A 72,089-nucleotide genomic window follows, 5' to 3' on the forward strand; every position below is an offset into this window, starting at 1 on the left:
CGAGATTCTCTAATAGGATTGTCCAAAAGTTTTCTAATGAAACAGCCATCACTATTGGATATAATAGATTTTGGTAACCCATGTAACCTAAAGATTTCCCTAATGAATAGCCTTGCTATTTCAAGAGTAGACAACGCCTTTTTATAGGAAATAAAATGAGCCTGTTTACTCAGCCTATCTATAAAAGAGAAAATCTGCTCAAACTGACCAACCTTAGGGAAACCTGACACAAAATCCATTATAATGTGTTCCCACCTTTCAGAGGGACTAGGCAAAGGCTACAAAAGACCAGTAGTCCTACTTGTGTCAGATTTAATGCGCTGACATATGTCACATTGTTGAACGAAGGCTAAAACTTCGTTGCGAAGTTTAGGCCAATGGAAGTACCTCTCAATATTATCAATGGTCCCTCTAATGCCTCTATGTCCAGAATATGGACTCGCATGTAGCTCACTCATGACTAGATATCAAAATGTTTTGGGTACACATTGGGCACGTCCCAACAATAAGTATCCATCCACAATGGAATAGGCCTCTAAACCCTCGACCTCATTACGCTGAATCTTCCCATAAATTTCAGCAAAGTCCTCACCTAAAGGATAAATTTCAGCGAAGTCCTCATCTAAAGGATAAGCTTCAACCATCACTCCTAATGATTTCTCCTTAATCATAGAAATGCAATTTACTTGGGGCCATCCACTCAAAGCATCAGCTACTAAATTCTCCTTTCCTGGCCGATATTCAATATTTGGTTGTCCAAAGGATTGAATATATTTGACCCATTTGATTTGCCTTAAAGAAACAATGGGTACAAGTGCTTGATACTTTGATGGTCAGTCTTAATCTTGAAAGCAGAACCATATAGATAATGCTTCCATAAATTCAAAGCATGAATGACTACGAGTAACTCCTTCTCATACGTGATATATTTCGATTCAGTCCCTTGAAGCTTTTTACTCTCATAAGTAATGGGATGCCCTCTTTGCATCAACACTTCTCCAATCGAGGTACCACTCGCATCCATAAATACAACAAAGAACTCTTTGTCCATATCTGGAAGTGTTAACATTGGTGCAGTGACCAATGTTCTCTTAAGCTCTCTCTTAAGCTCCTCAAAAGCTACTCGGTGAACCTCTCCCCACTCATACAAGGAATGCTTCTTCTATAAATCTATTAGTGGAGAAGCAAGGCATGCAAAATTCTTAATGAATCTGCAATAATGACTACACATCCCTAGGAAGGATCTCAACTCATGTATATTTGGGTATTGGCCATTCAATTATGGCCTTGACCTTTTTAGGGTAAACCTGAATTCCCTCAGTAGACACAATGTGTCCCAAGTACTCTATTTCTATCTTGAAGAAATAACTCTTCTTGGTATTTAGGAACTTAGGAGCTCCATCACCTTAGCAAGATGATCCTGATGCTCTTCCTCAGTCTGGTTGAAAACTAAAATGTCATCAAAGAAGACCATGAAAAATTTTTCCAAGTAGGGTCGCAAAATCCTTCTCATCAACCTACTAAAAGTGGCTGGAGCATCAGTTAGGCCAAAAGGCATGATCAAAAACACGTAATGTCCAGTGAGAGTGCGAAAAGCAGTCTTATGTTCATCTCTAGCTTTCATCCGAAGTTGATGATAACCAGATTTCAAATCCAATTTGCTAAAAACTTTAGTACCTTCAAGCATATGCAATAAATCATTCACTCTTGGAATCGGATACCGCTTCTTGATCGTAAGTTTACTCAAAGCACGGTAATCTATACACATACGATATGATCCATCCTTCTTCTTGACCAATAATACAGGTGCTCCAAATGGAGAACTGCTTGGTCGAATCAGGCCTTTTTGCAATAGATCTTCAACTTGTTTTTCTACCTCCTCTATTTCTATCATGTTCATCCTGTACAGGGCTCTACATGGAGGAGAAGCTCGTGGCTCTAAATCTATGGCATGATCATCTTCTCTCTCCATAGGCAATTTGAATGAGTCATCTCTTGAAAATTGGTCCTCATAAGCTCTAAGAAACTCATGTCTCTCATGATCTTCTTTTGAGATATGAAGCTCTCATGAATCCCGTATATACACAAGATTACAGTCTACCCCTCTTTTTACCAATCTTTTTGCTTGGGTAGGAGTAATCAATGGAATTATATATACGTCTCAATCCCCTATGATCCTTATGTTTTCATCCTTATGTACAAAGCAACAATGATGAGTATGAGGATGAATAGCAAAGTTAAAATCATAACACCATGGTTTACCTAGAATCATGTCAACGTCTTGTAAAGGAGCTACTGGAAAATCTCTTTGATCTCTATATTTTTGTATACGAAAAGGGTTATTCTGTACTATGGGTGTGTCTTCTTCATTATGTCCCTAAAAGGGTTATTCTGTACTATGGATGTGTCTTCTTCATTATGTCCCTAAAAGCTCCTGAGAGTGACATTTTTTTTATAGGTTCTGGTTTAAGATGGAGTAATTTTGCCAATCTATCCCTCATTAAGTCATAATTACATCCATCATCTAGGAGAACCACTATTCTCTCTCCATTCACGAATCCATACACCTTAAAAAGATCATGAGGCCCAAAGGTATTGGGCCTAGCATTCCCTATTGGCTCAATAGTCACGGTAGATTTCGAGGGTGACAAGGTAGAAGCCTCACCCTCTTGCTTGGATGCCTTGGCTTTCCCTTTTACTGAATTCGTCTTGGCAATTTTAGCTAGGAGAATCGGACACTTATGCCATATGTGCCCTAGCTTATGTTTCTTACACTCGAAACATTTTCCTTTCTTAATCAACTTCTTCTCTTCGTCCGTCATAGAAGGAAATGGCACCCATCCAGGACGTGATTGGATGTTCACATTCCTTACAAGAGCTTTACCCTTCCCTTTATTATTCTTAAACCGGTTTGGTTTCCGAAAAGTGGGTATGTTGTTGGTCTTAGATGTTGACCCACCCTCCTTATTGAAGGGTTTATGAGGGTTCAATTTCCTCTCGGCTATTTCAGGCAACTTAGTGAGATCCTTAAGTGTGGTTGGGTTAAACATTTCAACCTCATATCTTACTTTTGGGCTGAAGGCTGCTAAATACTTCTTTCTCCTATCTTTCTCACTCTTTTCGGGTAACTCAAGAGAGATTTTCCAAAACCTGGCTGTAAAATCTGCATTATTCTCATAATCGAACTGCCTAAACCTCTCCTAACGAAAGGTTAGGTTCTCTTCATGCCTCGATGGCATGAAAGTGGCTTTCAGTTGCTCCACAAACTTGGCCCATTCATGAATAGGCTCTTTTCTTGTTTGTGATAAAGACCACCACATTAGAGCATCCTTTTGCAGATGCAATGTGGCAAGAGCAAGCTTCTCTTGCTCAGTCTTGTCTTGAGCGGCAAAGTATAGCTCAGAATGGCGAATCTAATTGAGAATTTTTTTCAGTCTCCCTTGCCCCATCATATTTGGGGAGCTCCATTCTCTCTCGCGATTGGGATTTGGATCTCTTAAAAGGGGTACTCAACTCTTCATCCCCAAAGTTTAAAGTTCTCTTAGTCCCTAATTTTGTCATAATGCACTGTTCAATCATATTGCTAGGTTGGAAAACCAGCTTATCAACAAGAGTCTCCTCTCTTCCTCTTGCACTTGGATTATAATCCATGTGCGCTGGGTTTCGAGTTGAAGGCGTAAACTCATCATCTTGTTCTTTGATCGTCTAATTTCTTCTCTCATTACAAAAGGAGAACTCCCTATCAAGAGGTTCTTGAAGGAGAGTCTATTGCAAATCTATTTGTGGGTTATCATACTCAAGATGTGTGTAACTCTCACCTAATCCATCCTCTTCAACAAGGGGCGAGGGCTTCTTTCTCTCTCTCCTTCGGGTAATGGAGGAAAAGGAATAAGTTCATTGTTATATCTCCCTTCTCGTTCCATTCATTACTTTTAGTTATACAAGAAAGAAAATGACTTGCTCTAATTTCAAAAAAAGGGTTTATTTTACAGAAAAAGTCAAGTGTTGTAGAGTTGGTGGCACTTATCCGACTCCCGCTTCGCTTGTATCCAAAAACCTCTTCAAATGACCTTTTCTTACTCTTTTACGCTTTTCTTCTTGTATTTTTGCTGTAAACTTGTACACTCTGTTTGGGCTACTTATTTTGAGTGGATTAGAGCTCTAGATACTGTTATAGGGGAGACTTGGTGGGTGGATCATCCCCTTAAAATCTTGTTCCAATCCGACTTTCCATTTGGGAGAACGAGGGGGTCTCTTTTCCTCACGGTTTAAGGATTTTAAGGGTACATTCACACAGGAGGGGAGTCACCCCGTTAGGCCATCCCATTCCCCGTCCAAGAGCAAAATTTTCCACCGAAGCCCTTGTCTTAGACCCTCAAAAATTCAAGGTTTGAGGGAAGGAGAGATTTGTTTGCAACCCGAAATTCAAGGTATGTGTAGAAAACAATATTTGTAGCAAATGCGTCCCAAAGCAAGGTTTCGTCGCTCAATTTCATTGTTCCGTCACTCCCAGATCCTTTGCTTCTTGCTCTCGCACGTCGTCCACTGTTTGGTTTGGAGCGCCAGCCCACCACTTCCTGCGTCCTTTCGTTGTGCAGAAGTGCCTGCATTGTCACATCCACCACAATTTTGCATGCTGCTCACTTCTTCCCGATTCACAACAACGACCTATGTCAACCCTCGCACTGCTTCCTCATTCTCTTCCCATCTCGGTCATGGACTATCACAGCTCTGATACCAAACGTGAAGAACCAGACTTTTCGAGAATGCAAATGTGTGCAATGCATGTAGAATTTGAATGCCAATCGGCCCTCCAATGGGGAAGAGCACCCTTGTGAGAGTACTTGTTTCTATTTCAACCTACATGCAAGGTGGGAGAGAGGAGGAGGTAAAGAGAATGCAATGTAATAGAGAGAATGCTACGTGAGATTCACAATGAAGGGTGATACCCTTGAGATCACTCAAGTTTCATCTTCCCATTTACACCTACCCTTATCCTATGACCCATGCACCTACCATTCAATGCACTCTAATGCACCCTTTCCTTTCCTATTGCCCCTAGGACCTAGAATGTGTGTGCACATCTTTATTACTAATCATTGGCCAATGTTACATAGTTTGGTGGTACTATTTACACCGCTTGATCGATCATAAATACAAACATATAACTGCACCATCAATTGGTGCCTAACAATACGACAAGGATGCCCAGGACCTAGGCATGTTGATAGGGATGACGAAAGACAGCAATTTTCCATAGTCAGATGGCGGAGACGTCTGTAGAGACGTGGGCCATATTGAAGGATCTGTATGAAACAGATAATACGTCTCGGATCCTCACACTCTAGCATCGGTTGTACAAACTGGAGGGAGACAACCTTCATAACTAGCTGACGAAGGTCAATGTGGTGAGGGACCATCTTGATGGCAATTGGTCAGAAGGTAGACTCGAGTCAGGTGGCATTGTTGACACTTCACAAGCTACCTAGGAGTTTCAAGAGCTTTGTGACAACAATCACTGTGGGAAAGAGGACCAAGCCTCTCACATTCGAAGAGCTTGGCCCCTTACTGTTACAATAGAAGGCTCAGGAGAAACTGTTCGATCAATTGGATGAGAAAGCACTTGTGGCAAAGGACAATCCGGGCAACGACAAGTCAGGATTCCAAGAACAACAAGACCGAGGATGTAGAGAAGAAAAAGAAGATGAAATGTTTCTACTGCGATAAGCTTGGTCACTCAGCTAAGGAATGCCGGAAGAAGAAGTTAGACCTAAATCAGAAGAGGGAGTCACTCAAACTCTAGTAGAGGCACAAGGAGATCACAGAGAGGATATGACCCGAGAAGGAGGAGCAGGACAACCCAGTGCCAGCTCTGAAGGCATCTTCGGCAAAGGCACCTCCATCAGAGAAGAAGCTATCTCAGTGGTATTTGAATACTTTAGCCGACTCAGGGGTCACTAACATTCCCAAGAGCAATTCTGGAGTGCAGCAATCTCAACACAATGTGAAGAGTCCCCCCGTGAACTATACAATGGTGGCTCAGCTGTACGAGCCCAGATCCTTCGAGGACATGAGGGATATCCCAGAATGGCAAGATGCTATGCAAGCAAAAATGGACGCCATTCTGAAGAACACCACTTGGGATTTGGTGGACAAGCCGCCCAAGCGGAAGGTAATTGGTACCAAATGGGTGTATAAACTCTACTTCAAGTCTGATGGGAGCTTGGACAAATACAAAGCACGATTGGTGGTAAAAGGTTAGAGGGACTTGATTTTGATGAGACCTTTGCTCCCATAGCCAAGATGGTGACGATACGCACTATTGTTGCTTTGGCTGCCCATCATGGATGGCCTATGTTTCAGATGGACGTAAAGCCCGCATGGAATCCTGGAGGAATTATATGTGGATCAGCCACTGGGCTTCCAGGGTCCTCATCCAAGGTATGCAAGCTAAAGAAGGAGTTGGATGGGGTGAAACAAGCCTCAAGGGCATGATCGACGAGTTATTTTTGAAGATTGGGCTACAGCGGAGCCCATCTGAGGCAAGCCTCTGTCTTTACTGAGAGAGGGTTAAAGGAGACCACTCAAAGAAAATTGCTCTAGTCAAGAAACTTCTCATGCGAAAATTTGAGATGACAAACTTGGGGATTCCATTATTTTGATCGAAGTAAGCAGGAGAAGAGCAACATATTCATCTCTCAGGAGAAATATTGTAGGGAGTTACTCAAGCGGTTTCAAATGGAAGACTACAAGGTGGCAATCACTCCCATGGAGGTTGGTCTGAAGCTAAGCGTCCATGATATGTCTTAGCCAGTTGATGCATCATAGTAACTCGATGAATGATGGGTATTCTAGTTTATCTCACCAACACTAGGCCAGATATTTCCTTTGTAGTAGGGCCACTCTTATCAACCCAGGAAGGCCCATTGGGAGGCAAGCATGAGGGTGGTGAGGTACTTGAACCTATGGCATTACATACAATAAAGGTGTCAAGTTGGTGGATTATGTGACAATGATTGGGCAAGTGATGGTGACACCAAAAGATCTACTATAGGGTATTGTTTCATACTTGCATTAGGGCCATTTCGTGGCTAAGCAAGAAACAACCTTCTGTTACCCTTTCATCAACAGAGGTAGAGTACAGAGATGTGTGCACAACAGAATGCGAGACGTTGTGGCTCAAGTGGATCCTGAAGGACATGGACATGACTCAAGAGGATACAACTGTGATCATGTGCAACAACTAGAGTTGCATTGTCATCACCAAGAACCCCGTATTCCATGCACGGACGAAGCATATCAAAGTCCACTACCTTTTCGTACGAGAGCTCATCATTGATGAGATTAAGGAGATGATGTACTATACAACCTCTGACAACATCTCAGACGTCTTCACAAAGGTGCTCCCTAGGGAGCAGTTGGAGCACCTCATTCAACGCATGGGGATCAACCCACAGTTGTGTCATTGAGAGGGGTGTTATAATATCAACGTCCTCACCTATGAGCCCCCAATTCGAGGGGACAAGGGGGCATGCAAGAGAAGATAGGGGACTGGGGAGGGATACCCAGAAGACATACCTTGGGTCTAAGGCGGCATGTAGATTTTGGAGGCGCCACATCCGGAACAGCAGCAACAGGGTCTTTGAAGAGGGCATGCAAGAGAGCATTGTATAGCATCCCAAGAGCCCTGCAAAAGGGCCTATTTATAGACCAGACCAAGTTGGCCTGGTCATCTCCTGGTCGGCCTAGATAGCCAACCCTATAGCATGGATTTGGGTGCCCTTCAGGTATGCAAGTAGGGAGTCAATCCCCTGCTAGTCGGTTTGTGAGCCCAAGACATGGCCTATCTAAAGCCCCCCTCACTCACTCCATTCACCCATCCACAGGACTGAAGCCTCTACACACAAGCAACATGATTTTGAGAGAGAAGATCACAGAGCATACTCAACAATTTTAGATAACATCCTTGCTGCCTATTTTGTGCTCACTTGGAGCTTGTCTATCCCACACTCTGTGGAAGAACATACTCTGAGTTTTGCCTCTCTCTCATGTGCTATTCTATTGAGGATTCATAGTATCTGTGTGATCATCTATTAAGTGTTTTCTGAGTGTACTTTGAGCTGAAGGTCAAAGAGAGGTGTGAGAGATTATATCCTCCAATTTCTATTAGACAATTCACAATACTTAAGAGAATGGGAGAACTTGCTAGAAGGAAATAAAGTACATCCAGTTTTTCATGTTAGTAGGCTAAAAAAAAAGTTAGGAGATGATAATCTCATTGAAAATGAAATACTAGTTGAACTCACTGAACCTGCTACTTTACCACATGTACCCAAAAGATTTTTAAATAGACAAGGCAAAAGAACACGACATACAATATGACAAGAATGTTTGGTTAAGTGGAAAGATAGACCTGAAGAGAGTTCAACATGGAAAAGGTTAAGCAATCTCCAAAGGAGGTTTCCCAAGTTTGTTTTCTATGTTGGGAAGCATAACATTGATAGCAAAACGTATACAAAACGTTTGGTATATGACACCATAGCCACCCTTTGGGTTCAACATATGATGTTAAAAGGATGAATAACCACAATGAAGCTTGTAAAGAACAAAGCCATATAAGATCCTCAATTATAGGGCCACGAAATGTGCAACGAAAGCTATCATGCAACCAAAGAGAGATGAAAAGGATAAGTTTATGATAGATGGCAAATTGTTGAAGAAACAAAGCCTCTAATAATACAAAAAATGAGCATTACAAATGCTATTATTGCATGATTGTTATCTGCACTACTTGAATACCTTCTCCAATTGTCTTCCTAGACTTGGTTGATGGATGCAACACAACACTTGGCAAATGGTGGTTTACCTAGTACTCTAGAATCAAAAAGATGCTCCACGTTACATACAGAGCATATTGTTTCTTGGGCAATTGGGATTGGACAACAAAAGAGTATTTGGAAAATATTAGGGTTGCATGTGACAATTATTTGTGCTACTAGTACTTCCCCACTTAGTTTCCAAAATTCTCTTTGTCTGTCTCTGTCTCTGTCTCTCATATTTCAAACTGAAAAGAATTCATTATAATGAACAATATAACAAATTCTAAAAATGGAACAGTTTGTGTTAGGAAAAGATGGGAATATCCCAAGTCCCACTTTTTCTTAGGACACCATTTTGGTCTAGGAAAAGAGAAAATCTGAACCGTATTTTCCATCTAGTACCTTGCAAGCCCCTCACATTTTCTTGATAACTGCAGGGCTACGTTTGCAAGTGCATCTAGCTTTTATTTTATTTTACAAGTACCAAGGAATAGAAGAAGAATGCAATCATCCACTGAGGTGTTTGAATGCACATGCACACACAATGCTCCCACCAGGTGGTTATCGACAAGACAGATGCAGAACCATGCCTATTCTGGGCGCACAGAGCGGGGAGCCTTGCTGCTGTGGCTTTGGTCCAAATACTGCCCTTCCATCATCTAGGCTCCCTAGCTTGCATACAAGTTGACAATGGCATTCGTCACAACATCCAAAAAAATCCCTTTTGCAGCAACCGTACTTGTCTACATCTGCACAGCTGATAAAGCTGATCCTGTCTGGCTCAAAGCCTTTGGCCTGCATTTGACCATGCCATTCTAGGCACAAACCATAATGAAGGCACTCCAGGAGGCCATCCTCCACTGTCGCATTTATGCAAACACTGCCCTTGCATCATATAGCTTCCACATTTGTCATGAACACATTCCCCACATCATCTGACTCCATTCCATTGCACCAGCAGTACGGATTACTTGACCTTCATCCATGGCTGCCACACTGACACACACATCCACAGAAGATGAGGGTGATCTTGCTTAGCTCAATGCCTTCTGTCTGCATCTCAACAAACAGTGGCACATGCAGTCATCATGGCACTCCAGAAGACCATGGAAGCTCTGCAGTCATCATACATATTGACAAGGGATGTCCCCACAACAACATCCAACTCACCCATTGCGAGAGAAAGTGTGTGGATTACTTCAACCCGCTGCTCAAACGCACGTCTACAATGCAAATGACTGCTATGGTCTGGCTTGAAGCCTTTTGCATGCATTGGATCAAACAGGTGCAAGATCTCCTTTATGTGCCTAATCAACCTCTGCAACTCAGCATGTATTTTCTACTCTCGAATGCTGTGTTCTAACAACATGCACCACATAATTCAATGCAACCTGGCACATTTTTCACATTCTTATGAATCATTGCTTTCTCAACCTCACCACATCCTCTGACCTACCTGTGTCAGCATGGATGTCTGCTAGCAATACATACAATGAAGCACTGCTTGGGTCTTGCTCCAATATAAAACAGGCAGCATGAGAAGCCCGCTCTACATCATTGTGAATTCTACATGATGAAAGCAAGCTCAACCATGCTGGAGCAACATGGTCAAATGGCATGTTCATGATCAAGTCCTCTGCCTCTTGCAGAAGTCCTCTGCGCCCAAGGAGATCAACCATGCACAAATAATGCTCCACTGAGGGGGTTATGCCATGGTCTTCATCCATAGATGCAAAGTATCGCCTCCCATCAGCAACCAGACCTGTATGATTGCATGCAGTGAGAACAGAGATGTAGGTGATTTTATTAGGCTCAAAGCCTTCAGCCTGCATTTGATCGAACAGTTGCAAGGCTTCCTTGCCATGCCCATTCTGCGCATAAACAGCGATTATGGCACTCCAGGTGACCACATTCCGCTGTGGTATTGCTCCAAACACTGCCCTTGCATCATCTAGGCTCCCACATTTTCCATACATGTTGACAAGGGCATTCCCAACTACAACATCCAACTCATATCCAATTGCGGTAGCAGTAACATGAACCACTCGACCATCTTCTAGGGCTAACACACTTGCACATGCATCCACAGCACCAATAAAGGTGATCTTGTCTGGCTCGAATCCTTCAGCCTGCATTTGACCAAACAGTTGCAGGGCCTCCTTGCCACACCCATGCTGGGCACAAACCGTAATCAAGGCACTCCAGGTGACTAAACTCCTTTGTGGCATATCTGCAAAGACAGCCCTCGCATCAGTCAGCCTCCCACAGTTGCCATACATATTGATAAGGGCATTCCCCACCACAACATCCGACTCCAATCTATTGCCAGCAACAATAGTATGGATCACTTGACCCTCTTCTAGCGCTGCTACACTGGCACATGCATCCACAACGCAGATGAAGGTGATCTTGTTGGGCTCAACACCTTCTGTCTGCATCTGACAAAAGAGTTGCATGGCCTCCCTGCCATTACCATTCTGGGCACATGCAGCGATCATGGCACTCCAGGAGACCACATCCTGCTGTGGCAGCTCCGCAAAGACTGCCCTCGCATCATCCAGGCTCCCACACTTGCCATACATATTGATGAGGGCTGTCCCCATAACAACATCTGTCTCCCAACTGTGGCCAGAAATAGCAGTATGGATCATTTGCCCCTCTTCTAGGGCTGCCACACTGCCACAGACATCCACAACACAGATGAAATTGATCGTGTCTGGCTCGAAGCCTTCTGCATGCATTTGACCAAACAGATGCAAGGTCTCCTTCGCATGCCCATTCTGGGCACATGCAGCAATCATGGCACTCCAGGAGACCACATTCCGCTGTGGCATCTCTGCAAACACTGCCCTCGCATTATTCATGTTTCTGCAGTTGCCATACATATTGACGAGGGATGTCCCTACAGCAACATCCGACTCCCATCCATTGCCAGCAATGGTAGTGTGGATCTCTCGACCCTCTTCAATGGCTGCAAGAGTGGCACACGCATCCACAACGCAGACGAAGGTGATATTGTTTGGCTCACAGCCTTCAGCCACCATTTGACCAAACACTTGCAGGGCCTCCTTGCCATGCCCTTTTTGGGCATATGCGGCAATCATGGCACTCCAGGAGACCACGTCCCGCTGTGGCATCCGTGCAAACACTGCCCTCGCATCATCCAGGCTCCCATTCTGGGCACAGGCATTGAGCATAATATTCCAAGAGTACAGATTCCTGTAGACTATTTTGTCAAATACAGCACGTGCATGCTCGAGGGACCCGCACTTGCTGTACATTTGAATGAGGAGGTTGCTCAGGAATCTGTTGCCGGTATATCCACGCATCTTCATATGTTCATGCACACGTTTACCCTCAGAGAGAGCCGTGGCACTGTTGCAACGCCTCAAAAGTGAGGCATAGGTAGCAACATCAGTCTCTGGACCCAGCTGACCGACGATCTCCTCATTCAAGTTTTCACGACGGCAGTCTTCATTCATAGCAAGACCACTCTGACGGTGCACATATACCCTCCGTGGATAACAGCCCTTATTGGTCACCTCTTCGGGAAGCTTGGCCCAATCAGTCCTCATCAAATAGGGGAAAGGAAACGATCCTAGGGCATTCCTCTCGTGCCTACCAAACTCTATACTCGCAGGGCAATTTGGGTATCCTATTAGGAAAGTTCGTCTTTGAAGAATATACTGAAGACATGAAGGAGAGGAAAAAGAGAGTCGATGGTTAAACCTGGAGCGTGGATCGAAGCCGTTTGAGTTGGAGTGGAGTGTATACATCGCTGCAGCAGCTGGAACTGCCTAGCTTGTCATAATAACAATGTTTATTCGAAAACTGAAAAAAGTAAAATTGGGAGCGTTTCCAATTCACCTATCTCCTCGCTCGCCTGTGCATCTCCTCGCAAAATCCGAGGAATCGAAGCTCCTTGTGCACAAAACCATCTTCATAGATTGGAGGAGACAGCAAGCGAGTACACGAGTCTTATTCCTTGTCAATCAGCATTAAGAGCGCGTTCAAGCGTAACTAATGCCGAGCATGTTACCGCGACATGATTCCCATCCGTATCTGGCGAATCATGATTCTTTTCTTGTTTTCAAATAGCCTGCGCATTGAAAAGTTATTCTCCTTAGCATAGAATTTGGCAAATTTGCTTGATTGAAGATATGGTATACTACTTTACTTCCTAAGTTATGCATAATCCCAACGTTTTTGGCCTGCCCCCACGCGGAAGGTCTCATATTACAACCTTCTCTTCCTGTCGAGCGATGGCCGACTTTGAGACTTTTGGTGACTCCATGGACTCAGGTAGCAGCCCCTTCCAGACACGTCAGAGCCAATGTCGTATTCATATTCATTTCTCTTCATGATTCTTATTTTTAATTTTCGTGATGATTCATTTCCAATTTCCTGACGGATTGCCTCTGTTTGTGTTGGTTTTGGAAGTAGAATTGATGAAATTTGCGGAACCAAAAGCGGACGCATGTGACGATGAAGCTTCTTCTGGTTCGTGATATGTTTGTTGACCTCTCAATCTTTGTAGTTGTATCGTATTTCAAGTATTCATGTGTTGAGTTCATTGATCGCAGGGCAATCGAAAGATGCTTTGAATGAAGCCGTCCGTGGTTCGCATGCCAATGAGAATGAAGTCACATGTGGTTCGTATGCTGTGCAAGACATTGTAGTTGGGGAATCGACCATGGAAGGTGAGGGAAGAGTGATAGACGAAGCTTTGTAGAGTAGGTGAAAATGATAACCTGTGCTGATATTCCGTCCATTCAGGTGATTGTAAGCATGAAGGCAAGGAACTTCATGCGCTTGCGCAGGAGATTGATAACGCTGAACGTCAGCGAAAAGGGATAGTTGTAGTTGAGGATGCGAACATGAAAGGTAAACTTATAGTCTTCCGTTGTTGCTGCTCATGCACCCTCACCTGTCTTGAAAATCTTCATCTCTCTCTGCTCGCAAGTGCTTCCATACTCTGTTTCTTGTCTCTTCCAGCAAAATGACTTTGGCCCTTTTCCAGTTCATGTGCCTTAGTCCTGTTTCGTATATTGCCTCGGTTGTTTTGTGGCTCAAGTACTCCCAATAATTTAGGAGTGGTGATTTGGGGGATTACAGATTTGGGCTATCATCGTGTCCATTTGTGATGGGAAGTGCTTGATGCTGGTCTGTTTCAAAATTGAGAAAACATACTCGTTTGCAGAATCAGGAAATGATCAAGTCTCTGCACATGATTCAACAGTCTCTCCTACTGATTTTGGCTCTCAAAAAGTTTTACCATTTGATGTGCTGCCCTGGAGATGCCTCCTCTTTAAATTCAGTCTTTGGCATTATTGCAATTGAGTGAAATAACAAAGGTGGAATCTTCTGTCATTCACTGTTTCACCGATAGTGCACGTAGGACACTTTTATTTTGTCTACTGCTGAGAGTCTAGTCACTTCATTTGCTTATGAATTATTTGTGTTCAAAGTCGCTTTCTTGCTCATGGTTGCTACAGTGGATTCTACTTTCCTTGGACTAGCTTACACTTACAAAGTTAACTTGGATGTCGGTTGCTGCTGTTTTAGTTGTGCCCTCTGTGTTGGATCAGTTTCTTAGTTTCTCTACACAGGCTTGGGTGACGCGCTCAGCACAACAGTTCACTTTCAAAGATGACACAGTAGAGCAGGTACGATCTTATGTGTACCTCAGGGTGACCTTTTCTGGTCCACAATTTTCACTGAGATCCACGATTGATGCCAGATTGGATAGAGGCTATGCAGCTTTGGGGGCACTAGAGAGACAATGTGCACATGTACAGTTCCAAGAGCCACACACAAAATTATGGTTGTTTGAGGCATTGGTGGTGCCCACACTATTTTATGGTGCAGCTATATGGGGCCCCAGTGTAGGGGGTGCAACTGAGTGGAGGAGATTGGAAAGGCCATTAGTGACATTGATTGCCTGCATGATCCAGAGCAAGTCATCTGTACCACATCCGATAATACGAGCTGAATTAGCAGCTGCTCCACTAGTGACTGAGGCTCTGTTCCAGGCAGTAACTTGCATACATAGATTGTGGGATCTACCTGGCTCCAGATATGCACGGTTGGCTATGATATCATCCAGGCAGCTAGCAGAGGAGGGTTGAACATGGTGCTGGTATTCTCAGCTACAGAGATGGTTTGTAGAGCATGAGTTGACAATGGATGCACTCCCACCCTTTCAATATACAGTTTGGATTGTCCCAAGTTAGACATGTCTCGCCATGACCGAAACAAGATCATTAGAGCTGATATTGTAAAGTTGGAGACTGAGAGAACCTGGACTAGACCACATGAGCCCTTAGGGAAGAAGATGGCACACTACTAGAGCCATTTTCTTCATTTATATCCAGATGAACTTATAGCCAGGCCAACATACATGGACACACACCTATCTCACGGGCTACGTAGAATTATTGGCCAAATTCAAACCTCATCACATGAGTTGAGGATAGAGACAGGGAGATACACCCACACAGCCCCTCAGGATCGGATATGTCAGTTATGCCAGCAGGAGGAGGAGACAGAGGAGCATTACGTATGTAGATGCACGCTATATTATGAAATCCGAGGAAGATACCACTGTCTATTTTGGCCCACTCCGTAGGGTGATGGAGTACGAAGATAAAAAATGCTTGGGTTTGTTTTTATCATAGCTCAAGCGACATGGAGAGACTTTGTTGGGAGACAGACAGCCGAGACCAGCCCCACCCAGACAAAGTACACTCAGAGACTTCTTCACTGCCAGCACCTCAGCTAGTTTTATGCCCTCCCCACCATCAGAAACCCCTGGCGCCACCACCACCTTATCACACACAGGCAGATTGCCACACTCTAGGGGTGTGATTTTGGACCGAGCCATCACCATATCCAGGTCACGGAGGCCCAGGCCCCCAAGACCCTGTGCCCGGCACCCATATCTTCATCGGATCCGTGCCATCATTGCCAAACACCGGAAATGTGTGGCACCGAGTTATGAGATCCTAGACCTGCCCAGGATTGGGACTTTTGACATAAGAAGAGTGCAACCTTTTTATTAATTAGCTTTCTGCCTATGCTGATCAATCGGTACTTTTAGTAAATAATTTTTGCAAAAAGTAGTGCTAGTTATATTGCTTGAAAACGAGAGTACAAGAAGGCCTAAAGGCCAGCGGGCTGTAATCACAAAACGGATACAGCTCGTGGTAACAAAATAATTACAAGCCTCTTAGGGCATAATCATCTGAGTGTGGACAAACAGCCACGGTGGGGGGGAGTAATGCCACTGAAGACTCTAAGCAGAGTGCTGGAAGAACAGCTCTTGATGGTCCCAGTCGCGAAGGAAGCGCCGTCGCTTCTCCTTCCCTACCCGGGTATCCCCCTGAATCTGATCCCACTGACCCTTGAGCGTGTGAATGATGGTGCTCCAGATGTTCACAAGGGTCTGGGTAGCAGAAGAAGCCTGATCTCCTAAGGTCTGCGCGCATCTGGAAGTCCAGATATGCTAGCCTACAATATTTCCTATGATCTCCCAAACTGGGTGCCGAGTCATCGCTCCTGCATCTATCTCTGTCAGATGCCAAGGGAAGCTGTCCATGTATGCCCAGGTGGCCTGCGTGATGAAGAAAACCGGATCCTACCGAGAGAACTCATAAGCCAAGTGATGTCCCACCCTGGTGCTGCACCAGCAAACGGCTCCCCAAGTGAGCGGTCCTAGCTCGGGTGCAGCCCTCGCTAAGATCCCCATGACTCCCTTCCACACTGTCTGAGCATGCGAGCAGCTCCAAAGGCAGTGCTTCAGGGACGACTCCTCCTGAAAACACATCTGGCAGTGCCCCTCCTGCCCCATCTGCCTCAGCCATCTCCCAACTGGTAGCCCCTTATGGACCACCATCCAAAGAAAGTAGGAGATCTTCCTCGGTCGCCAACTTGCCCAAAGAGTCTTTCAGAATGTACGAAGAAAAACCAAAGATATCCCTTGGGCATACCAACTATGTGCCTGGGTGGGTAGCTTGCGCTGGAGAGCCCCAAGAGCACGCCTACCGGTACGCGCGCTGTATGAGAAGAAGGAGGTAGGGTTCTCTGAGGTCTCCAGTGGTGGCCAACGCCAGTCCCTTGGGTCCCACTCCACCTCTGTCAAGGAGCGGCCCTCCCAAATCCAGAGTCTCCAGTCCTGGTCCTGAACAATCAGGGGGTCTATATGCCACGTTTTCCCTTGCAGCCCTATGATGCAAAGGCGCTGCCAGGGAAGCTGGGGGTCGATCATGGCCTCTCTGCTCTGGAGACGGCTACCATCGGCGATGGAGAAGAAGTGAATCGAGGAGTCCGAGAAAAGGCGTGCAACAACCAAAGGAATGCCACGGGGTGTGAACTGCCCTAGCCACCTCTCATCTCCTGGGAGGAGCTGTCTGGTGATCATGGGAATCCTCCAACCTGCAGGAATGGCAGCATCAATCTCCGCTCGTCGAGCCTGGATCCCACGTGCCGTACCTACTGCTGCTGCCAGCTCGCCTGGGCCCAACTGGCTATAGACGTCCCTTCAAACCCGGAGCGAGCGCGTAGGCCCACGCGCCCAGAGCGCCCATGGGATATGGGATCTCTCTCCAAGCTGGCGACCTGTATCATCTGTCACCTGGCTGCTCCAGATCAGGGGCTGTCTGTCTATCTCCTCTCGGCAGCTGGGGGGAACCTGAGAGAGGCTGTGCCGCAACTTCCTCCAAACCGAGACGAGGCCGCGGAGGAAGGGGGAACGGGGCTGAGTCAGCGGGGCTGAAGTGAAAATCCACTGGATAGACGGCTGCCAATCACCCCCTCTCTGGGGGATACACGCGCTGAGACCATGCTGAAGCAAGAGCTTCCACGTCTGCCCTCTTGGGGTCAGACCGCGGATGACTAACTTGCCAAGTAATGCCTGACTCTGCAGTTCTGGATCTATGATGCCAAGACCACCCTCTGTCTGGGGGAGAATGACCGTCTGCCAGGCGACACGGGCTCTGGTGGTGCCAGAACCATCTGAGCCAGACCACAGAAAGTTTCACACCAGTCTCCTGAGCTAGGCTACCCACGATCTCGAGAAACACCAGCAAGATGCCACGTACCAAGCGGTGGCTAGAAGGACCTGATTGACCACAAGGGCCCTGCCTGCCAAAGATAGCCGAGCCGTGCCAGAAGGCTAGCTTCCGTCGTATGGAAACTAGGACTGGTAGGAACTGCTGAGCCAGCGTGATATCCAGCCCTACCTGGAATCCCAGGTAACGTGTCGTCTGTCCTCTAGGGATCCAACGAAACCCCAGGAAAATACCCCACTAAGAGCTGGCTCCCGGATCCGTAAGAAAACCAACTGACTTATGCCAGTTGATTTTCACCCCAGCGGCTAGGCAAAAAACCTCTAAAGACAGTCTCACTCGCTCCAGTGACTCGATATCATCGTGCACATACAGGGCCGTGTCGTCTGCATACTCGGAGTCCAGAAGTTCTGCATCGTCCCGAATAGGGAGGCGCATCCCTCGAAGACCAGTGGTACGGGCTCGTAGGAAGTGCGTCATGGCCTCTGCAAAAAATAGGAAGAGGTAGGGTGCAAGCGGGCAGCCCTGACGTACCGAGCGCTCGAGGGTGAATCTCTCCCCCATCCTACCACTGATGATAACCCGGCTGGAGGATCTGTAGAGGCTAGCAATACCTCTGATCCACTCGTTCGGGAAACCGAACCGAGAAAGTGTGCCCTGCAAGAAGGACCAGTCTACCCTGTCGTACGCCTTCTCAAAGTCAAGAAGGAGTATGGCAAGGTGCTGGCCACTATGCTGGGCCCACTCCGTCGCCTCTGAGAATGTGAAGATGTTGTCCAAAATGCTGCGATCTTGGACAAAACCAGTCTGGGTATCATGGATCAGATCATGTAGCAGGGGTCGGATGCGGCTACTGATCATCTTGGCGAGGATTTTATAGGCAGTCGGGAGGAGGGTGATAGGGCGCCACTGTCTGATCTCCTGACGGTCCCCCCCTTTGGGGATGAGGCAAATCAAGCCTGTCGCAAGGCTCTCTGGCATCTGTACACTGGAGAAGATATGCTGGAAGGCTGCGAGCAAGGGCTGGTGGATTTGCTCCCAGAAGGTGGTGAAGAAAGCTCTAGAGAGCCCATCCTCACCTGGGCATTTCTGCCCATCAATAGTGCTCACAGCATCCTGCATCTCTGCCACGGTGAAAGGGGCGAGAAGGGTTTCACTCATGCTAGGCTGCACGAGCGACGGTGTATACCTCCACACCTCCTCCCTGCGTCAGCGGGCACGAGGGTCTGGGGGCTCCTGCTGGAACAGGGATCTATAGAAATCTGTCGCCAAGTCCCTGACCTCCTTTGGATCTGTCCTGACACTACCATCCTGCGCTCTAAGAGATCGAAGTTGTTCCCCTGCTGACCTCTGGCCATGAGTCCTGAAGAACTCTCTGCACATTCTGTTGCCTTTCCTAGCCCAAAAGGACTTGGAAGCATGAAACGAGAACTTTGAGCGTCGCTGGGTGATCTCCTCTAACATGGCTCGGGCTCTAACCTCCTGTCGTCTGAGCTCCTCAGAGCCTGGAGAAGACTGCCGCATCCGCTGTATCGAGGCAAGGTCTCGTCTGAGACCCCTCTCCTTCGCCCACCACTGTTGCCTGACCTGAATCGCCTCCTGCTGACATATGAGACTAGACTCGGCAAGAACCTGAGCTACCTAAGCTGCCATATCCCTCATGGGGTCCCAATCCTGCTCCCACAGGTCCACTATCCTGCTGCGAACCGCTGCTCTGGAGTAGATGGAGTCTGGGATCCGGCACGAGCGTGGAGGTAAGGAATGAGAGGTTGAGTCCAGGACTAGGATGACTGGGGCATGGTCAGAGAGGGTCGTCCCTGGAACCACCCCTGACTCTCCACCTCTGCCTATCGCCCAATCACTGACATAGAAACGGTCCAATCGCTCCAGAAGTCTGCCTCCCTCCCTCCTGTAACTCGAAGAGAAGTCTCGGCTCCCTGTCCATCTGCAAAAGGAAGGCTCCCTCCAACTGCCCCGACCTCCCACAGCGAACAAGAGTCCCATTCCGCCTGCTCTGCCTAAGCTATACCGAGGAACTCTGGGCCCCGTCCCTGCTGATCCTCTAAAGCCTCAAGGTTATTGAAATCCCCTCCAACAATCCAAGAATCCATCTCTGGCAATAAGTCTGTCAAAGAGCTCCAGAAAGCGGCTCTCCATCTAAGGTCGGTCAGGGCATAGATATTGAGGATGCCGATGCGGGATCCCTCAATATTCAAGCCCACCCAAAGCGCTCGTCCTGGGATCAAGGTGCCAAAACCACGCTTGTCCACCAAATCCCAAGTGGTGTTCTTCAGACTGGCGTCCATTTTTGCTTGCATAGCATCTTGCCATTCTGGGATATCCCTCGTGTCCTCGAAGGATCTGGGCTCCTACAACTAAGCCACCATTGCATAGTTCACGAAGGGACTCTTCACATTGCGTTGAGATCGTTGCACTCCAGAATTGCTATTGGGAATGTTAGTGACTCGTGAGTCGGCTAAAGTCTTCAAATACCACTGAGATAGCTTCTTCTCTGATGGAGGTGCCTTGGCTGAAGATGCCTTCAGAGCTGGCACTGGGTTGTCCTGCTCCTCCTCCTCGAGTTCTTCAGTCCACCTGACACGTCCCAGCACTCCTGAAACCCCTGATCTACAAAACAACCACACACAACATCAGAACTGAGCAGGCTGCTCACCACCCAACCGTGACATCTACGGGATGTGATCCCGAATCAAAAGATGTCCCCTCCGAGCCACGAGCTGAGCTACTGGCACGAACTCCCAATCAGATCCCAAACCAGCCTGGTGTCCCATACCACCAGGTGGCGCTGTGAAGCCCTGGATCTGCCACTGGGCCTTGGGCTACACTAAGATGCAGGCGCGCTTCCGCGACACAATCGAGGATCAGACCTTGCACCTGGGAACGAGACTTGCTCCCAACTGCACACTGAGAACTGAACCCCCTGGGCCTCTTTTATAGACTCGAGCCCCGGCGCCAAAAATAGCGAAGACCTATAAATAGTTCGTACCCTTGCCACTCAACCCGAGAATCAAGCCTGCCTAGCTCTAAGCCTCCCCAGGCTAACCTGAGCTAGTTCTGTGTACCTAGTACACGTCAGATACCAATCCGTGCACATGACATACTCCCCCTCCTCTAAGAACTCACTCCTGAGTTCGCTAAGAAATCTGGAAATGTTCTTTGGAGGTTTTGTAATGTCTCCCATGTTGCATCCTCCTCAACACGATCCTTCCACTTAATCTTGTATTCCGTGATAGTACGATTTCGAATCTGTCTTTCACGGAATTCAAGAATAGATTCAGGTTCGTGAGGAATAAAAGTCAAATCTGTAACTTCTATTATCTCATGAGGAGAAACAAGTTGATCATCTGCACCCAATACTTCTTTCAGTCTACTGACATGAAAGATTGGATGTACTTTAACATCAGGAGGCAATTCTAGTCGATATGCAACTGGTCCAATTCTTTTAATGACCTTGAATGGGCCACAGTATCTGGGGGATAATTTCGGAACCAAACCAGTACTTAGGCTCTTGGATTCCTTAGGAATTCTCAAATATACCATCGTTCCTTCAGAGAACTTTCTGGGTGAACGATGTCTATTAGCATAAAATCTGTCCCGATCTTGGGCACTTCTAATAGACTCCTTGGCAAACTGCAACATTTCCTGCATATCTAGCAAGAAGTTCTTAGCAGCATCATTTTGAATCCCTTTTAATCCTACCATAACTGGTGACTTAGGTTGAAACCCGTACATAAGCATAAAAGGACTATAACCTGTACTAGAATGCTTTGCACTGTTGTAAGCAAATTCAATCATGGGTAGATAATCTTCCCATGAAGACTGTCTCTTAGATACATATGCCCGAAGCATGTCTTCAACCAAGTGGTTGACCTTTTCTGTACTGCCATCAGATTGTGCATGATCCGAGGAACTCATACTTAGAGTAGTTTCCAACTTCTCAAATACAAGTGTCCAAAAGTTACTTGTAAACTTTGAGTCCCTGTCACTGACTATGTCAGATGGCAAACCATACAGCTTGAACAAGTGGTCCACAAACTCGTGAGCCAACTGAACAGCTGAAATAGTTGTTCTTGTAGGTAAGAATCTAGCCATTTTTGTCAAACGGTCGACTATGACCCAAATAGAGTCATGACCCTTGCGCGTTCGAGGTAAACCAGTAATAAAATCCATGGAAATACTTTCCCATTTATTACCTGGAATCTGTAATGGCTGTAATAAGCCCGCGCTTCTAAGGCGTTCAGCCTTAGTAACCTGACAAACCCGGCAACCTACTACATAGTTCTCTATAAATGCACGCATCTTAGGCCAATAAAAGGTATGCTTCACAAGAGACAGAGTCCTATGTATACCTGGATGTCCCGCACTAGGAGCATCATGACACTCCCAGAGAATCTTGGATTTAAGGTCCAGAACATCAGGCACACAAATCTTTTCATTCCGGAACAGCAAGCCGTTCCTAATCATCCACTGACCTCCCGCCGCCTGTATCCTAGGTGGCACAATCCCTGAGTCCTGGTCAACCATGGAGCTCCCATCCTGGACTCTCTGCCAATAAGAACTGAAATGACTATCAGTTGCGTATAGCCCTCTCAAGGATTGAAATAGGTCTGAGGATATTTCCGTAAATGACAAAGCATTTACAAACTTAACTCGACTTAAGGCATCCGCCACACTATTCAACGAACCCTTACGATAACGTATTTCGAAATCAAAATCCTGCATTAGCTCTGCCCACCTAGCTTTCCTTCCTCTCAATTCTGAACCATCACAACATACTTAATTGACTGGTGATCAGTCAATACAAGGAACTTTGAACCATACAAGTAGTGTCTCCAAACCTTGAGAGCATACACTACCGCATAAAGTTCCTTCTCAAGTGTGGGCCAACGATACTGGGTGTCGTCTAGCTTCTTACTCTCAAAAGCTACAGGTCTGCCCTCTTGGAATAGAGCTGCCCCAATCGCATAATCGCTCGCATCGGCCTCTAAAACATAAGGCCGGGTAGGATCGGGTAATGCAAGAACGGGTGCTTCCTTGATAGATAACTTCAAGGTTTCAAAAGCCTTGTTCATTGCATCATTCCAAGGGATCGGCTGAGTAGACCTGCGTCCACGACCTTTCAATATGTTGGTCAAAGGTGCCGTGATATGTGAATAATCACGCACTGACTTCCGAAGAAATACCGTAAATCCTAGGAAAGAACGAAGTTGTTTCACAGTCTGAGGGATAGGCCATTCTAAAACCTTCTGGATACGATCCAGATCAATGCTAATACCTTCAGAAGAAATCTTGTGTCCTAAGTAAATGATCTCCTTCATAAAGAAGTCACATTTACTCATCTTGGCATAAAGCTTATGCTGTCTTAGAACAAGTAAGACAACCCGGAGGTGTCCTATATGATCCTCAAGCGTTTTACTATATACCAAGATGTCATCTAAGAACACGACTACAAATTTGCCCAGATAATCTCTGAACAAATCGTTCATCATCTGCTGAAAAGTAGCAGGAGCATTGGTCAAACCAAAAGGTAATACGAGGAACTCGTAATGACCATACCTAGTCCGGAATGCGGTCCTATCTATGTGTTTAGCATAGATACGGATTTGGTGATAACCCGTACGCAAATCAATCTTAGTGAAATACTTCGCTCCGGCCAAACGGTCTATCAAATCATCAGAACGAGGTAAAGGATAGCGGTTCTTAATTGTAACTTTATTTAATCGTTTATAATCTATACACATTCTCCAAGAAGAATCTTTCTTCTTTCTTAAGAGGACAGGTGCACCCCAAGGTGATTTACTTGGGCGGATATAGCCCATATTCAGGTAATCCTGAAGCTGGATAGCTAACTCATCCTCCTCTACCTGGCTCATCCTATAAGGTGGTACACTGATAGGTTGAGCCCCTGGGACTAAGTCTATGCGATGATCTACTGCCCGTTCTGGAGGTAAACCTTCCGGCAGTTGAGCTGGGAATACGTCCTTAAAATTATATAACAACATTCTCAATTCACGGTGTTCAAACACACTTAATTCATTCTTGTTAATTACCGAAACAACAAATGAAGAAAGTGGAATCAAAACACACTGATAGACATCATAATGAGAAGTTTTTAATATATTCCGAAGCTGCATCGCAGATACAATAGGCCCCTGAGAAGGGGGAATCTTATCACACTGAATACAAAATTGGGTGTCCTTGTCTACAAAAGAAAGCGTATGCTCCGTCCATCCGATCTGAATATTGTGGGTTTTAAACCACTCTATCCCGATCAGCAAGTCTACATGCTCTAGATGCATAACATAACATGTGAGAGCTCCTGTGTAGGCTTGAATCCGGATGGGAAGCGCTTCAACCTTGCGATCCCAAAACTGCTTCCCAGCTGGAAGCTGCACCTCGTAGGTGTGGTCGCTAGGTACTGTGGACAGCCCCATCTTCTGCACAAATTTGTAATTAACAAAATTGTGAGAGCTGCCCGGATCAAAGAGAATGTGAACCTGTTGGTCCCTAACTTCTCCATAAACTCGGAAAAGATCATGGGAACCAAACAACGAAGTATTAAAGGTACAATTACAAGAAAGGGGGCAGGTAATGACATTTACTGAAATACCTGTCATCGTAACTTGGTTGGCTCCCTTGGCTGCGGTACGTGGACCCGCCTGGAGCTTCGGTCCTAGCACCAACTTTTGGTTCTTCCGCTTAGGACACTCATTCTTTGTGTGGCCCCGCTCCTCGCAATAAAAACACCGGCCTTCTTTCTTGAGCCTGAGAGTGCGAAGGAAACGGGTCTTACCATTCTTCGCAGGAGTTAAGCTTTTCCAGGAGGCGTTGTCCGTAGACTTCGTCTCCCCAATACCAGTTGGATGCTGAAAGAACTTGCGTTTGTTCTTTCCACTCGTTTCGGTAAGTGTGGTTGCCTTGGTACCGGCCATGGTATCATCATATATGCGCGCATATGTCATGGCCTCCTGCAATGTTGTGCACTTGTTATTCTTAATCTGTAACTTATAGGAGTCTGGCAAACCATCCACGAAAAAACCTAACAAGGTTACAGGATCCATTTTAGTGGCCCTGGTTTGCAGATCCCTAAATCTTTGAAGATAAACTTCAAAAGTTAAATTCAATTTTGACATATCGAGGGCCTTGAGCTTGCCGACGATATCGTAGTCATCTTCCTTCTTCAGGAACTCCTTCCTGAAGATACCCTCAAATTCTGTCCAAGTATCAGGCTTAGGCTGGAGTTCTTTCCACCAAAGCAAGGCTTTACCTGACATAAACCCTGCTGCAAGCTGAATCTTTTTCTCATCTGGATAGGGGTGAAATTGGAAGTGTACTTGCCACTTGTGCAACCAAGTGTCAACTACCTCCTTTGTTCTTGATTTTTGGTCACCTGGAAAGGGATCCGGAGTGATATTCGGGCCTAGCACGGAAGCCATGGCATCCACATGCGTGAGTGCCTGAACCGTGCTAGCCAGAAGAGTCAGAGTTGCTTGTATCCCTTGGAGTTGCTGTGTCAACCCCGATTGATTAGCATTGACCTGCTCAAATTTACCATCAAGAGCAGTCGTAAACTCACTGAAGGCTTTCTTAGTTATCAGGTCGTCATAGAGACCCTGATCATCCTCTCCCACTGGAGTATAATCTAAGTCCTGCTCTCCCATAGTGAACTCAGGATTTGGAGCATCAGACATGGCTGAAATCTGATTTGATTACAAACAGAGAGAAATAACTGACTGAAACGAAGCACAGAGGAAGATGGAGCAGAAGAAAACCGTCCCGTATGAAGCTGACGGAAGTAGATGCTGAAATCTGGCGAAACAGAAGACCCAGAGTCACGGAGCCTTCCCGAACCCGCAAATCGGATGCGCAGGCTGCAGTAGAAGCTGTACGATCTGCTGACGTGGCCTGTACGGCTGCTGACGCAGGCCGTACGGTGGCTGCAGGTACTGTCGCAGTCGCTGTTCGGTGCAGCAGCAGGTACAGGAGCAGGCGGATCAGTCCGTACAGGCTGTACGGCTGTCGCTGGAGCTGTACGGACTGGTACAGAAGCTGCGGGAGCTGTGCAGGGCTGACGCAGGCAAGGACTGATGCAGGGGAGCTGATCGAAACAGGGCGCAGGCTGTACGGACGAGGCTGGCTGGGCACGAAACTCGAGGTAGGGGCTCGAAACTCGAGGATGCTTGTGGTAGCCTAGCACCCAGCCCCCACCTATATAGGGTGCAGGGCTGCCTTATTTGGAAGCTAGGCTTCCAAAGAAGGCTGAGCCCCCCTCCAGCTTTGGAGGGTGCTTTTTCGAAAAAAGCACCTGAGCCCCTCCAGCTTTGGAGGGGTGCTTTTTTCGGAAAAAGCACCTTCCTCCTGCGCAGGCTGCACGCAGCCCTAGGCGCAGGCTGTGGACAGCCTATTGCGCTGGCTGTGGACAGCCTATTACACAGGCTGTCCCGCCTCTACTGCCTCGCCTACTGCGCCCCTTCCTATGCTCCGCATCCCTTCGTCCCTTGCAGTCTTTTTCCTGCACATCGCTCCTTCTTTTCTGCTCTCTTTCTGCTCTCTTTCTCCTCCCTCTAAACTTCTGTCCAAAGCCTTCAGAGATTTCGATTCTCTCTCACTCCTATTCTTCTTTCTTTTCCAGATATCTCTTCACCCCTTCTACCCCAGGTAGTCAGCAAAAACGCAGCAGGAAATTTCGAATTTTAGGGCATACCTGGAAGAGAAATCCGTCAAAATTCTCGCATCAGAAGTTCCTACCTCAGGAGTTGGCTCTGATACCAACTGACACGTCCCAGCACTCCTGAAACCCCTGATCTGCAAAACAACCACACACAACATCAGAACTGAGCAGGCTGCTCACCACCCAACCGTGACATCTACGGGATGTGATCCCGAATCAAAAGATGTCCCCTCCGAGCCACGAGCTGAGCTACTGGCACGAACTCCCAATTAGATCCCAAACCAGCGTGGTGTCCCATACCACCAGGTGGCGCTGTGAAGCCCTGGATCTGCCACTGGGCCTTGGGCTACGCTAAGATGCAGGCGCGCGTCCGCGACACAATCCGGGATCAGACCTTGCACCTGGGAACGAGACTTGCTCCCAACTGCACACTGAGAACTGAACCCCCTGGGCCTCTTTTATAGACTCGGGCCCCGGCGCCAAAAATAGCGAAGACCTATAAATAGTTCGTACCCTTGCCACTCAACCCGAGAATCAAGCCTGCCTAGCTCTAAGCCTCCCCAGGCTAACCTGAGCTAGTTCTGTGTACCTAGTACACGTCAGATACCAATCCGTGCACATGACACCACCACTACTAGATCTTTTGATACCATATCCTCTCTGTGATCTCCTCGTGCCTCTACTAGAGTTTGAGTGACTCCCTCTTCTGATTTAGGTCTAACTTCTTCTTCCGACATTCCTTAGCTGAGTGACCAAGCTTCTCGCAGTAGAAACATTTCATCTTCTTTTTCTTCTCTACATCCTCGGTCTTGTTGTTCTTGGAATCCTGACTTGTCATTGCCTGGATTGTCCTTTGCCACAAGTGCTTTCTCATCCAATTGATTGAACACTTTCTCCCGAGCCTCCTATTGTAACAGTAAGGGGCCAAGCTCTTCGAATGTGAGAAGCTTGGTCCTCTGTCCCGCAGTGATTGTTGTCACAAAGCTCTTGAAACTCCTAGGTAGCTTGTGAAGTGTCAACAATGCCACCTGACTCAAGTCTACCTTCTGACCAATTGCCAGCAAGATGGTCCCTCACCACATTGACCTTCGTCAATTGGTTATGAACGTTGTCTCCCTCCAGTTTGTACAACTGATGCTAGAGTGTGAGGATCCGAGACGTATTATCTGTTTCATACAGATCCTTCAGTATGGCCCACGTCTTCTACAGACGTCTCCGCAATCTGAATATGGAAAATTGCTGTCTTCCGTCGTCCCTATCAACATGCCTAGGTCCTGGGCATCCTTGTCATGACAAGAGAAATGATTATCTGGTTAATTAATAATCATTAGAACCTTATTACTGTTAGGCACCAATTGATGGTGCGGTTATATGTTTGTATTTATGATCGATCAAGCGGTGTAAATAGTACCACCAAACTATGTAACATTGGCCAATGATTAGTAATAAAGATGTGCACACACATTCTAGGTCCTAGGGGCAATAGGAAAGGGAAGGGTGCATTAGAGTCCATTGAATGGTAGGTGCATGGGTCATAGGATAAGGGTAGGTGTAAATGGGAAGATGACACTTGAGTGATCTCAAGGGTATCACCCTTCATTGTGAATCTCACGTAGCATTCTCTCTATCTCCTCCTCTCTCCCACCTTGCATGTAGGTCGAAATAGAAACAAGTACTCTCACAAGGGCGCTCTTCCCCATTGGAGGGCCAGTTGGCATTCAAATTCTACATGCATTGCACACATTTGCATTCTCGAAAAGTCTGGTTCTTCACGTTTGGTATCAGAGCTGTGATAGTCCACGACCGGGACGGGAAGAGAACGAGGAAGCAGTGCGAGGGCTGACAGAGGTCATTGTTGCGAATCGGGAAGAAGTGAGCAGCATGCAAAATTGTGGTGGATGTGATGACGCAAGCACTTCTGCACAACGAAAGGATGCACGAAGTGGTGGGCTTGCGCTCCAAACCAAACAGTGGACGACGTGCGAGAGCAAGAAGCAAGGATATGGGAGTGACGGAACAACGAAATTGAGCGACGGAACCTTGCTTTGGGACGCATTTGCTATGAATATTGGTTTCTGCACATACCTTGAATTTCGGGTTGCAAACAAATCTCTTCTTCCCTCAAACCTTGAATTTTTAAGGGTCTGAGACAAGGGCTTCGGTGGAAAATTTTGCTCTTGGACGGGGAATGGGATGTCCTAACGGGGTGACTCCCCTTCTGTGTGAATGTACCCTTAAAATCCTTAAACCGTGAGGAAAAGAGACCCCCTCGTTCTCCCAAATGGAAAGTCGGATTGGAACAAGATTTTAAGGGGGTGATCCACCCACCAAGTCTCCCCTATAATGATATCTAGAGCTCTAATCCACTCAAAATAAGTAGCCCAAATGGAGTGTACTAGTTTACAGCATAAATACAAGAAGAAAAGCGTAAAAGAGTAAGAAGAGCTCATTTGAAGAGGTTTTTGGTTACAAGTGAAGCCGGAGTCGGATAAGTGCCACCAACTCTACAACACTTGACTTTTTCTGTAAAATAAACCCTTTTTTTTTCCTCCATTACCCGAAGGAGAGAGAGAAAGAACCCCTCACCCCTTCTTGAAGAGGATGGATTAGGTGAGTTACACACATCTTGAGTATGATAACCCACAAATAGATTTGCAACAGACTCTCCTTCAAGAACCTGTTGATAGGGAGTTCTCCTTTCGTAATGAAAGAAGAAATTAGACGAGCCAAAAACAAGATGATGAGTTTACGCCTTCAACTCGAAACCCAGCACACATGGATTATAATCCAAGTGCAAGAGGAAGAGAGGAGACTCTTGTTGATAAGCTGGTTTTCCAACTTAGCAATATGATTGAACAGTGCATTATGACAAGATTAGGGACTAAGAGGACTTTAAACTTTGGGGATGAAGAGGTGAGTACCCCTTTTAAGAGATCCAAATCCCAATCGCGAGAAAGAATGGAGTTCCCCAAATATGATGGGGCAAGGGAGACTGACAAAATTCTCAATTAGATTCGCCATTTTGAGCTATACTTTGCCGCTCAAGACAAGACTGAGCAAGAGAAGCTTGCTCTTGCCACATTGCATCTGCAAAAGGATGCTCTAATGTGGTGGTCTTTGTCACAAACAAGAAAAGAGCCTATTCATGAATGGGCCAAGTTTGTGGAGCAACTGAAAGCCACTTTCATGCCACCAAGGCATGAAGAGAACCTAACCTTTCGTTAGGAGAGGTTTAGGCAGTTCGATAATGAGAGTAATACAGATTTTACAACCAGGTTTTGGAAACTCTCTCTTGAGTTACCCGAAAAGAGTGAGAAAGATAGGAGAAAAAAGTATTTAGCAACCTTAAGCCCAAAAGTAAGATATGAGTTTGAAATGTTTAACCCAACCATGCTTAAGGATCTCACTAAGCTGGCTCAAATAGCCGAGAGGAAATTGATACCTCATAAACCCTTCAGTAAGGAGGGTGGGTCAACATCTAAGACCAACAAAACACCCACTTTTAGGAAACCAAACCGGTTTAAGAATAATAAAGGGAAGGGTAAAGATCTTGTAAGGAATGTGAACATCCAATCACGTCCTGGATGGGTGCCATTTCCTTCTATGACGGACGAAGAGAAGAAGTTTATTAAGAAAGGAAAATGTTTCGGGTGTAAGAAACATAAGCTAGGGCACATATGGCATAAGTGTCCGGTTCTCCTAGCTAAAATTGCCAGGACAAATTCAGTAAAAGGGAAAGCCAAGGCATCCAAGCAGGAGGGTGAGGCTTCTACCTTGTCACCCCCTCGAAGTCTACCGTGACTATTGAGCCAATAGGGAATGCTATCTATTCAGCCAATACCTTTGGGCCTCATTATCTTTTTAAGGTGTATGGATTCGTGAATGGAGAGAGAATAGTGGTTCTCCTAGATGATGGATGTAATTATGACTTAATGAGTGATAGATTGGCAAAATTACTCCATCAAAAAAGTGTCACTCTCAGGAGCTTTTAGGGACATAATGAAGAAGACACATTCATTATACAGAATAAACCTTTTAGGGACATAATGAAGAAGACACACCCATAGTACAGAATAACCCTTTTCGTATACAAAAATATAGAGATCGAACAGATTTTCTAGTAGCTCCTTTACAAGACGTTGACATGATTCTAGGTAAACCATGGCGTTATGATTTTAACCTTGCTATTCATCCTCATACTCATAATTGTTGCTTTGTACATAAGGATGAAAACATAAGGATCATAGGGGATTGAGACGTATATACAATTCCATTGATTACTCCTTACCAAGCAAAAAGATTGGTAAAAAGAGGGGTAGACTGTAATCTTGTGTATATACGGCATTCATGAGAGCTTCATATCTCAAAAGAAGATCATGAGAGAAATGAGTTTCTTAGAGCTTATGAGGATCGATTTTCAAGAGATGACTCATTCGAATTGCCTATGGAGAGAGAAGATGATCATGCCATAGATTTAGAGCCAGGAGCTTCTCCTCCATGTAGAGCCCCGTACAGGATGAACATGATAGAAATAGAGGAGGTAGAAAAACAAGTTGAAGATCTTTTGCAAAAAGGCCTGATTCGACCAAGCAGTTCTCCATTTGGAGCACCTGTATTATTGGTCAAGAAGAAGGATGGATCATATCGTATGTGTATAGATTACTGTGCTTTGAGTAAGCTTACGATTAAGAAGCGGTACCCAATTCCAAGAGTGAATGATTTATTGTATATGCTTGAAGGTCCTAAAGTTTTTAGCAAATTGGATTTGAAATCTGGTTATCATCAACTTTGGATGAAAGCTGGAGATGAACATAAGACTGCTTTTTGCACTCTCACTGGACATTATGTGTTTTTGATCATGCCTTTTGGCCTAACTGATGCTCCAGCCACTTTTAGTAGGCTGATGAGAAGGGTTTTGCAACCCTACTTGGAAAAATTTGTCAGTCTTCTTTGATGACATTTTAGTTTTTAGCCAGACTGAGGAAGAGCATCAGGATCAGCTTGCTAAGGTGATGGAGCTCCGTTCCTAAATACCAAGAAGAGTTATTTCTTCAAGATAGAAATAGAGTACTTGGGACACATTGTGTCTGTTGAGGGAATTCAGGTTTACCCTAAAAAGGTCAAGGCCATAATTGAATGGCCAATACCCAAATATACATGAGTTGAGATCCTTCCTAGGGATGTGTAGTCATTATTGCAGATTCATTAAGAATTTTGCATGCCTTGCTTCTCCACTAATAGATTTGTTGAAGAAGCATTCCTTGTATGAGTGGGGAGAGGTTCATTGAGTAGCTTTTGAGGAGCTTAAGAGAACATTGGTCACTGCACCAGTGTTAACACTTCCAGATATGGACAAAGAGTTCTTTGTTGTATTTATGGATGCGAGTGGTACCTCGATTGGGGAAGTGTTGATGCAAAGAGGGCATCCCATTGCTTATGAGAGTAGAAAGCTTCAAGGGACTAAATCGAAATATATCACGTATGAGAAGGAGTTATTCGTAGTCATTCATGCTTTGAATTTATGGAAGCATTATCTATATGGTTTTGCTTTCAAGATTAACACTGACCATCAAAGTATCAAGCAGTTGTACCCATTGTTTCTTCAAGGCAAATCAAATGGGTTGAATATATTCAATCCTTTGGGCAACCAAATATTGAATATCAGCCAGGAAAGGAGAATTTAGTAGCAGATGCTTTGAGTGGATGGCCCCAAGTAAATCGCATTTCTATGATTAAGGAGAAATCATTAGGAGCGATGGTTGAACCTTATCCTTTAGATGAGGACTTCGCTGAAATTTATCCTTTAGATAAGGACTTTGCTGAAATTTATGGGAAGATTCAGCGTAACGAGGTTGTGGGTTTAGAGGCCTATTCCATTGTGGATGGATACTTATTGTTGGGACGTGCCCAATGTGTACCCAAAACATTTCGGTATCTAGTCATGAGTGAGTTACATGCGAGTCCATATTTTGGACATAGAGGCATTAGAGGGACCATTGATAATATTGAGAGGTACTTCCATTGGCCTAAACTTCGCAACAAAGTTTTAGCCTTCGTTTAACAATGTGACGTATGTCAGCGCATTAAATCTGACACAAGTAAGACTACTAGTCTTTTGTAGCCTTTTCCTATTCCCTCTGAAAGGTGGGAACACATTAGAATGGATTTTGTGTCAGGTTTCCCTAAGGTTGGTCAGTTTGAGCAGATTTTCACTATTATAGATAGGCTGAGTAAACAGGCTCATTTTATTTCCTATAAAAAGGTGTTGTCTACTCCTGAAATAGCAAGGCTATTCATTAGGGAAATCTTTAGGTTACATGGGTTAACCAAATCTATTATATTCGATAGTGATGGCCATTTCATTAGAAAACTTTTGGACAGTCCTATTAGAGAATCTCGGAACCAAATTGAAATATATTACAACCTTCCATCCTCTAAGGAGATGGACAAACTGAGAATGCCAATCAAACCATAATTACTTTACTTTGAGCTTATGTCCATAACCAACCTAGAAGGTGGCCAGAATTCTTACCCATGTTAGAGTTTGCTTATAATAACATTGTACACACTTCCACCAAGAAAGCCCCATTTAAAATTATTTATGGGCAATGTTTACCCACTCCAATAACACACTTGGGGGAGCAATTTTTTGTTGCTGACCAGTTTGTTGAGGATATGTCACAGGTAAAAGAACATATTAAGAAGGCCCAGGTTTAACAATCCAAGGCAACCAATAAGAAAAGAAAAGAAATTAATTATAAGGAGGACGATATAGACTTCAGGTAAGAAATTTATGGCTGTTTCTTTTCACTGCTTACTGTCAATGAATTGGTATTAGCAGTCTTTGGATAAAAAGATGGACAGCCATGGCCAGAGATGACTTAACCTTAGGGCATGATGATAGTAAAGATTCATATTCTTATATAATTAATGATATTTAAAGTAATAGTAGCATCATTTGATTTCAAGAATGGAAGTCGGATGTCACTCTCCTAATAAGCAAAAGACCATGGCTATTTGGAAGAAAGCAATAGGAGTAAATTACGAATCGAGAGCTACAGATGAAACAAGGACAAATAGATGCACGATAAGCATGTTGTTGCTTCAATGCATCTCTAGATACTTATTTTATCCTTCTTCTTTGCTTTACTTAATTGCTTTTTTAAAAGTTGCCTCTGATGAGGTCACTATGAAAGAGAGGCTCTGCAAGGAATCTCTTTTGAACCACAAAGTTATTAGACCGACGATTGAATGGGAAGCAAAAAAAAGTTGATTGGGGCTCAACCAAGCAAGCAAAGATTTGGAAGCACAAAGGATATACGTATCAATTCCCATATGTTTTATTTTTCCATATATTCATTTTTCTTACTCTTATTGAAATACTCATATAGAGACAAGAAAGAATGGTATGGCGATGGAAGGGAATAATTGAATTTGAAGAAGAGTAATACATCAAATTAAAATAGCATGAAAAAGAGAATAAAATATGATACCCTATATGGGATCTAGGATAATCTAGGTGAGCTAAGAGTTTGTTATGATTAAATAAGCATGATTATGTGCATTAATAAGGATAAGAAGACATACATCCTGTGGTATGTATGAAATAATAAATACAATTACTTAGAGGTCTTGTATCCTCATAGCTTGCTTGAGTAGATGCCAATTCTAGCTTAATTGTAGATAACAAAACTATTATTCAAGCCCCACGAGATGCCTTCGGATCTTCACTTTCCATATGGGATAGTTAGTCCCATCCAACTTCCCAGACTCACCAAAGTTCGGGATAAATGAGGAAGGAAGATGAGAAGAGGAGGAGGAAGGATGAGCAATGGTTGAAGAGGTTGTAGATGGTTCTTTGTCTTTCATCTTCGCTATAATAACACACAACAATCTGAAAAATGGACTTGCAGTACAAAAATTTTCCACGCATTAAATCTGAGTGTGAATCAGAGTCAATTTCTTATTGAAGAACTCCCTTCTAGAGATGGAAAACTTGCTCTAATACCACGATGAAAATAGGAGGATAGAATCTCTCACACCTCTCTTCAACCTTCAGCTCAAAGTACACTCAGAAAACACTTGATAGATGATCACACAGAGACTTTGAACCATCACTAGAACAACACATGAGAGAGATAGACAAAACTTAGAGTATATTGTTCCACAAAGTGTGGGATAGACAAGCTCCAGATGAGCACAAAATAGGTAGTAAGGATGCTGTCAACAACTGCTAAGTATGCTGAATGATCTCCTCCCTCAAAAGCATGATGCGTGTGTGTAGAGGCTTCAATCCAGTGGATGGGTGAATGGAGGATGAGGAGGACTTTATATAGGCCCTATCCAGAGCCATAAAGCCAACCAGCAGGGGGTTGGTCCCTTGCGTGCATACCCAACTTGTAGGGCGTCCAAATCCATGCTATAGGATCGACCATATTCTAGCATGGTCCACAATACCTAGAGACACTTTGGACATTTACTTGTCTTTAGGGATTCTGAAGATTCAGGTACCCTGAGATGAGCCTGAGATAGACTTTCTCATTTTCTTCAATCTCCAACAGTCTATGGTGGGGGTTTGCATAAATTCTTGCTCTATCCTGAGCCCTTCTTATGCTATCTTTAGCTAACTTAAGCATTTGATTCATATCCTCAAGGAAGTCTTTGGCCACTTGAACCTTCTCTTTTTTGAGTCCTAGTGTAGCCGGGGAATCACCAATAAAAGTAAGTTCACAGAGGTCTACATCACATTGTTGTTGTTGTAGAAGTCATTCTAATTCCATTGAACAAATAAGGGGAGATTGGTCACATCATGTTCTCCCAGAATCTAAAAGGACTCTGCCATATTTTTCAAACATAATGAAGCTATGCAAATAACTCTGCTGTAAACTATGTCCAAGACTATACAACCATTCTCGACCAAGAAGAACATCGGTTTGATCGAGATGCATGATTTGGAAATCTAAGGCATCCTGATAATCTTCATCTCTACACCATGAATCATGATGTCCTAAACCTTTTTATCACTACCCTTTGCTAGAGAGACCACATATTTATGGGCAGTTGGACTCTCTGGCCACTTCAATTTCTTAACTAATGAATAGTTTAAGAAATTGTGTGTGATACTATCATCGGCCATCACTCTTACTCTCTGCCTCGTAATTTTTTCATGCATTCTCATTAAGTCATGAGGACATAAGATGGGTTGCCACATTGCCAATGATAGGCAAAACATGTGGGTAGTGTCATCACGATAAACCTCTACCTCAGTGTACTTTTTACTACCATTAAACAACAACACATGTACCACTTGTACTTGTTTTTGTGGAGGTATATTTGGGGCTTTAGCGTCTGTTTATTTTTAGGACAGTTCCAAGCAACGTGATCTTTGCCTAAACATTTGAAGCAAAGATTTTTCTGCTTGGCCTTTTCATAATCCTCCTTTTTTTGACGTTTCTTAGGTAATTCTTGAGAAGCCTCCTACTTGAAGTGCTCCTTTCTTTTCAAATTGCAAAATTTGTTAAACTTAGGAGTAAAAACTGTTTGTTTCAAAGTTTCAACTTTGGGATTTCTCGTCATATCGTTGTATATTTAATTGCTTTTTCAAAGGTCATGGGAGAATTTCTTCTCACCTCAACCTTATAGGTGTCTTTCAAACCTTTCACAAAACCCCTTATTGTTGTATATTTAATTGCTTCTTCAAATGTCATGGGAGAATTTTTTCTCACCTCGACCTTATAGGTGTCTTTCAAACCTCACAAAACCACTTATCTTTTGAAATTCGTCAATTCCTTTCAACTTAAGAACTGCCTCCCTATAGTTTGCTATATATTGAACTAAAGTGTTCTTACCCATGCTACAATTGTCCTAAGCTTTCCAAGCGCTTTCTAGCTCATTTTCAAGTAAAAACTCTTGTTTAAATTCAACACAATACCTAGGGATACTATCATTTTGCCTGAGGCTCATCCACCATTTATAAGCCTTATTTCTGAGAAAAAGACTCGATTCCATGACTTGGTTTTCTGGAGGGGTATTCTTGAGTCAATGGAAGTCTTGCCACTTTTGCGGGAGTGTATTTATCATGCCCTTGTTGTGTTCTTTTTCTTCCTTATTCAAAGTTGGCAGCTTCAAGTCATTAAGAAGACCTCTCCACTTAAAGAGGAGTCGTTGATTCTGCCATAGGAGTTACTAATTGAAAATCAAATAACTTAGATATGGCTTCAGTTAGGGTTTTTAATGTATCATTAGTCATCCCTAACTTCTTTTCTATATTTTATGTTTGAGTTTTTAATTTAATGAATTTCAATAATCACCGTATTCAACATCCTCCATTTTCATACTATCCTCTTGAATTTCATTATGCGCTTCCTCATGTATTTCCTCTACAACTGTCGCTTTTTCTTTTCTAGTCCTTTTGATCTCTTTTTGACTCATTATTTTAAAAATGAGGATTTTTCAGAAAATACAAAGCAAAAAGTTTTATCAAGAGAAAATATGATGGCCACTTTCCCTATATTTGCTCCAAGGCTTGGAATCCGAATTCGACATTGTGATCTTTGCTTTCATTCTGGCTCTCTTCATTCACGGGCGCGATCTCGAAAGATTGAAACATGATTGAAACTCATGTAACAAGGCTAGCAAGGCATGTACTTGCTTGGGAGTCAAGTCATCAGCTATGTAAACCAGCTTAGGGTCTTCTCCTATACTGGCCAGGTTCAATTCTTTGACATTAGTGAGACCGTTGTACCCATTTTGGTCTCCTTGTTTGGCTAATCTTTTAGCCTATTGTAGCAATATTCTACGCTTTTGTACTGTGTAATCTTTGAAGTGCTTAGGGACTTGATGCATATCAGTATCTTCCGCATCCCCATCATCTTCTACAGCTTTTGGAGTAATTTGCTTCCCCTTGCAGGGGGTCTTAGTGCCCATGGCTTTTGAGGCCTTGGTTTTTTGGAGTCGTTTATCCTCCGCAGGAGGCATCTCTATGGGAGGAGACTCCTCTACCTTAAAGGAACCGAGGGGGACCTTTATTTTATTCAAACTGTCTCCCAAGTTCCATAAGGACTCATGGTGCACCGTAATGGCACCAACATATCTTAGCCAGTGAAGGTCTGTCTTTACTTCCCTTACCCCTTGATTGTAAGCTGGGGCTCTTAAGACATTAAATATCATGTTGAAGTGTACTACCATACCCGGCTCCTTGGGATCATAAGCCACCATCTTAATCCATGTCTTTTCAACCGCATCTATAGTTGTTGCCAAGACATGCATCTAATTCTGGGAGAACTCAGGCTCTAGCAGTAGCGGAGCATATCAGTGCTCATCTCAGTCCTCGCCCATATCCTTTTCATTACATCCATGGAACACATACACTGGAGTAGTTCTCCGAGTTGTGTTTGAATCGGTTGCAAATAGATTGCCAATCATGGGGTGTGCCTTCTAGGTCTGGAGGTCGACCCTTACAATTTTCTCATCCTTGCACGTATAAATACTATTAGAGGTCCATTCATGCAATAGGCCTGTGGCGCATATAAAATGTCTACCTAGGATGACATCATAGCCATTCGACTGCTCGTGGAAGTCCATCACCACACAAATCAAACATGGTCGGTAAGACCAAAGGTCTTGATGTTTATATCCTTTAGAACTCCCACTGGCTAAGCTGTCGCATCATCAGCTAATTTTACAATCAGATTGGTGCTTTCCATTTCAGGAATTTTCCGTTTTTCCCAGCACTGCTTCATGATACTAACACCTACTCCACCATCCAAAATAGTCATGGCCTTCTTGTTTTGACGGACTATTGAAATTACAACATTTGTGTCATCGCTCCTGGACCAGATTATTGACTAGTATTTTTAGCACATTTGGCTCCTCGTGCGGGATTTCGATGACCTCGGTGTCAACTTCTTTTGGGTTGACTATCTTCCCATTCATCCAATTGGAGAGATCTCTCCAAAGGATGGGATTTCCCCTTACCAGGGCCGCTATGGGCATCTTTATTTCTATGGATACGAAGGTAGCAAGCTTGGCAACATCCTGGGGTTGGCCAATCAGTTCTCGGCCTTCCAATTGTGGTTCTTCAAACTCATAAAAGGACGTGCGATCCTCGTCTATGGCCTGTTGACAGATAGGGTCCTCGTTAAACATATTATGATGCAGTAGGGACTTCCCCGATGTGCTATTTGGTGACTATTTTACCCACCTTATCTACGACACTTTCGTCCGATGAGTTCTTGAACAAAGTGGTAGTCGACCTCGATGTGCTTTGTCCGTGCGTGAAACACGGGGGTGTTGGTGGTGATTTCTATGCAACTCTGGTTGTCACGCATAATCACCATTGCATATTATTATTGGACCATGTTCATGTCCTCCAAGATCACTTGAGGCACAATGTTTTGCATGCTGCTATACAAGTAGCTTTGTACTCTGTCTCTGTAGATGAAAGGGCGATAGTAGGTTGTTTCTTACTCAGCCATGACACAGCTCCTGATGAGAGTATGAAACAATATCCAGAAGTCGATCTCCGGGTGTCACTATCACCTGCCCAATCACTATCACAAAAACCTCCCAACTCAATGCCTCTTGCGTAAGTGATGCCATAGGTGCAAGCACCTTTCAAGTACCTTAGCACCCTTATATCTGCGTCCCGATGGGCCTTCTTGGGTGTGATGCAGAACTGACAGAGCAATCAAATTGAGAAAGAAATATCCGGTCTAGTATTGGTGAGGTAAAGCAAACTCCCTACCATGCATTGATACAGTGATGAATCAACCAGCTGAGATGGATCATGTACACTCATCTTCAGACTAGCTTCCATGGGAGTCACTTTTGCTTTGCAATCTTCCATTTGAAAGCATTTGAGTAGCTCCCTGCAATATATCTCCTATGAGATAAAGATACAGCTCTTTCCTTGCTCCACTTCAATCCCAAGAAAGTAATGAAGTATGACCAAGTCCGTCATCTCGAACTCCTCCATGAGAAGTCCCTTGACCTGAGCAATCTTCTTCGTATTATCTCTTGTAACGATGAGGTCATCCACATACAAGATTAATACCAGCCGCGAGTCCCCCTCTGAGTTGAGATAAAGATTTGCCTCTGATAGACTCCTTTGAAGCTCGATTTTTGAAAGAAAACGTCTATCCACTGGTACCATGCTTTGGGGGCCTGTTTCAGCCCATATAAAGCCTTTTTCACCTTGCATACTTTTGATTGGGATCCTGGTGGCTATGCCATGTATACCTCCTCCTGTAGGGTTCCATTAAAAAATGCATACTTGAGGTCCATCTGAAAAATAGGCCAACTGTGATGAGTAGCTAGGGTAATGACTGTCCGAATGGTCACCATCCTAGCTGTGGGGGCGAAGGTCTCATCGAAGTCAAGTCCTTCTGATTGTGCATAGCCTTTCACAACCACCAATCTCACTTTGTACTTGTCCAAGCTCCCATCTAACTTGAACTTAAGCTTGTACACCCATTTAGTACCAATTACCTTCCGCTTGGTTGACTTGGCTACCAAATCCCACGTGTCATTTTTCAAAATGGCATCCATCTCTGCTTACATGGCTTCCTGCCATTCTAGAATATCCTTCGCTTCCTCGAAGAAATGGGACTCATCAAGCTGAGTAACCATCACATAGTTCAGAGAGGGATTCTTCATGTTGCGTTGAGCCCGCTGCGTTCCAGAACTGCTCTCGAGAATGTCCGTGACCCGTGAGTCTGCTAAAGTCTTCAAATACCATTGAGGTAGCTTCTTGTCTGATAGAGGTGCCTGTGCTGGAGTTCCTTTGAAGCTGGTTCTAGAACAACATGCTCCTCCTCCTCCTCCTTAGGTTCTTCAGTTGTCTCCACCTCTTGGATGGTGACCTTGGGTGGAGGTAATGACAGAAGTTCTTGAACCTTTTCTGTAGGATGGGGCTCTGACTCCTCAAAGATCATGTCTCTGCTGCTAATAAGGATCTGCTTCTTTACCGGGTCAAAAAGACGATAGGCCTTGGATTCTTCAGTGTATCCCACAAAGATACATCTTCGGCTATGGGAATCAAGCTTCGTTCGCCCATCTTTATGCACATGTACAAATGCATTAGAACCAAAAATCCCCAAATGAGATATTGTTGGCTTCTTACCATAGTAAACTTCATATGGAGTCTTATTATCAACAGCCTTGGTCTTGGTTCTATTGAGGATGTGAATGGTAGTGTTCACGGCTTATATATATATATATGAATTTTTCTCACAAAAAATAAATAATCAGACTCCAATGATACAACCTTGCATAGGTAATGAGGCTACCCTAGCCCCTTTAGTAGTATTGGTGAAGCACACCGGAATCAAGAAATAGACATACCTACACTACAAAGTTATTGCTAAGAGTGTGAGTCAATGCATGAGGCAACAATCACTTATAGAGTATAGACTTGGAGTTGGCTCAATACATTCTTGGTCAATCAATTTTGTATTCTAGTTATCCATCAAGTATGGTTGATAATGCAAAAAGAAAAAATGCATGGAATTCCATCGCATGGTATGGTGCAAGTTTCAAACCTCCTACTTATTATTCCTTGCATCCAACTATACTAGACAAAGCATAAGTCAAGCAAAAAGATCACATCAACCGTTGTATTTTTCATCTCTTGCATAAGGCAAGATGCACAATATGGGTGGATGGGCAAATTAGCGTAATCATGTTAACGAGCTAATGGTTGTAATGATAAATTTTGATGGATGGACAAATGGGTGTGATCTTGTTTGCATGCTATGACTTTGTGGTTATATGCATATACAAATAGCATATCTTGCTAGCAAATGCAAAAATTATATTCTTTGATTTGATATTAATAATGGACAATGTCATCTTTTGGGTGTGAGTTTAGTACTCATGCAAAGATGTGTTTACTCTATATATGCAATCATATTTGCATTTGAGATTTGTCTGAGTAGATTTTTGGTGAGTGTTTCAAAATAGTTGAGTCTGTTTTCATCTCATTGTGGATTCATGAAGATAGTGGGGGCCACAAGTAAGAAAAAGGGAGTGGGAGAGACAATGTTTGGGGCCAAGCCCAAGGAGCATCGGTGTGCGTCATCAGTTAGTGGAAAGAAGGAAGAGGGTACTACCTCTTTGTGACAATGGCACTAAAAAAAGAAATGAGTATAGGGGCTTGGGCAAAGTGTTAAAGGGTAACCAAAACTCTTTAAGATGAAGATATACAAAGAGACAAAGAAAGTGACATTTTGTGAGTAATAAGAAGACATGAGATCCCAAAATGCAAAACTGTATCTTTGTCCAATGTCTTGTATTTTTTCATAATATAGAACTCCAAGATGAAAGCCCACCAACCATTAGTCTTGGAATTTGGGAAAACTCAAAGATTCACAACACATCATGTTGTACTTAGGAACCAAGATAACCTACACCTAGTCATATTCCGAATGGCGTTCATGTGCATTTTGTGTGAGTAGGTTCTAACCTTAGTCTATGATTCACCTTCAACACCTGGCACACCCGATAGGAAGAGATTTGAAAAATCTACACATGCACTACAAAAGATTTCAAAGTGCTAAGCGTATTATGGTGGAAAAGAAACTGTCCTATTGTTCCTAACATGAAAATATGTTCAAGCATAGTGTGAATACACTGCCATCATTTTGTGGCCACATGCCAAGTCTAGGAACTCATGAAATAAAAATGCGTCTAATCGATACAATGCTTCCATTCAAATCTATATCATATAACATGAATATGTAAAACCATGCATGAATGATCAAATTTGTACTCTAGGCATATTGATAGAAATATTTGCATCAACATATGTCAACATAGACACCCACAACTCCATCATATGTCGATGAAAAAACATCAAAGAAATCCTCCAAGTTAATTTCATGCATTGTGAAGTGTGCCATTCCACCTCTAGAATGGAATATGTCAAATTCATGCGTACCTATGGGAGTCCCTGGCGTGTGCTTTGGGGATAATAAGGGCTCCCCTTGGCTCTTGGGCTCCTTACTTCCTCCTTCATCCATTATCACCACAGTGCCTCCATTCAGTTGGCTTTCCACACCAACACGTCTTGCACCAAAATCTGATCCACTTTGGACATCATATAAAACACTGAGAGTATGAACATCAACTTTATATTTTTCAACATTCAGCCCCACAAAACAAAACACATCTACTCAATCGGGTAGCTTTGATACAGCATACATGTAAATGGGACTTGCATTTGACTTTATTGAGCAATAGCCTATTGGACTCCTTGATTACCAATCGTTGATGGAAACTACCATTCATTGTCATTATCATAGAAACTACATTCAATATCACCATCACTTTCATCAAATTCAAATTGATCTTCATACTTGTCAATCAAGCCTTTCGTTGGATTTTGCAACATGGTCACTTTTTGGATAATGGAGCATGACTTACATCCTCTACTCGCCCTCTATGCCATTGACATGGCTTTCAGGCAAATATGAAAAATAATTCAACTCTCCTCTTGCTTCCTCTATGTCATCATAGGATAATGCATTACAAAAGGATTTGACAATCCAGTATAGCTTCTTGCATAATCCAAGCATGCAATGTTTCACACATACCTGATCCTTGTGACATGTGCCACACAAGGATGGACAATCCCTCATTTGATATTGATGCATGCATATGGAACACTTCTTCTTCTTCTTCTTGGAAATGCCAAAAACGTTTTGCAATTGGAAATATTGCTTGAAATCTCAATGCAAAGGAAGAGTTGCTAAAGTACCTCAGGAAGTAGAATTACAAGGAATACCTACAAGTTGATGATCTTATGAGACTAAAAAAGAAATCCCCATTAAGGAGACTAAACTAGAGTTGGAAATATGCAAAAAGAATGTGAATGAATCTTAGGAACATATGTCTATTGAATATCAAGACTCAGTTGAAGAAATAATTCTCAAGGGAGAGGAAAGGAGTGTCTACAACAACAAGAACTTCTCAAGGAGTTTGGAGTCCTCCAATGTCAAATAGGGCTTCAAATTCTAAAGAAAAAATAGTAGCAAAATAGCTTTTATGATGCCCATCTTGAGGATATCACTCTCATTCACCTAGCTCTGGTTAGGTTCAGCTAGACATGCTCATGCTTATGAAATAGCCACTCTTATCTACTTGAAGAAATTAATTATGATTCTCAAAATGGTCAAAGTACCCATAGATATCCTTCAGTTTGTCATGTTAACCAAATCCGTAGCTGTAAAAGGAAAATAATTCTAAAAAATATACATAACGTGTCTTTCCAAAATATTGGTGTCTTATTGCATTGAACTAAAAGAAAACACATTGAAAAATTGAAGGCCCTTCCTATATCCTATTGACAAAATATGAAGAGGGGAGAGGAGAAGAGTGGAGATGAGGAGAGCGGGCACAACTAGAGAGCACACCACAAATGACTAACTATACACTAGATTTAGTTAAAATTTTAGAATATATACAAACCCTTTTAGGATTAGGGTTAGGGCATCTAGCCCTTTTCTTTATAGCACTCTATATGTGTTAGTGCTATGCACATATGATCACATGATGTTGAGTGTGGTTCTCAACACCTTCCCTCAAGATCAACATCATGAAGTAGGCCTTCCCTCAAGATGATGATTTTGGGGAATCGAAGAAGGACTGAGAGCATTACATTCCATCACACCCCTTTAATGGGAATGTCCTTCCTCTGGCTCAAACCAAGAGCTTGTCAGTGCTTCTCAAAAATCTCTTTATTTACTGAGTAGTTGGTAAAGATATCTATAACATTTTCTTTGCTATCACAATGTTGCAGTGTGATGTCACCAACTAACACTCTTTCTCTGATAAAGTGTTCAATGTGCTTTGTCCTGGAGTGATATACTGGACTCTTGGCCAATTCTTAAGTCGATTGATTATCATAGTATATTGTTGTTGGCTTTGATTCATCAAAGAAGTCTGTTTCTAACAATAGTCTTCTGAGCCATATAACCTCACATGAACCTGTAGTAAGAGCCCTATATTGTACCTCAGTCGAAGATAAAGAAATAGTTGTCTATTTGTTTGACAACCATGATATAGCTCCTTGACTAAGGAAAAATGCATATCCCTGTGTCCATCTCCTGGTCTCATGATCTCCGGCATAGTCATTGTCATAGTATCCATGCAACCTTGGATGACTTCCTCCATATCATATTCTAAACTGAATTGTACCTCTGATGTATCTCAACACTCTTTTGGTTGCATTCTAGTGAGACTGTTTTGGATTTGCCATAAACTGTGCAAGTGAACTTACTGCATAATAGATATCTAGTAGTGTGAGAGTCAGATATATAAGAGATCTGATGAGTTTTCGATAGTACCTGTCATTGATGGTAGGATTCTCTGAATCTTTTGTAAGTTTCAAACTTTATTCCATGGGAGGGGCTGCAATCTTGCAATCTACCATATGAAACTTCTTCAGGAGACTGTCAACATATTTCAGCTGAGTCATGAAGGTGTTGTTTGAATCTCTCTAGAACTCGATACCGAGACAATAGTGCATAAGTCCAAGATCTTTCATGTCAAATTACTATGGCACTACTCTGGCTGTGTAAATCCTTTTGCAACTACTCTGGCTTTATATCTTTTAATGCTTCCATCTGGATTGAACTTCACTTTGTACACCCATTTGTTTGCTATGGCCTTCTTTCTTGGTGGAAGGTCACATAATTCCCAAGTATTATTCTTGTACAAAGCTTCCATTTCTTCATTCATAGCAGTTTGCCATTCTGGGTTGTCAACTGTGTCTTCGAAGTTCACTGGCTCTTCTGTAGCCATGATGGTAGTCATAAGAGCATAGTTTATGGTTTGAACCTAAATTTTTTTGCCTTTCTGAGAATATGTCAATCTAGCTGGTAGTTTGCTTTCCCAAATAGACCATATGAGTTGTTGTGGTTCTTCTTAGGGTGCTTCTAGCAATTCTTTCTTTTCTTCTCATCAACCTTTTCTATAGATGACTAAGTAATCGATGCATCTATCTCTTTGTATATTTGAGGTTTTCCATTTTGATTCCTCATCAAATATTACATCTCTGGAGATAATGACCTTTTGGTCGATGGGATCATACAACTCGTATGCTTTGCTTTCTTCATTGTAGCCAATCATGATGCATTTACGTGGCTTCTCACCCAATTTCCTGTGATGGTCGGCATGTATGTGGGCATATGCTATGCAACCAAATATGAGGAGATGACCAATGTGTGGCTCGTGTCCAGTGAATGTTGCATAAAGTGTCATACCCTGAATCAGTTTGGTCGGAAGCCGATTAAGCAAGTAGTTTACAGTGGCTATTGCTTTTGCCTAATACCGATTCGAAAGATGTAAGCATTGTTGTCTGCTAAAGTAGCATTCTTCCTTTCAGCTCTTGCATTATGCTGAGGAGTATCTGCACATTGTGAATTGTCTTCAAATGCTGTGACTTTTGCAAAAGTTTATGAATGTTAAAGACATGTGTTCACCTCCTCTGTTTGATCTCATGACTTTGATCTTTCTACCTGTTTGGTTTTCTACCATGGCTTTGAATTCTTGAAATCTCGAAAGGACTTCATATTTGTCTTTTAGAAAGTAGACCCAATAATATCGGATGTAGTCATCAATGAAAGCCAAGTAGTAAAGTGTACCATTGATGTTGTGGGTCTGGGAATAACTCCATACATATCCTACTAGCTGATATCCTCTGGATTTGTCTCTGATAGTGTATTCATCTCCATCAAAGATGGTAGTTGTGTTCCATCATTTGACCTACTGACAAGAGGTTCTTGCTGAGTTTCGAAACACAGAGTACATCTTTCACCAATCCTTTCATACTAGTGAAATTGTTCATAGGGAAATGTCTTTTGCTTGATTTGGATTCGGTGTATTATCTGTCGTGTAGATGAAATTCTTCTATCCTTCTAATGGTTTCATCTCAATGAACCATTCTTGATTCTTTATCATATGAGATGATGCACCACTGCCGAGATGTACCAAGGATCATGATGTGCTTGGTTGACTTGATAGCTAAAATCCTCTTTTGAATTGCAATTAGTGTCAAGGTACATTGTTTCAATCTTTTGCATTTCCTCACTTGCAAGGAACATATTCTCAGGTTCATTTGCATATTGACTGTGACTTGAAAGTTCATCACGATGATTTTCTCTTCCTAAAAAATTTCCTTAATTGCTACTGGATTGACAACCTTGGTTGTACTTCCTCTTACGAAAATGTCTTTCAAAGTGTCCAAACTTATGATAATAGTTACATTGAATATTTGACATGTTGGTGGATATATTACCTTGTCCTTGGAATCTTCCTTGATTGGAATGATTTCTTCCTTGCTAATGCTGATGTTGCTGAGGATGATGCTGATGCTAACTTTGTTGATGGCTTTGTTGTTGATGATGATTACTTCACTGGAATGATCTACCTTTGTCTCTGCCTCTGCTTCTATTTAAAGCTGTGAATGCTTGATCATTGGAATGACCTTTGTGTGCATGAATGGCTTGAGTCCTGAGTTCTTCACTAAAAGTAAAATTGACTTGAGTCCTTCCACTATCGAAATTTTCCTTTGAATGATAATACTATGCACTAGATTCTTGCATCCCTCTCCTAGTTCATTCAGGATGACTTGAACCATTTCTGCTAGATTCATAGTCTCTCCTTCTACTGCGAGTTGATTGTTGTAATCCTTGATCCCGAGGGATGACCGGCTTCACTACTATTGTGGAAACTCTGGTTTATCTTGTTTCTCAATGTGAGAATCCTGGAAGTATTCTTGGATTCGTAGAGAGCAGCAAACATATCCCATGCTTCTTTTGATGTCTTGACTGTGTTGAGCTGTCCTAGCATGAAATCTTGCACATTCTGCTTGATCATATGATATGCATAATTGTCTTTCTTGTCCCATTCTGCCTGTGCTCGAGCAATGGTAGGATCTTCTCCAGGTGTGGAAACTATGGTGTAGATGGAGATCCCGCTGCTATAGATCCTGCTGTTACTGGGTGCTATGAGAACAGGTGGAGTAGAGCTACTGCTGGTTGGATCATCCAATGGTCTAGGTGTAGAGATCCATCAACATACTCCCATTTATCCTAAAGTACAAGAATGGTCTCCAATTGGTATTTCCATGTGCCAAAATTGGAGTTGTCTAGCTTAGCAGATGCCTCCAGATTGAGGTTGCTAGTCGTAGACATGGTGCAAGAAATGTACTCAAAGTGTCTGTGAAATCACAGTTTGAATCAACTGCAAAACACTGAATGTGTCAAGTGAAATATGAACTGCCGGTGAAGATAGAACTGCAATATACATATGATCCAATCTGTTACAAGGCTTATGGAAAATAATGCTAGGAATAGCCAAGAGGCTTTACAAGGCTTGAAATGATGTGGATAGTGTTGAAAAATAGCCAAATAGGCTTTATAATGATGGCATGTGTGTGTGAAATCAAATCATATGCTATCTACCCCACTGATCTGTCAATCAATATCTCTGAACACTCTGAAGTTTGCTCACTGAATTGATGAACGTCAGGTTTGAGGTAATGGGATGATGTGAGACCACATGTGAGTGCTGGGCTAACTCCGAGTAGGGACTATTTAGGAATTTTTTGGCATGGCTTCGATTGGCTGCTTTGGATTTCTCTCCACTATGGATGATCTAATCTACTATGAACTAGATCTAGACCAATCATCAAGCGATGAAAAAACAACAAATAATTCATTTTCTTTGTTCATTTTAGGTGCTGGGTCAAATGCGTTGATGTAGAGGCTAATATGCATGAAGATGGGCCATGTAGTAGTTGGTTGGCTATTCAATGGAGGAGTTGCCCATGCAAAAGAGCCGGTTGGGTGAGATTTGGGTGAGATTTAGCGTAGGAGACGTAGATGCGGCTGTGCAAGAAGCTTGATTGTTTGATAGAGCCATTTTATTAAAGGTGTCGGCAGATTGGCATTGGCAATTGAATTGTTCTTGCTTTGTGTTATAGATTGAGAAATCATCTAGGAATATTACAACAGATTTGTTGATGTGCTCATGAAAGGTCTCTACCATGAAACATCACTAGTGTATTATTCAACCCAAATGACATCACTTTTCTTGAGCATGCCCCCCATTTGGTGATGAAGGTAGTTTTTTCTTGTTCCTCTTTGAGTATGATTTTTAAAATGGCACCCACAAAATCTACTCATAAATGAATATATCTCGCATCCAGTTACCAAGATAGTGTCATGATAATAGCAATAATGGGCCTTTGATTATCTACTCATGTTACTTATTCTAGTTGATGTAGACTTGAAACTTGCCACTTTTTTTAGCACAATAAAATTTATTGGAAACAACCACTTCTCAACTTGGTAGATGAACCTTGCCTTGCATAGCTAAATGGTCTCCTCTATCACCAACTTGGCATAGCTAGGGTCCATTTAGTATCATTATTACTGAATGGATTTTGCATCTAGAATAAGGGGGATTTGGCATTTAATCAAGCTTAGAGGGACCCCTTCAAGTTCATGTATTTGGGCAAGTAAGTACATCTTTGTACCCCCTAAAGAGCATTTTTCGTTTGTTGAGAAATTCATTAGAAAGTTCTTTGTTTATCTAGGTTGAATTTGGGTGAAATCATGTTAACTTACACAAAATAGCATGTCAACGGATAGTGCTAACTAGCAGACTTTTTGGATGTGACTAGATCCAAAAATGGATCACATTGTAAAATTTACTATCATGCTATATATCATTCCACCCTTTGGTTCTTTGCTTGCTTAGACATAACTCTCTTTTTTCAAGAGAATTCAAGTGTGAATTGTTTGCAAAAGTACTTGGAACATATTATTTCCCAAGAAGGCCCTTTGTATGGATCCCAAGAAGGTAATGGCCATATTGGAATGGCCACATTCTACAAACCTAAAAGAATTGCATACTTTTTTAGATTTTTCTGGGCTTTACAGGAGATTCATCAAAAAATAGCTTTGAGAAGTTAAAGGTAGCTATAGCATCTTCTTCTATCTTAAATGTAGTGGATCCAAATGAACCATTCATGGTTGAAATAGATGCCAATGATTTTGTTGTTGGGGGAAGACTTTTGCAAAAGGGTTGACCAATGGCTTTTGAAAGCTAAAAGCTAGACTGTGCCCAATGGAGTTACTCATCATATGAGAAGGAACTGTATGCTATAGTTTATGCTTTGAATAAATGGAGGAACTATTTGTATGGTGCCAAATTTGAGATAATTTTTTATTAGGAAAGCATTAAATAGATCTGTAATCAGCCAAGGTTAAAGGAAGAAAAGCTAGATGGGCTGAAATTATACAAGAGTTTGATATCCAATTGATGTATAGGTAGGGGAAGTTCAATGTGGTAGCAGATTCCTTAAGCCAAATGCCAATAATTAATGAATTGAGTTTTAATCAATTCCAAAATGATTTTCAAGAGTCCTTAAAACGGATATATGATTTTGATCCTCATTTTTCTAAAATATGAAAATAAATAATGAGAAGGGTTCCAACTAATTGAGGAGCTTTCACTAAGTCACATGGAAATGGTGACATCCTAGGTTAGTGATAAAGGACTAAAGTGGAAAATTTATAGTATTGATGATTGCTATATGCTCTACAAAGGTAAAGTATGTGTCCATAATAATAATGACATTAGGTGCTAAATGTTTATTAGGTGTCATGATAGTTTGAGTGCTAGACACTTGGGAATTCAGATGATGTATGTGCTTATGAAGAGGTAATTCTTTTGGCCTATAATAGATAAGGATGCCCAAGATTATGTATTAAAGTGCCAAAAATGCCAGGTCAATAAGGCTTAATTCCTTAAGATAGGAGGTCTCTACACCCCTTGGAGATTCCATCTGGAAAATGGGAAAGTATCTCCAATGTCCATGGATTTTATTGTTTGATTACCTAGGACACAGCGGAGGCACAACTTTGAGTGGGTAATTATGGATTGATTGACCAAGATGGCTCATTTTGTTCTAACTAATGAAGAGTTTAAAACTCAATAATTAGCTAGGCTATTAGTGAAGCGTATTTATAAATTAAATGGACTACCCATTGACATTATTATTGACCAAGATAGCAAATTCAACAACATTTTGGAGGGTTGTGTTTATGAGATTGAAAACTTCTTTGAATATGAGCACCGCAGATTATCCACAGAGTGATGGTCACAATGAAGGGGTCAATTAGGTCATTGAGGATATGCTTCGAGAAAATGTAAGTAAATGGAAACCTAATTGGGAATGAGTTGGGAATAGAATTCGCCCATATTAGAATTTGTATATAACAGTGCCAAGCATTCAACTATAGGTTTCAGTTCATTCATGATGATGTATGGATTTCAATCTAGATCCCCAGTTGCCGTGGGCCTCAAAAAAGAGAAGGTTCAAGCAGCCAAAGACTTTCTTGAGGATATGAATCAAATGCTTAAGCTAGCTAAAGAGATCAAAAGGACTCAAGATAGATCAAAACATTGTAGAGAGTTGGAGTTTGAAGAAAATGAGAAAGTCTATCTCAGGATACCTGAATCTTCAGAATCCCTAAAGACACGTAAATGTCCAAATTTTTCTCTTATGTATTGTGGACCATTCATAATACTTAAGAGAATTGGAGAACTTGCTTACAAATTAGTGTTACGGGAGGGATGTAGAGTACATCTAGTTTTTTGTGTAAGTAGGCCAAAAAGAAATCTCAAATTTGGAAATCAAGTCCTAGTTAGGAGATGATGATTATCTCAAATTTGGAAATCAAGTCCTAGTTGAACTTATTGAAGGTGCTACTTTACCACATGAATAGAAAGAGTTTGAGATAGACAAGAAAAAAGAACGCAACATATAATAAGTGGAAAGATAGACCTGAAGAGAGTTCAACATAGGAAAGGCTAAGCAATATCTAAAGGAGGTTTCCTAATTTTGTTTTTGAGGAAGGGAATTGTTACATCAACCATAATCATGGAAGTGTTGAAATTGGTTGGGGTGAGGTAGGAAACCAGAGGGCTCAATAATGACTACATTGATGGAGGCTTACATGGTTGAGATCTAAATTATTCCTAGACTTAAGCATTAGTGAAGTGGTACAAAAGGAAGCCATCCTGAGAAGGCTTTATTATAGGACACTTGGCACCAAATGAACAAGTCAAGTGGCAAGCATTGGGAAAGGGGGAATAGAAAGAGAGAGAGAGAGAGAGAGAGATGCATTTGAGTGTTGAAAACAAAATAGAGACAGATTTCATGATCTAGATGACTGACGAAGCTCTCTTTTGGGTCTGAAGGATGGATGGTAAATGTTGAAGCAGCCCTCCGTGTATGTAGATATTGTAACAAATGTATGTCATCAAATCACTTTTGAAATCTCTTATGTAGTATTGCATGATGAGCAGTAGCCTAGCCACTGTCACCATGACTTGCATTTGCCTTCAACAAATCACGCTCTACAGTCCACCAAGCCATGTAGGCACTGCCCAAGGTTGGCCCTTTCACGTCTAGCCTTCGAATGGTGAACCATATGGGTCTCATTGCATCCCCTACATTAGATATTCTCTTCTAAAATCTAGCATTGTTCCAGAGCATCTTCATTCTATTGAAAGTGACACAAGTGTTTTATGCAATTGACTCAGTTATCCACTCTACATCAAGACAATGGCAAGAGCTTGGCAATGCCCAAATAGTTAGATACTTTTTATTTATAAAATTTCTAGATTTTTAGGAGTTATTCGCATTATTAGTGATTATTTGAACAATGTTAAAAGGCCCCACGTCTACAATTGCATTGTCGACTAGCTATTTAGAAATGTATTCACCTATCTTAACATGGTCACTTATGTCGATGGACTAACAAAAGGCCTCACCTAGGAATGTTATAACCATGATGTTAATCAGAGGCCCCTTTTGGAAATGTTTCTCCTTCCATGGTTGACAATAGTACACCCTGCTCTCTTGATACCACCATATATAGCTTGTTGTGTCTTCTCTTTCATCTTCTCATAATATGCATCCAAGTTGTTGTTGCAGATGGCATTGTAAATCCTAGAATAGCCCAGGATGACTTCTAAATTATGAAAATTTAAGCCTAGTTGGACTTGATTAAGGGCACGATCATGCACGGAGCATAGTTGGTTGTTCTAGTTGAGAGAGTACGAAAGTGCATTAAAAGACTGCAAGTTGTAGAAGGCCTACTATACATCATGATTTTATTGGCTCAAGTGGTCTCTATTAATGTAAAGAAAGCCCAAAGTGGCTTTGTAAAAAGTAACCCCTTACTTTGGAAAAAAGAGATGCTTTTAGATGTAGCATTAGTGGCTCTTTGCTTTTGGAATAAACACTTATAACTGCTCTAGATGGGAAGTAAGAGCCACAATCGAGAGGGGGAAGGTTGGACCCCATGGTGAGTTCGTCTCTCTTTTCTCTCTTAGTTGTTTCCTTTATTCAATGCAATTCCCACCTTTGTTTCTTTTGTTCAATGCAATTCCCACCTTTTGGGCAACCATGCGGCCATTTTCCAAATTCCTTTGTTCAATGCAATTTCCACCTTGTGGGCAACGAATTCGGCCATTTTCCAAATTTTGGGCCATGCCTATAGTGCCCTAAGCAACCAAAGATGTACCGAGAGCGAAGTTCTCACGCTTACTATCGCGCCTCCTTTGTTCCTTGTCAATGAAAGTAAGTTAGTTACTTTTTCACGTAAACGAGACCAGACTCTCTCGGCCTTTCATCTCTTCATTATATGCTCAAATCTACACCTCCATCTCCCTCTCTCTATTGCTGTGTTTAGCTCCATCCACTTCCACTCTTCCCATCACAGCTCCATCTATGGCTTGCTCCCCTGCCCATTTTTGAAATCGCAGACGCTTTCTAGTTTTTCCATTTCCATTCCTCTCTGCCCACCTCAACTTTGCTACTTCCACCTCCATTTCTACCATTCTTTCGATCTTAGCTCCCATCTATGGCTTACGTACCCCCCCACAAACGTCTCAGTGCTCAGCTTCCCCTCGACCCCTCCGCGTCCACGAATACTCGGCTGCCGATCATTTCGCCTATTAGCAGGTTTTTGGTGATTTCTGAAACCTCGCCGAGGTGGCTTGAGTTTATACCATTCGAAGGGGAACCTAGTTTCCCGCATTTGGTGCGGTCTTCGCTGTACAAGATCAAAGGAGTGAGCACGGATGAAGGTTGGCATATTTCCCCCCACGTCTGTTTTTACATCTGGTGGAAAAGGTTTGCATGCTCTCTTGTACGGACTCGGCAACCGTAGAGATGTATAGAAGCTATTTTTTAGACCCCCCTAACTCCCATTTTCATCGCCGATGGCTCCTTGATTTCCTCTGGGTAGCTGTCGAAAAGAGGGCATATATGCGCTGCATTTATTTCATGTTTCCTATGCGGAGTGCCAGGTACTTCTGCTTCCCCCGTAGGCGAGATGTCCAGGTCCAATTTTTCCGAGAGTGGAGAGTGTTCTATGAACATTACCTTGGACGTTCAAGAAGGAAGAAAAGTTGCAATATGCCATTCCATCGTGGAAACTTTGCGGGACGATCTCACATCTGTAATACAGAGAATGAAAAGTCTTTTGGACAGTACAGTTCCCAAGATGGTTCTAAGCATTGGGCGCATCCTGTTCGCATCAATTGACGGGTTCATCTCCTTGTGCACTAGCATACTGTTAAATTGCAACATGTTCAATCTCTAATTTTGTCTTGATTCAGCTTAGTTTTGGGTTCGACAAGAAACTCTTACCATTAACCATGCAGGCAATTCTTTGACTGGAAACAAAATTGCACACCCGAATACCTTGAAGAGCTTTTAAAAATAAGAGAATTAAAAGATAAGAAGATCGAGAAGAAGTTTTATGATGCTCAGCCCTCGGATATGTCCAAGTTTTTCAAAGAAAGAGCAGAGCAAGACGCTCTTCAAATTAGTACCAAGGAGCGTTATTTTATCCAGGTGAGCATCATTGATAATGTAATCCGTTGTGATCCTATTTTTAATGCGAGAGTGGTGCCTTTTGTAATTAAACTAGTTTACTTTGAAACTGAAGGTTGGAGATAATTCAAGAGGCACAAGTATGATATGCGTGTGCTGTGTCGCCGGTTCCTCTGTAGGAACACCTCAAGAAAACGCAGATAGACTGCAACGCCTAGAAATAAGAAAGGTTCGAGTAATATTTCCAGATTGACTGAAGTGCACAACAAGAATCCAAAACCGCATAAGGTATTCTTAACACTTCTTCACAAAAAGCCGTTTTAGCTGACAGGTGAAACAGAAGGCTCGTCAACGTCACATGCTTGCGGACATTGCATGCATTGACAAGAGTCAAGATCTTCGGATAATGCTCTACGTTGAAGAAAACGCAAATATGACTGTAAGTGAAGTTGGTTATACACAATCCAGGCCTGCTTTTGCCTATGATCAAATCAATTTCGTTCAAGCTTGTTGATCCTTGCCTATATTGTGTATTTCGCGGGATGCGATTGTTTGAAGCTAGCCTATTCATACAACCGCTGCAGCGTCATTTGCTTGCTTGCTATGATAAAAAAGGACTACATTTTACATTGGCAGGAAGACGAAAGGTCTGATTTGGAGTCGCTTCTGTGCAATATCGTATTGGTTGATGGAAATCTCTACATCGCATGTTCGTCTATATGTTCCGCTTCTGGTCGATTTGAGTTTGCCGGAATGTTCTTGCGCAAGACTTGTTCATTCAAAGGATCGACGCTTAAGTGGAGCCTAGTGTCTCAACCACACACGTCCCATGAAGTGTTGAGGGTAAAGCCTATCCTTTTGAAGGAATACTTGAAGGTGAATACTAGCCTTCTACTACCAACATACATGTGTGCACTCTTCAATCGACCTTATTAAGGTTTACAACACTTATGGTTCATATTAAATATTAGAACCACTCTCAATTATATGTGTTTATATGCTATATTAGTGTACTAAACTTATCGATTAGTATCTCCACATTTATGTGGGGTTATAAAAAATATTCGAGGAACAAAATCTCCACATTTATGTGGGGTTATAAAAAATATACGAGGAACAACATCTTAATTATTAAAGTCACAATAATAATCCCCATTCATTAGTCTCTTTTGTTGTAGATAATGTTGATATTACTAGTTTATGAGCCTTTGAGTGATTTCCCCCACTCTTTTTGTAGGGACACATGGAATGTACCATGGATGACTTGATGTCGTTGATTGAAGAAATGCTCACAACACTTTGGAGGTATTGCTCATGAAAATCTAGAGTCTCAAGCCATGTCATGGCAGATCTCCTAATCCTTCATTACTCCAAGCACACCACTACATATAAATGCTTTATAAACAAATCAAATGCATTCCATTATATTTCTTGACATTTTGGAACCTCAACCTTTCAAGCTAATTATTTAGCTTTTGATACGTGGCTAAATCTGCGTGAAGCTTGTCACCAGCAAATGCCACAAATGCTTGTTTATTAGCTTCTCAAATCATAAAGATGCAAATGATTCAAAAAATTGTATGGATCCTGGTGTCACTTTAAGTGCATGAGGACTTGAAGATGCTTGCAAGGCTCATACAACAACCACTCAAAACTTAAATAATTTAACGACTAGGAAACACATCAATTTCAACCAACCATTGGGTTGGTCATCAATTTTGTGTGTGTGTGCGTGTGTGGTATATTTCACTAAAGAAAGTGTGTGTGTGTGTGTGTGTGTGTGTTATACATACTTGGATGGTGACAACTAACATGAGTCCTGATGCATCTTAGTATGTGCAGACTCTCTCTCTCTCTCTCTCTCTCTCTCACACACACATACTCACTCACACACACACACACACACACACCCACACACACACACGCACACGCACACCACTTGATGGTGACAACTAACAGTGAGTCCTAATGCATCTAAGTATGTGGAGACTCTCTCTCTCTCTCTCTCTCACACACACACACACATTGTGGGTGGATTCTTGCTATGTTTTAGTAGACAATGATGAATGATGCAAAGATCTTTTGAACAACCGCTCACCCAAAGCTCAGTAGATTCCAAGGGTTCTATCTCTAGAGTGATAGGCTACCTATAGTGATTGGCCTCATTTAAGGGAATATACCCAAGGAATGTGCCTTACTCTTACTCTAAGAACTATGCATTCTTAAGGGAACCTATGCTCTTTCACTTCTTAGGATCCAAGCTATGAAATTAGCTATACCCACCACATCCAAGCTATGAAATACGCTATAATCACCACATGCACATGATGGGTGCTTGTAGGTAGGTATCGTTTGTATACGGTAGTGGGGATGCATATTTTCTTATTTTGTCAAGTGTGATATATAAGTGCAAGAAATATGCGTTGATGGGTTTCTAGCAAATTTCAAAGTCTAAGCTTAGTATGATACTTAAAAATTAATGAATTTGAGTGTTTATCACATGCTTAAGAAGTGGCTCAAATGTCATTAGCATGAGTGGGCATGCCTATTTCCTTATTCTTTCCATTGCATGATATGTAATTGCAAAGAAATACGCATTTGTGGGCTTCTAGCATATGTCACCATGTAGGATGGGTATGATACTTTGAAAAGGCTTTTATTGAAGTAAATCTTACACACACACACACACGTGTGTGTGTGTGTGTGTGTGTGTGTGTGTGTGAAAGAAAATATGCACTTGAGGGATTCAAGCATACATCAAAGTGTTGAATGGGTATGATACTTTACAAAGTCATTCAATTTAGTATGTTTCACATGCTTTAAAGTTTCATTTGTTTCAAATGTCATTTGTATGAGTGGGCATATATATTTGATGTATAACTGCAAGGAAATATGCATTGTTGGGTTTCTAACATATGAGTATGATACATACTATGCGCCCTAACTTGATTTTGTTTCCCACATGTCTTCCAAGTTACATGTGGCTGATATGTCATTTGAATGGATGGGCACGCATATTTTCTTTTTCTTTTTTGGTCCATACATGTTGTGTAATGAAAGGAAATATGCATCAGTGGGATTGTAGCATATGTTGAAGTGCCAAATGATCTACATTGGTGGGATTCTTGCATATGTCCACACATGCTTGAAATTTTTAGTTATGGGGAAATGAAACGCAACATGATTTGGTGGTATTCTAGCATATGTCGGCAAAAATAAGAAAATACTTGTAAGTTTCATGTGGATCATGTATGGTTGTATGGTTTGTGTGAAACGAAAAATGGATAATTTTGTTGTTTTAAATGACATCTAGTTTATGTGTATAAAGTAAAGATTGTGATAGAAGTGACCAACTGCTAACTCAGTTGGCTATTATTTTATTTTCCATTTTAAAAGATATTGTCATGAATTTATAGGATGAGTACAATGGATCATTGTATATACCATGTGTATAACTATAAAAACCTATACATGCCATTTTGGTCCAAAAAGAATGAGAATAGCATCATGATATTGGAAATTCGGAAATAACCAATAAATTGAATGAACTTACCAATGTACTAGTATGCCAATTGGAGATAATGGGCTAGAAATTGGCAGCTATTGAAGTAATAGAGGTGTAAGAACTTATTAAATTTAGTACAATGATAATACCATTGGTAATATGGCATTTATCGATGGTATTATTTCTTGTATTTCTCACCATTGTTTTGCTTACAAAAGCTTGCAGGAGGCACAAGCACTCTTCATTCAGCAAGATTGTACTCCATAGCTATTGGAATTAGCACATTGAGGTAAGGTGGACCAAAATGGATTCATGAGAGGATGAGGGTGAGAAGAAGAGTGCTCATTAAGGTTGCATAAGTGGTTAACTACTCCAATATCTAGCATCTTAGGACTTGAAGGGTCATTAGGGGAGAATTGGGGTCTCAAAAGGGACTCATAAGGAATGGATTAGGGAATTTTTAGTGGGCTAATGCAAGGGGTATGGAGGCGAGGCCTAACCAGCCCAACCTAGGTGGGTTAAGCCTCCCTCTCCCCCCATTAATGACGGTAGGGGGCCACTTTTTAAGATTCAAAATTTGACATTTTGAATTTCCCTCCCTCCCTCCTTCTCCCCTCCTCCTCCCTCCTCTCTCTCCACCTCCCTCCCTTATCCTCCCTCTTCCTCTCCCTCCCTCCTCCTCTCCCCCCTCCTCCATCACCTTGCTCCTTCTTTCTCCTCCTCCAAAGACCATGCACTTGACTTGGAGTGACAAGAACTGAAAAAATCAATCCATAAGCTTGCTGAAAGTAAACAAGCTTTAGAAAGGTCTATCTATTACCAAGTTCAACGTAATGTATAGAAGGAATGGGAGAAGTCAATAGTACAAGTATAAAACCTTTGGGATTAAAGGAGAGGAAAAGGGTCAACGTTAGCTTGGGTGTAGCGAATCGAGAAACTATGTTAGCTTGGGTGTAGCGAATCGAGAAACTATTATTGGGGCCGCAACACAATGCGCTCCTAAGTGAGGTTTTGAATTTTTTACATACCCGCACTCTCATCAAAAAATATTCTGACATCGTGGTGCTGCAGTGGCATTATAATGAGATGCAATCTATTTATTATGAACACTGCAAAGCTTAACTCACGGCAACTCTGCAATACATCGTGCATCTTTGCACTAATTCACATAGTACAGTCTCTAACCTAACCACCTATCATCACGCAGCCTTTTGCCACAACTTTGCCACCTGTCACTGAGCAGTGTACCCATGCAAATCATAAAAATTCAAGGTTGGCTCAAAGAGACCACCACACTGTAGCTTGGTCCCGTGCATCTTGCGAAGTCTTTCAAGCCGACAAAGTCATTTAATCCTTGACTAATGTGACTAGTGTTTGGATGGCATCTTGTTCCTAGGCATCTTGTATAGTCATTCAAGCCTTGAAAAATGTAACACGCTTGTAGAGCTACCAAAGGTACGTGGCCAAGCAAGAAGAACAGTATGCTAAGGTGGAAGGAGTTGGCCAAATTTGGATTTGGATCTAGAACTTTGAAACTAGAGATAGACTATCAACGATGGATGAACAAAAGCAGTAGAGCCCAGACCACCTTCACAGCCACCCTCATCCACATTTAAAGAAAGTGAACAATACTATCATAAGGTAAAAGGTATTCATTCAAAATCCTTGTCTCTACATCCCTTTACATTCAATTCATACACGGGCCACATTTCTTCCCAAGCCAAACAACCAAAAAAACCTAGTGGATCACACAGCTCAACAGAAGCTCTCCTAGTGACTGAGATCAAGCTCAGAAAACACATAGAAGATCCATAAAACATAAAACTCCAAAAAATGACATTAAATGGCATTGAAATTAGAGATCTTGAGAATCTCCACTACACTATCAGGAGAGTATAGAAGTTCTAGATGAGTATTAAATAGTTGGTACTTGGGGTGGAGAAGGAAATGACCATGTGCTTGCCCCCCCCCCCTTTATCCATTATCCATACTACACCTTCCACCACTATGCTCAGTTCATCTCCTTGAGAGTGCTCTCAACGGAAGCAAGAATGGGAGAGGGAGAGAGAGAAAGAGAGAGCCACACAAGTTTTGGTGGGTGCAGAACCACCCTAATCTTCTTTTTCATTCATTTATATATGTGTTTGAGCATTGTACATAACCGGGGGAAAGGCACAATGACCTTTAACCCCCACAACCTCCCACTTAAAGGACAATGTGCATTTAAGGGAGAACAACCAATGAGCATACTATCCAATGCCCATCAATACATGACAATACTCAAACCGCTGACTAGGTAGACTCTTCGATAGCATATCTGCAGCGTTATCATCTGTATGAACATCTGTATGAACCTTGACAAGCTCTATGCGCTTGTCCTCAAGTACCTCCCTGATGAAATGGTACCCGACCTCAATGTGTTTGGTCTTTGCATGAAAGACCAGATTCCGTGCTAGCTGAATAGCACTCATGGAATCACTATGCAACGGCGGTACACCTGTATGAATCCCCAAATCTCCCACTAGCCGATCAAGCCATATAGCCTCCTTGCAACCCTCTGTGGCTGCAACATACTCAGCCTCTGTGGTAGACAAAGCAATGCACTTCTGTGCACGAGACATCCACGACACTGCACCACCTGCAAAGGTGAACACATAACCAGAAGTGGATCTCCTACTATTCGCATGCCCTGCATAGTCTGAATCTGTGTACCCAAGTACACGCATGTCTCCTTTACCAAAGCAGATGCACATCTCCTTGGTACCCTTCATGTACCTCATGATGCACTTAACTGCCTCCCAATGCCTCTTTCCTAGACTAGCCATATACCGGCTAACAACTCCCACTGCAAATGCAATGTCAAGTCTAGTAGCTATCATAGCATACATAAGACTCCCAACTGCTGATGCATAAGGAACCTTGGCCATCACGGCCCTTTCCTCATCTGATTTGGGACTATCTGTATGACTCAGTTTCACATATGGGGGCAATGGAGTACTCACTACCTTCCCCCCCTCCATATTGAAACGCTACAATACTTTTGTAACATACTCTTTTTGTGAAAGCGAAAGGAGTTTCCTACTCCGATCATGCGTGATGCACATACCAAGAATATGACCTGCAAATCCCAAATCCTTCATATCAAAGGCCTCATGCAACTTGGCCTTTAATGCATCTAGCTCATAAGTATTCTTGCTAGCCAATAGCATATCATCCACATATAGTGCTAGGATTATCAGGCTACTATCCTTAGCCCTTTTAGTGTAGAGGCAGTGATCAATTTCACTCCTTCTAAAACCCTGGGACCGAATGAAAGCATCAAACTTCTGATACCATTCTCTAGGAACTTGCTTAAGACCATAGAGACTCTTCTTCAGCTTGCAAACTAAATGCTCTTTTCCCTTTTCTTCAAATCCTTCCAGCTAAACCATGTAAATTTCCTCATGCAAATCCCCATGCAAGAAAGCTGTCTTGACATCCATCTGCATAAGCTCCATATCCTCTACTACCACTAGTCCAAGCATGCATCTAAGTGTGGTCATCTTCACAACCAGAGAGAATATCTCATCAAAGTCCCCACCCTTCTCTTGCTTGAACCCTTTAGTGACCAAACGAGCCTTGTACCTAGGCACATCATCACCTGTGACCTTCATCTTGTTGACCCATTTACATGGCAATGCTTTCTTTCCATGTGGTAAAGAAACCAAGTCCCAAGTCTTATTCTTTATAAGTGAACTCATCTCTGATTGCATAGCATACTCCCACTTGCATTGATCCTCGCACATCATAGCCTCTTTGTAGCAAGAAGGCTCCCCGCAATCAGTAAGCATCACATAGTCTACCCTCGGAACAAACTTATCAGGCGGTCTAGACACTCTAGAAGATCTTCTCAAGGGCATTTCAGCTTGCTGTCCCACCTGCATATATCAGCCACATTTGGCTCATCATTTCCACCAATAGATGATCCATCATCTACCCTTGATTGTATACCTATGGGAGTACTTGTTGATGGTACCATTTCTTGCACGTTTGGTGCATGGACAGCTTGCTGTCTATCAACATATGCAGATGGATTCACATCCTGGAAAGTGATTCTCCTCATTTCCACATCCCTCATGGGTGACTTATGCATCTTCTTCTCATTGAAGACCACATCATGGCTGCGTTTGATCTTTTTTGCTTCTGGATCCAAGAGACGATAGCCCATCTCTCCACTTTCACCATAACCCAGAAAGATGCATTTCCTAGACTTAGGATCTAGCTTCTTTCGAAGCTCTTTTGGCACATGTGCATATGCCTCACAACCAAATATACGCAAATGAGAGTAAGAGGGCTTCTTGCCACTCCATGCCTCTTTAGGAATACCACCATCCAAACTCTTACTAGGTGATCTATTGATCACATGCACTACAGTCTTCATTGCCTCAGCCCAAAAACAACCAGAAAGACTTGCATTGGAAAGCATGCATTGCAACCTTTCTTGAATGGTACGGTTCATCTTTTCTGCAACTAGATTTTGCTCTGGAGTACGAGGGGATGTGAGCTCCCTCTTAATCCCACATGTATCACAGAAATGCTGAAAGTCATAAGAGAGATACTCTCCACCATTGTCAGTCCGTAGGCATTTAAGCGTTCTACCTGACTGATTCTCAACCAAGGCCAACCCTTTCTGAAATACCTAGAACACATCACTCTTTCGAGCTATAGCATAAGCCCACATTTTCCTAGTTGCATCATCAATGAATGTCACATAGTATTCAGCCCCACCTAATGACCGTGTAGGCATGGGACCACATACATCTGAATGCACCAAATCAAGCATTTCAAACTCTTTCTTTCCCCTTCTTTTATGGGCTGATTTAGTCTGCTTCCCATAGAGACAATGCTCACAAAATTCAAAATTAGAGAAACTCAAATGCGGTACATAACCCAAACGGCATAGGAGTTTGATTGCATTCTGTCTCATGTGCCCCAACCTGCAATGCCACAAAGAAGTGCTTGGCTGCTCGGTTATTGCAACAACATGATCAAATACCCCTGATACATGTAAGGGATACAAAGTCCCACACTTGGCACCCCTGGCCAAAAGCATAGAGCCCTTCTGAATTTTCCAACTTTGAAAGCCAAAACTGGTGTGAAAACCAGCATCATCTAGCTGACCCACTGAAATAAGACTCTTGGTTAGCTTAGGCACATGTCTCACATGTTTTAAAACAAATGCAGACCCATTTGCAAAAGAAAACTTTATGTCACCTGCTCCCACTATGTCACATGCATAGTCATTTCCAAGATGCACACAACCTGTCTTTCCACTGTTATAAGTGGAGAACCATTCCCTATGGGGAGTAACATGGAATGAAGCACTAGAATCCAAAATCCAATCCTGGGAATATGCATCATCTGAAGTGGTAAGAAACTCTGCAGGTAAACTAGACATGAAGAGAACGTCATTGTCACTATCATGTGTGACTGCATTGATCTCCTCGATCTTCACTTTTCCTTTGTCCTCCCTTGGACTTTTGATTTGCACCCCAATTTGCATCCTTTTTCTTATCCTTTTGCTCTCTTTTTAGCTTGTAGCAATCCTTTTTCATATGGCCCTTCTTGCCACAGTGGTAACACTCACAATGTCCGTGCCCTGGATTTGCTACGTGACTTCCCTCTTTCTTGGGACTTCCCTCTGAACTGTGATCTGCCCCTTTGCACATTTAAGGCTGCATCCTGCTTGTTGCCATCCATAGACTTCCGTCTAATCTCCTCGGCCAACAAGCTACCCACAACATCATCAAATTTCAGTACTCCACCAGGTGCAGAGTTACTGATAGCTATATGGAAGGTATCCCATGAGGATGGCAATGAACATAAGAGAAATATTGCCTTAGTCTCCACATCAAAATTCATCTTCTGAGCCTGAAGTTGGCTGAAAATAATATTGAATTCATTCAAGTGAGAAGCAATGGAGACCCCTTCCTTCATCTGCAGCTCAAACAACCTCTTCATGAGGTAAACTTTATTAGAGGCAGTTTCCGTCTCATAAGTGGCACACAGTCTCTTCCACAAATCTTTCGTAGTCTACTCATTTACTAATGTGAAATAAACTAACTCTGCAAGATGAAGTCTAATAGTAGAATTTGCTAATGCATCCAACTCATTCCAATCATCGTCAGACATATTTGCAGGCTTAGCTTCAATCCCTATCAAGGGTTTAATCAGCTTCTTTTGAATAAGCACATCCCTTATTTATTCTTTCCACAAAGAAAAGTTTGTCCCATCAAACTTTTTAATGCTGAAAAACTCCTTTTCAGACATGGAAGAGGATGCCATGATGCAAATGAAACAAAATCCCAAATGCTAGTGCCTGCAAGAGAGAATCACACCAAATACTAGGTGCACCCAAATGTGTATGCCACAATAGAGTGAAATATCACCAAAACTCAAAGCTCAAAGCATCAAAAGATGCATCTGACTCATGTGCATATACTATGCATCCATATGAGCAAATCTGGCCCAAAAGAAAATGCCAATAAGTGCCAAAAGACTCAAGCATAAACACCGTCCCTTGGCATATGCATCAACAATATCTCATCCAAGAGAGCATAGCACTATCAGTGCATCACCTGCAATGTGTCAAAGCTGTCCCTCAGCATAAAATAACATCTATGTGCAAAGTGTTTATGAAAAATAGCATCCCACAAGACAATTTGGGCCTATCAGCGCATCCAATAAGGACCGTAATGCATTCAAATTGCCTATAAATCATCCACTGCAACCCAATGCATACCACGAATGAGCGCACACTGCTCAAACTGCAATGAGAGTGATCTGCATAAGGTATGCTCAAGAAATCATGGTCTTACGGTAATGACCGCTACTGAAAATAGAACCTAAGATGCCTCAAAACATGGGCGCCATTGCCAAATCGGAATCAGCAAGAAAATCTGCAAATATCTCTGTTCTGTCAGAACTCCAAAATCCCAACCGATGAGTGAGAAATGGGAGTCAACACTTATCCACTGCCATGTGGCATAAATCTAAGGTTTCAAAACCTTAGAATGAAAAATGCATAACAGAGAGACGAAATCAAATACACAGAGATCTATAACTCTGAAAATCCTCCACCGAATTGTGCAAGAATTGAGAAGTAGGGGTTTTTGGGCATCCGGAATGCAATGGGACAGACGGTTTTGGAAACTGTGGTCTCAATCACTGGGTCCAACACACGGACTGAAAAACGTTTTTGGAAACAGAGCTATTTGTAAACTCCACCGGAGTGCGAATGATGAGTAACATAGAAGTTTTAGGACTCTTGAGTCCACCGGAACTGACAGATCTGCAAATGGTTGCTCCAAACTTGAGTTCCAACACTCGGGCAAAAAACACAAAAACTGACACAATGAGTCAAAAATCCATTGAAATAATCCGAGATTCAAGAATGAAGGTATTTCCAAGCTCCTGAAGTGAAATGGACACCAAAAGCAAGCAATAGTTGCCTCTACAAGTCAATACGGAGTCTCTGTCATCGAACGGAACAGGGAAAAGCTCAAAAAATGACTTTTTCTTTGAAAACTCTTAACAGGCTCTCAAAACCACTTCGCAAAACCAAAGTTACTTTTCCAAAGGTTCCTCCAAGGTCTTTGCACACTTGGATGCAAGTAAAGTCACCCACAAAGCTTCCCATAGAGCTTCTCGTTCCTCCCACAGAGCTGCTGAGCTTCAAGCATTCATGCACGCTCAGCTAGATCACCTGGGCTCTGATACCAGTTGAGAGTGCTCTCAACCGAAGCAAGAATGAAAGAAGGAGAGAGAGAAATAGAGAGCCACACAAGTTTTGGTGGATGCATAACCACCCTAATCTTCTTTTTCATTCATTTATATATGTGTTTAAGTATTGTACATAACCAGGGTAAGGGCACAGTGACCTTTAACCCCCACAGAGAGTATAGAAGTACTAGATGAGTATTAAATAGTTGGTACTTGGGGTGGAGAAGGAAATGACCATGTGCTTCGCCCCCCCCCTTTATCCATTATCCATACTACATCTTCCACCACTATGCTCAGTTCATCTCCTCCCAAGTCATCCTCACCCCCTTCCACCACTATGCTCAATTTTGGAGGTGACTTATATATTATGGAGGTCGATTGATCAAAGGTGCGCACGAGCCGTGGAGGGAGCATTTGTGGCATAGCTCTTATTAATCTCGATGTCACGAGTCATATGCGAGACGAAACCTAGGTGCAAGACTGGATCACCTTTCTTTCTTTTTTACTTCTTTGTTTGCATGAGGCCGTAGTGAGCATACAGGCCGTAGTTACTTTAGAACTGCATAACAGCCCTGAACACTTCCTCACAACTCAAGATGTAAACAACCATGCTCATATCTCCCCTGACAAAATCCATGAAGAATAATCCCGACTCTCTTTGACTTCAAGTAGCATATGCTCAAACACCACCCTATGAGAGAGCCCACACCTATAGACACACAAGCACAACACCTTTGGACTGCATGAAACCCATTACTACAAGCCTTTTACTTCCCATAATCTCTCTTTTGAAAATCCGCCATCCATAAGCTCCCATCCATAGCGCTCTCTTGCTCCCAAAGCTCTCCTACTCTCTCTATTGATCAGTAGAGTCGCTCATCCGCAACCAGCTACACCCAGCCCATATGGTTGCCAATCAAGCACCTTCATGAAGCTCCCTCCAAAGCAATAGCCCCGTCACCCTCGTAGCCACCATCGAAATCCTTGAAGTCTGAAGTGAGGCAAACTCCCATACAACTCACCACCCGTGGAGATCTCAACAACCATGGTTTTGTAGCTAGCACCTAGCACCCACCTGGCCAATGCCTCTCTGCTCTCACTGTGGCACCCCCATCATCGCCCGTCCCTCTCCTCTTCACATGATGATAACTCCTCATGGCCTCTCCTACTCTAGCGCACATCCTCTCCGTCCAAGGTCTTCCAGCCCGCCACAAGAGCAACAACTGATGCCTCTAGTAGAATCTCCATCATCGCCCGTCTATGTCTCATATGGTGATTACACTCTCCCGGCTTCTTCCTTGCTCATAGAGCACACACATCCTCTATCACCCGAGGTTCTCCAAGCCTCTGAATAGTAGAGATGCCCAAATCCAAAAGCTCCCTCCAAACAACCGTCGACTCTCTAGCAAGATCCTAGACTCGCACTCATAGCTGCATCCCACGTACTGCCATCTCGCCAATCCAGAAGCATCCCCTTCTCCATCACGTAGTCACCCTGCATGCTTTCCTTGATTCCAACCACGTCATCATTTGCCTTTTACCACTCTCCACCCTTCCCTTCAAACTTTATACCATGGCTACTATTAATGCCCAAACCATAGACTTAGTGCACACAAATGCATGCCACCAACACTTAATGCTTGGTTGCTCTCAGACTAGCCACATATGATGAACTCAAACTTGACACACGATAGATTTACAAAATACACACAATATAAAAAATATTCATGCCATCACACATATATGACTCGGGACAACCATGAAGAGCACATGTCAACCCACAATAAAACACTGTCACATTGGATACCATAGTGTACTCAAAAGCTGTTCACACAAAATTTGATTGAACACTAGCAAGCACACACACAAGTTGAACATCACACATGTACACATGTACAAGATGAGTTTGGGGTTTTCAAAAATCTTCACACAATGAATAAGTAGGAGTAGAGATGGCCCTCAGCAGGCATAGAGCTCAATGATGGAGGAGGTCTATCGATGCACACAGAGAAGTGGTATCTGACTACTACACTAACACCAAGAGAAAACCAATCCCTAGCAAATCAACAACCTATAGAGCTCACTATATGCTCTCAGATGTCATTATCACCATCGAAGGAGTGCATTACACTTTGAGTTTTATTGTCATCTTGATGGAGATGAATGCCTATCCATTGTTGTTGGGTAGACCATGTTTGAAAAGTGCCAAGTTGTTGCATGATTGGGGTTCAGAGATCATGACAAGAAAAATTGAGGACAATGATCAAAAAATCCCCACCAATTTGAGCAATGTACAAAGTACCAACCCCAAGACTTGGAGGTAAACTTTCCTGTGGGATAAATCAACACATTCCAAGTGGATGCTCCTTAACTAGAAGATGGAGGAGGAGAAATTAGTAGAACAACAACATCTATATCCCGTTCGTGTCCCTGACTATGTGACTCAAGAACGAGAGCTAGTCGAGCCTAAAATAACTATTAATCGGCTTGTTTTGGAACACTTGGTTGCAAAGCCAACTCAAGAGTTCAACAACCTAGGTACACTCGAGGAACTATGTATAGTCTTGATAAGTACCCATCTTCTGGATGATCATCTTTGTGCTGTAAAAATCTATTTTTGGAATATAAATATTTATTTTCCCATGTGACTTATGGGGAATACCACTCGAGATTTGCCAACATCACATTCCATTGGTATCGGATGCCAAGCTAGTGCATCAACAAAGGCAAAGGATGGATCCAAACTATGCCTAGTAGGTTAAGGCTACGCTTGAGCTTTCCAAGTAGGATTCATTTACAAAATTGATCGGAGTGATTGGCTATTCCCAATCATGGTGGTGCCCAAGAAAAATGTGAAGCTTCAAGTTTGTGTGGACTTCATGCTCAGGCACTACAGAATCACTTCCCAATTCCTTTCACTAATGGGATACTAGCCCAAGTTGCAAGAAATGAGGTGTACCCGTTTATGGATAGTTGCAGTGGGTACAATCAGACCTCATTGGCACTTGAGGATCCATGAAAGACTATATTTCTTAGAAAATGGGGTGCATATGCCCACAAATTCATGCCATTTCATTTGCATAATGTGCCATCAACTTTTCAAAGATTCATGGTAACTTTGAGATTACTTAACCGAGTTTATTGCCGTCTATTTGGATAATATTTGTGTATACTCGGCAGATTCTAACCATCTTGTCTATCTTGGAAAAATATTCACCAGGTGCAAACAAGAAGGAATCTCCTTGAACCTAGCCAAGTGTGCTTTCTCTGTGAAGATTAATGTATTGCTTAGTCATGTGATTTCCAAAGAGGTCATTCAGACTGAGCCAAGCAAGATCTAAACAATCAAGAAAATGCTAGAGCTCAAAAAACTAACACACTCAGGTTGTTTGTTGTGTTCATCAAATTTTACATTAGGCTTGTAAATTGTTGGGACAAATCGATGTAATGGGATCATACCAAGGGTCATAAGGTCTATGGTTGTGAGTGTGATCACATGAGTGAGTGTGTGAACACGTGTGTGTGTAGGTGTGCCTGATTAGGTGTGACTGATGATGTGTCAGTCATCAATAGGTGTGATTAAGTAAATATAGGAGTGTGGTGTGTGATTGAGAGATTCTAGGAGACATTGGTGGTCTTCCTGATTGAGATGATTGTGGATCTAGATTTCACCTACTCATGGGTAGTTGCCTATATGTACTCCATTCTATGAATGAATCAGTTGCCATTGCCTTCGTACTTGTGCCATTGTCTCTACTCTTCTAACTTGTCATCATGCTTCCATGCTTGCACCCACATGTGGTATCAGAGCCATTTCACCCTCCCTAGCCTCCTAGGTGCCATGTCATCACCTTCTTCATCCCTTCCAACTCCATCTTCATTTTGCCCTCTTCTTGGCTGAGCTTGTAGCATCAAATTCTTCTCATCCAACTGGATTTCGAGATCCTTCCGACTGTAGCTTCCCCAAACTAGGGCGCACATCCTCAACAGAGGAATCTTCAAAATTGCGCATCTACAACTCGTGCGTGATTTATACTAGCCAAAGTATCTCAAAATGCGGTTACTATAGTCACAATTTTGATCTGCCCTCTCAGCCACACTTGGGCGACATCTAGAGCTACTTGCTGCTGAGATTTGAGCTCATTTCATCAAGGGAATAAGGAGATTTTGTCATATCTTCGCCGAATTTTGAAGTGCTACCCCAAGAAGTGCCGTGTGACATTTATCTTCGCCGAATTTTGAAGTTGCTGCCCCGAGAAGTGCCACGTGACATTTCATCCCTGATCTCTGCTAGACATAGTCCTCAGTAAGGGTCTTCATCTTGTCTAAAAAGCCCCCTCATTGCTACTGTAAACAGTTTAAATTTCACCCTCCAGCTTTGATCCGTTAAAATCGAGGGTAACTGCTATATTTGGAGAACTACTGCCAAGGGTGAGGTCATTAATTTGTGGGGGGGGGGGGGGGGTGTTGGGACAAATCGATGTGATGGGATCATACCAAGGGTCATAAGTTCTATGGTTGTGAGTGTGATCACATGAGTGAGTGTGTGAACACATGTGTGTGTAGGTGTGACTGACAATGTGTCAGTCAATAGGTGTGATTGAGTGAATATAGGAGTGTGGTGTGTGATTGAGAGATTCTAGGAGACATTGGTGGTCCTCTTGATTGAGATGTTGTGGATCTAGATTCCACCTACTCATAGGCAGTTGCCTATATGTACTGCATTCTATGAATGGAGTACATAGGCAGTTGCCTATATGTATTCCACCTACTCATAGGCGGTTGCCTATATGTACTCCATTCTATGAATGAATCAGTTGCCATTGCCTTCATACTTGTGCCATTGTCTCTACCTCTTCTAACTTGTAATCATGCTTCCATGCTTGCACCAACATAAATGACCGCTAAAATTGTGACCCCTCTTTATGAGAGAACTAAAAAAGCTACCAAGTTATAAAAATTTATCAAGGAGTTGTCTACAACACTTCATGAACCCAAGAAATGGGCAACCAAGACACCAATTCTCAAACAACACGAGTGATTGATTTTCACATCCATTGGGATGCTTCAAGTTATACTATTGTGATAATTTTGGCACAGCCAAATGGTAGGCTGTTATTTTGGCACTGCCAAATGGTGTATTGGATTATTATGGCACGGCCAGATTGTAGGATGGATTGCCTGGTCTAATATGTCGTCAAATGATGACACCACCTGAGTGCAACCATAGCACTATCCAGCATGAGGCCCTTGCGATGGTTTTTAGTGTCAAAAAATTTAGGCAATATTTGCTAAGTAACCCATTTCTCTTCGATGTGGACCACCAAGCTCTACTGTATCTCATCAACAAGGCAATCATTTAGGGACGATTGGTAAGATGGACACTGTTATTACAGGACTTCAATTTCAAAATCATTCAAAAACCAAGGAAGTCCCATGCAGTTGTAGACTTCTTGTCATGATTGCTTGCCCCAAATCAAAACCAGGAATTTGCAACCGATCTCCTAGATGCACAATTGTTTACTATGGATTTTTTCAAACTGAGTATGATGACATGCTTCAATACTTGTCATCCCTCATAGGGCACATTTCCCAAGCACATGCTCCAAAACAAGCATAGACAATTGCTTTTGAAAGCTTGGAGATATAGTTCGATCGGAGGCCAACTGTATTGCCAAGGAATTAGATGGGTTTATGATGTTGGGTGCTACCGCATGAATGAGATGCAATGCTCACCAAGTGCATACTGGCCATGCTAGAGGACGCTTTTGTGATGAGCTTACATCTCAAAAAGTTCTACAAGCAAGCTTGTGGTGGAGTACTCTATTTTGGGATGCACATGCTCAGTGTGGGGGATGTGAAGTCCGCCAAGAACAAGATGCTTGCTCTCATAACATCATATGCCATTTCAACCAAGCCAACCACAAGAAGCATTTCAAAGAGGGACTTGGATTTGATCCCTTCAAAAATGTGGCTTAGTTCACATACATCATAGTGGCCATGGATTATGCTACCAATTGGGCAAAGGATAAGGCTCTACAATACAACGCGTCTTAGTCAAGTTTAGATTTGAGAACATCATTTGTAGGTGTGATTGTCTCATTGAGTTTGTTAATAACCAAGGCACATGCTGTACGAATGACGCATTTCAAGCTATGACAACCAAGTTCATGGTAATGCACCGAGTTGCCACAACAAATTATTTTTCACTGCAATTGCCAATCCACAACAACTAAGCAAACAACAAGTGAAAGAGTGAGTCCGTTCTATAAGACTCAATATGTAAATACAAGAACCCCTATCTAACTCAACAATTTGGTGAAGCGAC

General features: G+C 42.7%; 3 protein-coding genes and 1 pseudogene across 4 annotated transcripts; 3 read left to right on the forward strand and 1 right to left on the reverse strand.

The window, feature by feature from the left end:
- Nucleotides 1-10,237: 10,237 nt before the first annotated feature.
- On the reverse strand, nucleotides 10,238-12,394 carry LOC147897499 (pentatricopeptide repeat-containing protein At2g13600-like). Its single transcript, XM_087380032.1, has 3 exons — nucleotides 11,664-12,394; nucleotides 11,006-11,495; nucleotides 10,238-10,690 (listed from the first exon to the last, which is right to left on the reverse strand). The coding sequence occupies exons 1-3, from the start codon at nucleotides 12,392-12,394 to the stop codon at nucleotides 10,238-10,240; spliced, it is 1,674 nt and encodes a 557-aa protein (XP_087236158.1).
- On the forward strand, nucleotides 12,186-48,366 carry LOC147897500 (uncharacterized). 2 transcript variants are annotated; one of them, XM_087380562.1, is made up of 5 exons: nucleotides 12,186-13,121; nucleotides 13,260-13,319; nucleotides 13,403-13,519; nucleotides 13,596-13,703; nucleotides 48,316-48,366. In XM_087380562.1, the coding sequence occupies exons 1-5, from the start codon at nucleotides 13,007-13,009 to the stop codon at nucleotides 48,339-48,341; spliced, it is 426 nt and encodes a 141-aa protein (XP_087236688.1). In that variant the 5' UTR covers nucleotides 12,186-13,006; the 3' UTR covers nucleotides 48,342-48,366. The 2 variants fall into 2 exon arrangements, with proteins under 2 accessions (XP_087236688.1, XP_087236687.1); XM_087380561.1 differs by lacking the exon at nucleotides 48,316-48,366 and adding an exon at nucleotides 13,935-14,267.
- Nucleotides 14,363-15,880, forward strand: LOC147897501 (uncharacterized; annotated as a pseudogene).
- Nucleotides 48,367-53,274: 4,908 nt separating the features above from the next.
- On the forward strand, nucleotides 53,275-56,140 carry LOC147897502 (uncharacterized). The gene is made up of 7 exons (XM_087380560.1): nucleotides 53,275-53,744; nucleotides 53,967-54,207; nucleotides 54,324-54,516; nucleotides 54,611-54,724; nucleotides 54,827-54,934; nucleotides 55,132-55,371; nucleotides 55,733-56,140. Exons 1-7 carry the CDS (start codon nucleotides 53,519-53,521, stop codon nucleotides 55,811-55,813), a joined length of 1,203 nt encoding a protein of 400 aa, XP_087236686.1. The 5' UTR covers nucleotides 53,275-53,518; the 3' UTR covers nucleotides 55,814-56,140.
- The last annotated feature ends 15,949 nt before the right edge of the window (nucleotides 56,141-72,089 follow it).

The sequence above is a fragment of the Dipteris shenzhenensis genome, chromosome 10 (genome assembly GCF_047967505.1).
Source record: "Dipteris shenzhenensis isolate YYH24624 ecotype China chromosome 10, Dip_SZ_1.0, whole genome shotgun sequence".
Classification (NCBI taxonomy): Eukaryota; Viridiplantae; Streptophyta; class Polypodiopsida; order Gleicheniales; family Dipteridaceae; genus Dipteris; species Dipteris shenzhenensis.

What these genes read in the sequence shown, in the direction of transcription:
- LOC147897499 (XM_087380032.1), bottom strand. Translation starts at nt 12,394, where the DNA reads ATGAGGACTGATTGGGCCAAGCTTCCCGAAGAGGTGACCAATAAGGGC. An exon ending in ATGAATAATGCGAGGGCAGT is followed by an intron (nt 11,496 to 11,663) that starts GTTTGCAGAGAT and finishes TGTCTGTGGCAG; the next exon opens with TGTGGCAGCCCTAGAAGAGG. An exon ending in CCTGGAGTGCCTTGATTACG is followed by an intron (nt 10,691 to 11,005) that starts GTTTGTGCCCAG and finishes GTTTATGCGCAG; the next exon opens with AATGGGCATGGCAAGGAAGC.
- LOC147897500 (XM_087380561.1), top strand. Translation starts at nt 13,007, where the DNA reads ATGCATAATCCCAACGTTTTTGGCCTGCCCCCACGCGGAAGGTCTCAT. An exon ending in TGGGGAATCGACCATGGAAG is followed by an intron (nt 13,520 to 13,595) that starts GTGAGGGAAGAG and finishes CCGTCCATTCAG; the next exon opens with GTGATTGTAAGCATGAAGGC. An exon ending in TGAGGATGCGAACATGAAAG is followed by an intron (nt 13,704 to 13,934) that starts GTAAACTTATAG and finishes GGGGGATTACAG; the next exon opens with ATTTGGGCTATCATCGTGTC.
- LOC147897502 (XM_087380560.1), top strand. Translation starts at nt 53,519, where the DNA reads ATGGCTTACGTACCCCCCCACAAACGTCTCAGTGCTCAGCTTCCCCTC. An exon ending in AGGAGCGTTATTTTATCCAG is followed by an intron (nt 54,517 to 54,610) that starts GTGAGCATCATT and finishes TTGAAACTGAAG; the next exon opens with GTTGGAGATAATTCAAGAGG. An exon ending in TTTTGAAGGAATACTTGAAG is followed by an intron (nt 55,372 to 55,732) that starts GTGAATACTAGC and finishes CTCTTTTTGTAG; the next exon opens with GGACACATGGAATGTACCAT.